The 72,089-nt window shown below is 34.6% G+C and overlaps 1 long non-coding RNA gene across 1 annotated transcript; it reads left to right on the forward strand.

Annotated features, from left to right (window-relative positions):
- Positions 1 to 5,719: 5,719 nt before the first annotated feature.
- Positions 5,720 to 59,238, forward strand: LOC309627984. Its single transcript, XR_014244087.1, has 3 exons — positions 5,720 to 5,744; positions 47,552 to 47,615; positions 57,706 to 59,238. It is a non-coding gene; the product is annotated as an uncharacterized lncRNA (long non-coding RNA).
- The last annotated feature ends 12,851 nt before the right edge of the window (positions 59,239 to 72,089 follow it).

Here is a 72,089-nt window from a genome sequence, read left to right on the forward strand (position 1 = left end):
GGTTTTAAAAACGTTATTCATTTTTAATGTCAAAATATTTAAAGAGTACTTTTAAAATCCTAAAGGAGAGGACCTTCAAGATGGCAGAGGAGTAAGACGTGGGGATCACCTTCCTCTCCACAAACACATCAGAAATACATCTACCTGTGGAACAACTCCTACAGGACACCTACTGAATGCTGGCAGAAGACCTCAGACTTCCCCAAAAGCAAGAAACTCCCCACATATCTGGGTAGAGCAAAAGCAAAAAGAAAAAACAGAGACAAAAGAATAGGGATGGGACCTGCAACTTGGGAGGGAGCTGTGAAGGAGGAAAAGGTTCCACACACTAGGAAGCCCCTTCACTGGTGGAAATGGGAGGTGGGTGGGTGGGGAAGCTTCGGAGCCACGGAGGAGAGTGCAGCAACAGGGGTAGAAGAGGGCAAAGCAGAGAGATTCCCACACAGAGGATCAGTGCCGACCAGCATTTATGGTTGCCAGGGGAGGGGGAAGTATTGGACTAGGAGTGTGGGACTAGCGGATGCAAACTATTATATATAGAATGGATAAAGAACAAGGTCCTATTGTGTAGCACAGGGAACTATATTCAATATCCGGTAATAGACCATAATGGAAAAGAATATGAAAAAAAATATGTATAACTGAATCACTTTGCTGCATACCAGAAACTAACACAGCATTATAAATCAACTATAACTCAATTTAAAAAAAGAAAAACAAACCAGTGGCAATTTCCAAGTCATCTTTATTTTTACTGATTTATTTTAAATATTTTTATTCTTAGCTCTTACATTTACATCTTTGATCCATTTTGATTTTATTATTGTAAATGGTGTGAAATAGGGATTCTACTTCATTTTTTTGCATGTGGCTATCTAGTGTCAACACCATTTATTGAAAAGACTATTATTTACCCCATTTAATTGTCTTGCCATTCTTGTCAAAAAATCAGTTGACCCTAGATACATGTGTTTATTTCTGGACTCTAATTTTTTTCCATTAATTTTTATGTCTATATGTCTATCCTTAAGCCAGTATCAGAAAGTCTGGATAACTGTAGCTTCATAGTAAGTTTTGAATTCAGTAAGTATAAGCCCTCCAACTTTGTCTTTTTTCAAAATGGCTTTGGCTATTCTAGGTTACTTTCATTTCCATACAGATTTTAGGATCAAGTTGTAAATATCTGGGGGGAAAAAAAGCCAGGCTGGATTTTGATAGGGATTGAATCTGTAGACTAGTTTGGGAATATTGCAATCTTAAAAATATTATTTGCTGAGTCATGCACATGGTATGTTTCCAATTTTTTAAACATTTTAGATGAATTTTTTACTAGAGTTAACTTGCTTGAACTAATTCTACAAAGGCTATTTTCTCTGCAGTATATAGCCTTTTATATCTCTTCTCAGATTTTTCCCCCTGTTTTTATCTTTTAGCCTATCTAGGGTTTGTCCCTGGGTTGGCATAAGCCACTAATTGGTTTAATTTTGTGCTTAAGTCCCTTTAGCTAATTTGATTTTACTCTGTATCACTGGATGTACATGTGGGTGGAGGCTGCTGTCACAGATCAGGGTATCTGTGAATTTTCTTCCCCCCTCAAGTTCAACCATGGACTTGTAGCTTGCAGTTTCCTGTCTAGCAACTCCTTAGAGTGTACATCCTTGAGTATGCACATACTCTTTTAGACAGCCAGGGATGACCATAATTTTATTTTTAAGTCTGGCATCCTTAGAGTCACCCCTGAATCAAAATAGCTTATTGTTCAATGTTTGATCAGAACTTGTTTCAGCCCTTTGGGACAGTGAAGTGTCAGTCCCTTGTTGATGAATTTGTGTATATCTTGAAAATGGTTTCAAGTTTGCCTCACATTCTGCTTTGGTTGTCCCTGAGTGGGTACAGCCTAACATATGTGCACAGCTTTTCTGAGCCCCAATGTTTACTGTGATCACAGAAAGGCTCTTCTTTGTTGTCTCTTCCGTGGTTCTCTTTATTAAATTTCTGATTGCTCTGCTATTTTGCTTCTGTCATGGAGCCAATAGAGCCTCTGAATTGCTTTTCACCAAGACTTTCATAGTTTTTGACATCATCCTTAACCATGGCTTTCTCCACTCTTTGGTCCCAATAAAATCAATCTTCTCAGGTAAAGCTGTGAAATGTCTCATCCTTACAGCCTGCTTTTCTGCTGTGCAGAATCACTACACCACTGGACCAGAGGTGAGATCAGGAACCTGCTTTTTCTGGAGTGACACCTTTGCTCTATGAGTGGGCACTGGTATTTGGGGAGTAGCAAAACTTGGCCTTTGAACTTCTGCCTAATGGGGGAGCAAGCTGAGGAAGGAAAATATGGAGTCCTAGTATTTTCTGTCTGTTGTGCCTGGAGTAGGATTTCTGCCCTGTAAATATGGACTTGGCTGGGAGAAAGGAGACCTGCTCCCTCAGCCATGCCTCTGGGAATAGAGCCTCTGCAACACAAAGGGCAAGAAACAATAGCCTGAACCTGTAGACCCAGAATGGGAGCTTGGAGGACAGGGGAGTCCGGTATTTGTGGTTGTATATGCCTGGGATAGAGTTTCCATAACATGCAAATGATGGGGGAGGGATGTGTGGTAAGATAGCAGATCATACCTCAAAAGCCACAGACTTTCACCATCCATGTCAAGATTTAGTAGATTTTCAAGTTTCGTGTTCACATTTCTTTCTTTATTGTATGTCCTTAGGTCAATTTCAGAGACTTTCAATGATAACACTTTTATAATATTCAGCACTTAAATTGTTGTTCTGCTGAGATCCTTATTCTACCATTTCAGAAGTCACATCTTAAAGGCACTGTGACTTTTTTCTCCTCTACCCCCAGTGCTTTTGCTGTAACACTAATCTATATATTTATAGAATGCATTGCATACATCATTGCTTCTAAAATGAAGCATGTTGCTAAATGTAACTAATTATAATTCAAGGCAGTAGTATCTAGGTCAAAGAATTCATTGGTCTTACTATGTGCTAAAGAGAGCAGATGGCCTGAAAGGACAATGGGATAACTTTTTGAATGCTTAGTTTTAGTCCCAAGCAGTAGTGTATCTAAACCAGCAACAAATAGATGGCATTATTTCTCCACAGTTAATATATACAGGTCAGAAAACCAAACTGTGGATATAGGTATGTCTCATTTTACCCCAAATTATCCACTAGAAATTGCCACACAAATTTATTCTTTGCTTTATGTATGTATGCATGTATATATGTGTGCATATATATACACACACACATATATATGTCAGCATGTGCATGTGTGTGTTAATAGATATGAAGTATATGAAACTAATTATTTTTTCTTTACTTTTCTCTCCTTCTCCTACTCTTGCATGAGAGTTCCAGTAATGATTATCCATATTTTTCACTATTTAATTCCATATGTATTAAACAAGATAGCTCATTGAGATTGTCAATGAGCTAGAAGAGGAATAAATATCAAATAATAACGTGGCATATAGGATTGTATGTCTGCCTTTATGGGAGAGGTAAGCATGACTTTGGTGGTATGAGATAGTTACATCACGTTAGGTGGAAGTATGTTGCTACTGTCTACTTAAGATATCAAATATAATATGTATAATCCCTTTTATCATATATATCTTATATATGTATATATATTTTATATGTATATATACTTATTACATATAAAATATATAAGGAGATACACGTATCTCCCTAGTTTGTGAGGAGGTGGACTGAGCTGTGTTATCTGGCCAGCTCAGTATCTTCCCAGCCTAATTCTGTCCAGCATGGAGGAGAAACCTGGCATAGGTTTCCCAGAATCTCTTTACCTGTGTGTTTTAGGTTAGAATTGGCCAATAAGAGGAGATCACATGATATTTGGAAGGTGGACAGGATGGGAAACTTTTTTTTTTTTTGCGGTTGTTGTGATCAGACAAGATGGCCCTGCAGACTTCTCCATGACTTTCTGATCTCCATCATGACATCTAGAGGTGTCAGATTAGCACTTCTCTATTATGAATTTGTGCTTTCATGTTTTAAAGTGTGCTGGTGGCTTCACAGACCTCTCTATTTGCTCCTGTTTCACAGTGGAAGACATGCTGTGCTCCTCAGACTTTTCAGTAATGCCAGTTTCTCATATGCTTCAGCTGAGATCTTTCAGATCTTCCCTAAGTTCTTTTTTACATACTCCTAAGCTCTTATTCCTGCATATGTTCCCTTTATTCCCCTAACACATATAGTGGTCAGTTTTTCTGACAAAACTGAGACTGACATACCATGCATGCCCAGTGTAATAGTAATGTGATCAAGTATTAAAATTTTCAGGTGGAGACAAATTTATTTTTATTAAAAGTGTGTAACACTTTGAAAAATCAGTTAATGTAAGAGTTTAAAAATTTTTTTTTGTAATATACAAGTGTATATATTTATACATATTTAAATATTATATTATAGTTAATGTAATTTTTTACAGAAAATAATTTTACCATTTAATTTAAAGTATTTGCCCAGCTAATCACAGCAGGTTCCCTTTCACATCTGATGACTGGGTGCTCTTGAATACTCTCAGCTCCACCTGTGGCCTTCCTTTATTGCCCCCTCCACTGAAAAGGAGTGGAGAGCTGGGAACAATTTAGTACTTAGAAACTGATTAATGATACATGTGTTTTTAATTTGAGAGCAATATTTGATAATTAAAGTTTTCTGTGTGTTAAGACTCAAACTTTGTAATACGTGGATACCTGTGGATTCATGGGCAAGAGTAGGGAGATGTGTGGGGCTTTAGGTTTTGACAATTACTTATTGTCGTAGAATTTATGTCAGGTAACAGTCCATTTAAGGAGATTCCAGTCCTTCAAAGTGAAGGCGAAGCAGTGGAAAACAGTGGCAATTCACTCAGCTGAGGAACGGCTGCAAAATGTGAGCAAGATGAGTTGCATAACAGTGTGCCCAGGAAGCGTGGAAAATGGATCTAGACCAATAGCTCAGTTATACAACTACATAGCTAGTGTAGCTTCCTCATGTTAGGGTCATGATCCTTCCCACCTACATGCCTCTCAGTTCTTATTTATTTGCCACCATAACACGGATAAATAAATAAACTTTATTTATTTGAAGCATCTTATTTTGGTTCCTTTTAAAGAAATCCAGTGTTAAGTCCTTTGCTAAACTTGTAGCAAGCATCATGAGCAAAGAAGGGTGTTAATTCTTGCACACTCCAATAGAGAACATTTTAGTTGCCTGACACCTACGTTTGTTTACCAGGGCTGGGAGCACATCAGTATTTAAGCAGCCTGGGAGACCTATCTAGCCAGGATGATTTCTAAACACACTAAATAGAAAAACTGTTTTCAGGTCTGTATTCTTGGCTTTAACAGGATGTACTTTGAAATCAACTGTTTTTAAGTGAGCAATAGTAAATCTATACATAAGTCTTTTGAATTTCTCAGGGGAATGAGTGACGGTGGACAGAAGCCTTTGGCGGCGGCGTCCATGGGCTGTCTGTCCTGGTGGCGCTGGGCGCGCGGAGACCACGAAACAGGCCAAACGGCTCTCTTTCCGGTCGGGGAGTAAAAAGCCAAGGCGCCGCGTCTCCTTTAATGGCAGTGGGCGGGGCGTGGCGAAGCGACCGCGTTGGTATTGGCGGCGGTTGGAGGCGTGGAAACTGAACGCGCAGCGAGGGCAAAGGCTGCTTTGTCGGGCTCCCCCGCGCCTTGAGCACCTCTGGCCCAGCCATGGCTGCACCCTGCCCGGTAAGTTCTTGTGGTGGTCCTCCGGGTCTTAGTCTCTCTGTGGGGCCAGTGGGCCCCTGGTTGGACGCCGGGTTCCGAGCCGGTCGTCCCTGGCCCCAGTGTACCGTCTGTGCAATGGGACCCTGGGTTGGAGCGCCTAGTGAACTCCCCCCACCCCCACCCCGCGCGTGCAAGTACCCTTGCGGGTTACCGGGGCTAGCAAACCAGTCTCAGCCCTTAGCGGAGGAGACGCTAGTACGGCCCGACAGGAGGTGTGGCTCGAGGCCAGCGCTGGGCTTCTCTGGCCACAGTCTCGTTATCCTGAGCAGTGGGTGGCTGAACGGGGGCTTGTTGAGGGTGCACCCTTCTCCGACCGGTGGGAGTAGCAGGCCTCCGGGATGCCCGGGACAGCCCAGCCCTGCAGTGTGACCTGGGCCAGCCCGTCCTTCCTGAGTCCCAGGTTCTTCCAAAGGCTACGTGGGAGCGCTCGAAAGCCCTTCTTTTTGAGAGGTTGTTTTGAATCTGCGTGGTCCTCTGGCTGGGTTGAAAGTCAGGGAGGCTGGGTGGTGGCCTGTTGGCTTCCTTAGTTGTCTGGGCACTTGAGCAGAGGTCTGAGACTAGTGTCCAGGCCTTTTGACCCTTAATCTGGTGTTGTCTCCCCTCCCCCCAATCTATAAACCACCTTTGGGGGTGATGAGGAACCAGAAAGCCTGTGGGAGTGTTGGGAGGTTTGAGGGCTCCCTGGTTAGGGGTGGATCTGAACTTGCCTCTAAAGGCGGGCACTATTTTGCCCTTGTTTCTCCAAGAAGCTCAGGTGCAGCTCTTGCTGCTCTGTTGGGCGCCCTTCCATTCCTTCTCTTGTTGAAAGGCGGACTCAGGCAGGTGTGTTGTGAGTGGAGCTGGGCTCGGGACCATGGGGCCCTTTGTTCTGGTTACAGCTCTCTGGAGTGGTAGAGGCCTTGCTCTGCCCCCAAGGACATTTTTTTCCCCTCCAAGAGGAGGCTTTGCTGGGCTCCCTTGTGTGCCCAAAGTGCTTCTTTGAGGTTTCTGATGTTTGGGGTAGGGGGAGATGTTTGCATGGCTGAGGTATAACTCTTTAAGTGCTAAGACATGAGCTGCTGTTGGATGGAGAGAGTCTCTGAAATATTATCTCCATGTCTTCCTAAGCTACTGCTTCTTTGATGTTGGGTGGAGTGGAGATGGTGGTAAAGCCACAAGGGGCTTGTTCAGGGCTGACCTTTGGGTTTACTGGCCAGTGCTAAGTGGGATTGAGGGTATGGGACCTGATTCCTGAGATGGGGGATACTGAAAGTCCCCATTTTCTGTCCTTGGGTCTTTTGAAAAATAACTTCATTGAGATATTATTCGCATACCATAAAATTCACTTTTTAAAAAAAAAATCTTTTGACTCAATTTATTACTAGACCAGCACAAGTCACGCACCCAACAGTGTAAACATATAGTAAAGTAAAAACTTGCGGAGATTTAAGATGACTTAAGAAATTCCCATATTTGGTGTATTGTTTGGTGTTATTGATGGATGAATAATCTTTGGAAAATGTTATTTTATCCGGGATAATCAAGTCATAAATCAATAGCTTCCAAGATCAGATTTGAAGCATTTCCACTAGACAATTTGATACTTATTTTTATTCTATCCCCTTAAAAATTCACTAGAGAATTCAAATGGATGAAACACTCAACTTCCTTAGGCAAACCTAACTTCTAAACTGAGATAACTTTAATCTTTTGTACCTTATACTACAATTCTGAATAAACTTTGAAATTATCATTTGTGTGCTGGTGAACATACTGTTATAAATGCTAGCCAGGATTATGAACAATACAAGTAAAAGTTGGGCTTGGTCATTTTGAATGCTATCCATTTCCGGCAGAGGTGATTTAGAAAAAGTCTTCAACTTGAAAAGTCTTTAGTTCAAGACATTTATTTTTTCGATATTTTTGCAGATTCCAAGAGTAACCAGTATGTTTCTGACCTTTGTACTTTAGTTGCAACATGGATGTTGTGTTCATTATGTATGATATTTATGTTGATAACAGCCAATTTCTTATTTCCAACTTCATTATCTTGGACTGCTCCCTTCCACTCTCTCTATTCTTAACAAACTAGAATGATTAATTCTGTTAAATAAAATGTAAGTCTGATTATCTCAGACTTAAAATGTTCCCCATCTAACTCAGATCATTATATAGATGTCAAACAAGCATCTTAATATGTTCAAAACTAAACTCTTTTCATCCCACCTCCTTCCTGCTTGTGAAATATGTTACTTTCACAGTTTTAGTTAGCTATTGTTATTATTAGCAATTAATGTGTACCAGTGGTTTAGTCCAAAATCTTGGAGTATTTTTGACATCTTTCTTTGTAAACATTTCCCATTCAATTTGGCAGCAAATTTGGTTGGCTCTACCTTTAAAATATATTTGTAATTGACTATTATTATCGTCACCGCATAGATCTAGTCCGCATCACCATGATCTCTTACCTGCATTGTGCTAATGGCCTCCTAACTGGTCTTCCTACTTCAGAATTGCTCACCTTCATCCTAGCCTCAACACAACTTTAGTGATCCTGTCAAAGTATATGTCACTCTTTTGCACTAAACCCAGCAAGCCTTCTTCACATTTCACTTAGAGAAAAGTCAAACTCTATAGTTCAAATTTTAACCACCTTCTTATTTCCTCTTTGACCTCATTTCTTGTTACTTGACTACCACCACTATTCTTCTTCAGCCATCTTGGTCTCTTTGCTGTTCCTTAGACATACCAGATACTCTACTTCCCTAGGCTTTTTGCCTTTCTTAGAATACTTTATCTAAAAATTTGCTCCCTCATCTCCATCCAGTCTTTACTCAAAATTGACATTTTTTTCACCAAAAACTTCCTATCCTCCATATTTAGCAATAAATACTTCCCACCCCTGTTATGCCTAAAACTTTCCACATCAGTTTTCTCCAGAGCACTTATCACTACCTAACATTACACATATTTTACTTTTTTTGTGTTATCTCTTTCACTACAATATAAGCTCCATGAGATGGTGTGTTTCTTTTGTTCAATGCTATATCCCTAGGGACTAGAAGAGGGTCTGGCACAAATGTGTTAAATGAATATTCATTAGTGAATAAATTAATGAAATACATTAAATAATTGTGACTCAATGCAATTAAAATGTATTTCCTATTTGACAATGATATGTAAAATTAAGAGCTATTAAAATGGATCCCATATCACCACACTAGAAATTTATCAGTTCCTGTAGAATTTGTATTTTTTGTTTGTTTTTAAATTATATTAATAAAAGCATATCATTAGGTAGTACATTGATGCCTTCAAAGCATTCCACCAGCTTAGACCATATGAAAAAGCCTAGAGAGCCTCCAGTGTAATTCACAGATTCATTCACTCAAAATTATCTCACAATGTTAGTGTTTGCAGGTTTAAAATCGTTAAAAATATTCCTCTTGGCAAAACTGTGGCCATTACATTACTTTTTAGCTATAAAATTAACAGTAAGTTCACATTCAAATTAGTTTATACATAATTTGCATGAAAGAGGCTTTCAAATAAACACCATGACCAGCCATTGAAATGTTGATATTTAATTTAGGCCTTCATCATTAAGTAGAATAAAAGGCTACTCATTAAAAGGGCACAAAATTTAAGAAAGAAAATTATGCTACATCTAACCACAAGTTTGGATAGTTTCCTAAGGTTTATGGGAGGATAGAATACTTGCACATGTATGCAACAGACAGGCTTTCGATAGAGCAAAGATACAAGTAGTAGACTTTGGGGATTATCATAATAGTTTAATTATTTAAAAGCAAGAAGAGAAGTTCATTGTATCCTAATACAAGCTTGGACCTGAATTGTTTAAAGCTCTTATTACTTTATAGAGCTGCTTGAGGAGAATCACACTGCCAATAGAAAAACAACTTAAAACAGAGAAGGAAAATAACCTGTTTAGTTGAATTCATTGATTCATTTTATGTTGCAAACAATGTCTTGAAGCAGGCATTGGGACTGTGCTTGACTGTTGCCTCTGACAGACACCTACTGCCTACCGCTGTTGAAAAATGTCCTTATCCGCTTTGTAGAGTTTACGTTCTTTTTTTTTGCATTGGAATAAATCATGCATTCTTTCCCTGTCTCTGTGTTTTTTTATCTTATAATGAGACCGAAATCAGCATATTTGAATTTGAACTTTATATAATCAATCAAATCTTGATTGTACTATATAATATTACTTTGCATTAATATAAGTAAAACTAGTATGACTACTGTAAACCCTAACGTGGTGTATAATTTTTGAGAGACTAAAATAGAGTTTCAAAGAAATTTAAGAATTTCACGTTTTAATGCAAATTCTAAATAACAATCATGACATTATTTTAGACCCACAACAAATACTAATAGAAAGTAATTTCCCCCCGGAAAAACTAGCAGTGTCAGATTTCTCTCAAGATATATCCCTATTTTTGAACTGTTTAGAACGTTTAGTCTTGATGGGCTCTAAAGCCCTTTTTAAAATAAAAATATTTAGTAATTTCCTTTTTTCAAAGGGAGAGTCAGTTTTTATTACCAACTATTATGATGAATTTCTGTAAAAATTCAATAAAAATAACTAGGAATATTTGTGAGTTTTTTTTTTTAATTTAATGTATCAAAGAAGAGCTACTAAAGTCACATAATTTATCTTCAAACAAAATAATCTTTTATGGCACTGAAACAACATTTACCAAGTGAAGTATTATAAAATTATATTTTATTATTTAAAAATTACCTTTATCAAAGTAATAACGTGTACATTTGAAAGAAAATATTTAAATTATTTTTCTGTATTCTTTTATATATAAAATTTTTGTACTTTGTAAAATGTAAAACATTTTTGGTACATAAATATGTTTTCCTAATTATGTATGGTGGTTTTTATAAATTAAGAGCAAAAGATTAGCTAAATATAGGAATGGACCAGGAAGTAGTAAATCATCAATATGTGAGAAAATACAATTGCATTGTCTCATATCCCTCATTGCTGTGAAAATATACCTCCTCCTTCTTGAATATTGCAGACTGATTTTTCTGCTTTTTAAAATTTATATGATAGGGTATGATTGCCCCACTTTTCCTAAATTTATATAACATAATGCTAGTCATATCAAAGAGTGGTGAAAACCATGGATTGAAATTCTGAATTTCAGGGAAAGAGAGATTATGTCTATTTCACTTGAATAATGTATCCAGCTATTGCCCATTTTGCTCAAGGCAGGGAAGAAAAGTTTATAAAATTTACACACGTCTGTCAAGGGCTTATCTCCATAGATCTGAGGGCATATCTCAGAGAATGGAAATTTGATAAATGAGGTTGGAGTGTCATATAACTATTATTAGCATTTGATATTAAAATGCTGTAATTCAAAAAGTGACCTTAGAAACAAAGATGGAAGTGACATGTTGAATTTCATATGTTCTTGTGTTCTGTATATAGCAGAAAACATAAAGTAGCAACTTCTTGATATTTCCAGGCCTATGAATTGTGTAATTTTAAAAGATCAACATCAATGTTTACAACTCAATAGAAAGGCAACTATTCGAAAATGCAAACACATCTTCATAGTTAAGAGTGACGATTATGTGCTCCAGTGGTGTAGATTGGAACCTTGGCTCCAATTTCACTAGTTGTGTTCCATGGACCTGTTATAAAACTTTTTCTCCCCAGGTATTTTTCTCTGTAAAATGATAATAAAAACTAGTTATTAAGTTCATAGACTTTTAAAAAAAAATTAACTCATGAAATATAGCACCTTAATGGGTTTCTGTAATGTAAAATAGCTTATATGCAATTGGCAAAAAAGATGATGTTAAGATAACATATTTCAGATATAACATAAAACAGATATAAGAATTTGTGTTGGTCCATATTAAATTTTTACCAACATTTTAAAATTTATTTTTGTTTCTCCAGCTATACTCAAAGTGAAATAGACAGCATGAAACAGCAAGTCATAACACAATACAGTATTGTATATGATGCCCAGTCATCCTATGCTTTTCTCTGTTGCTCAGTTTGATAGCACACTCTTTTCTGGATATGCTTATCTCATAGTTCCAAGAGATTTGTATTACTTTCCTCATACCTTCATAACTAAACAACAACAACACTTCTTTTTTCTCTTTATATCAAGTCTCTCCTCCATTTTATTCATTTTAATATGAACTACTATATTTACCCTAGTATTTTGTTACTAAGAATGTAACCTTTCTTAAGCCCTAGTATAACTATTAGGGTCATTACTGTTATTGTTGGTTCTCTGATTACAAAATTGCATATAATTTGAGTTCTCTGATCTTCACCTTATAGTCAGTGCATGATTTTGCAGAATCTGAGGTTTTGCTACAACTCATATATCCCAATACAGCAGAAACAGTACGTGGAATAATGCTTGGAACATAGAAAACACTCAGGAAATATTAGTTACTATTTTTGTGCTCATTCTTTCGAAGGCTAATCCTAAGTCAAAAAGAGACACAAACAAAATATTAATCTAGTGAACAAAGATTAACTGATTGCTCTTTAAGGTAAAGGTGTTTTGTATGTGCTTTGGGTACAAAGATGAATAGGACATTATCTCTGCTTGTAAGCAGCTCACAAATATAATCAGATATCATGATATTAAACACAACTATAGAAGCATGAACAAACTTCAGTGGGACAAAATGATGTGAATGCATTCATTCTAGTCAGGTGGGAGAAGCAGATGATGCTTTTTGGAGGAGCAAGTAATGTGTCACACCAGCATAGGGTCTACATTTGAAGACTGAGATGACAAGGTAGGGTTGTCAAATAAAATGTAGGACACCCAGTTAAATTTGAATTTCTGATAACAAATAGATTTTTATAGTACAAATGTCATATGCACTATTTGGGATATACTTACACTAAAAAATTATCTGCTGTTTATCACAAATTCAAATTAGCCTGGAGTCCTGGATTTTTATTTCCTATATTTGACAACTTTAGAAAATATTCAGAAAGAGGAAATATGTTTGCAAAGGAAGTGAATATTAAAGTAGGCCTGTGGCACCTAGCTCGGGGTGCACAGCATCCCCTCCCACACCACTCGGAGAGCAGACTCAGGGCTCTCCAGCCCTCGCCTCCCGCCTCACCAGGGTTCCCTTTGGCTCGATCAAATAGGGGGCCTGAGCCATGACCAGGGTTAAAAATCCACTCCAGGGGTAGCTTTTACAAGACTTTTCATTTCAGATTTCAGGTACTCAGACTCCACCTTTACTTTCACCTACATTGGTGGCCCCAAAAGATGGGCATGTCTAAAATATCTTGAGGAGGACCTTCAAGAATGTGGAGGAGTAAGACGTGGACATCACTTTCCTCCCCACAAATACATCAAAAATACATCTACATGTGGAACAACTCCTACAGAACCCCTACTGAATGCTGGCAGAAGATCTCAGACTTCCCAAAAGCCATATGGCTGACAGGGTCTTGGTGCTCCGGCCGGGTGTCAGGCCTGTGCCTCTGAGGTGGGAGAGCTGAGTTCAGGACATTGGACCACCAGAGACCTCCTGACCCCACATAATATCAATCGGCAAGAGCACTCCCAGAGATCTCCATCTAAACGCTAAGACCCAGCTCCACTCAACGACCAGCAAGCTCCAGTGCTGGACACCCCATGCCAAATAACTTGCAAGACTGGAACACAGCCCCACCCATTAGCAGAGGGGCTGCCTAAAATCATAATAAGTTCACAGACACCCCAAAACACACCACCAACACGGTCCTGCCCACCAGAAAGGCAAGATCCAGCCTTATCCACGAGAACACAGGCACCAGACCCCTCTACCAGGAAGCCTGCACAACCCACTGAACCAACCTTACCCACTGGGGGCAGACACCAAAAACAACGGGAACTATGAACCTGCAGCCTGTGAAAAGGAGACCCCCAAACACAGTAAGTTAAGCAAAATGAGAAGAAAGAGAAATCTGCAGCAGATGAAAGAGCAAAGTAAAAATCCACCAGATCAAACAAATGAAGAGGAAATAGGTAGTCTACCTGAAAAAGAATTCAGAGTAATGATAGTAAAGATCCAAAATCTTGGAAATAGAATGGAGAAAATACAGGAACGTTTAACAAGGACCTAGAAGAACTAAAGAGCAAACAAACAATAATGAACAACACAATAAATGAAATTAAAAATTTTCTAGAAGAAATCAATAGCAGAATGACTGAGGCAGAAGAATGGATAAGTGACCTGGAAGATAAAATAGTGGAAATAACTACCACAGAGCAGAATACAGAAAAAAGAATGAAAAGACTTGAGGACAGTCTCAGAGACCTCTGGGACAATATTAAATGAACCAACATTCGAATTATAGGGGTCCCAGAAGAAGAAGAGAAAAAGAAAGGGACTGAGAAAATATTTGAAGAGATTATAGTTGAAAACTTCCCTAATATGGGAAAGGAAATAGTCAAGTTCAGGAAGTGCAGAGAGTCCCATACAGGATAAATCCAAGGAGAAACATGCCAAGACACATATTATTCAAACTATCAAAAATTAAATGCAAAGAAAAAATATTAAAAGCAGCAAGGGAAAAGCAAAAATAACATACAAGGGAATCCCTGTAAGGTTAACAGCTGATCTCTCAGAAGGAACTCTGCAAGCCAGAAGAGAGTGGCAGAACATATATAAAGTGATGAAGGGAAAAACCTACAACCAAGATTACTCTACCCAGCAAGGATCTCATTCAGGTTCGATGGAGAAATTAAAACCTTTACAGACAAGCAAAAGCTAAGAGAATTCAGCACCGCCAAACCAGCTTTACAACAAATCCTTAAGCAACTTCTCTAGGCAGGAACACAAAAGACAGAAAAGACGTACAAAATCAAACCCAAAACAATTAAGAAAATGGTAATAGGAACGTACATATCAATAATTACCTTAAATATAGATGGATTAAATTCTCCAACCAAAAGATATAGACTGGCTCAGTGGATATAAAAACAAGACACGTATATATGTTGTCTACAAGAGACCCACTTCAGACCTAGGGACACATACAGACTGAAGGTGAAGGGATGGAAAAAAGTATTTCATGCAATTGGAAATCAAAAGAAAGCTGGAGTAGCCATTCTCGTATCAGACAAAATAGACTTTACAATAAAGACTATTACAAGAGACACAGAAGGACACTACATAATGATCAACGGATCAATACAAGAAGACATAACAATTGTAAATATTTATGCACCCACCATAGGAGCACCTCAGTACATAAAGCAAATGCTAACAGCTATAAAAGGGGAAATTGACAGTAACACAATAACAGTAGGGGACTTTAACAACCCACTTTCACCAATGGACAGATCATCCAAAAGGAAAATAAAGAAGGGAACACAAGCTTTAAATGACACATTAAACAAGATGGACTAGATATCTATAGGACATTCCATCCAAAAAAAACTGAATACACTTTTTTCTCAAGTGCTCATGGAACATTCTCCAGGATAGATCATATCTTGTGTCAAAAATCAAGCCTTGGTAAATTTAAGAAAATTGAAATCATATCAATATCTTTTCCAGCAAAAATGCTATGAGACTAGATATCAATTACAGGAAAAAAAAAACCTAAAAAATACAAACACTTGGAGGCTAAACAATAAACTAGTGAATAATCAATAGATCACTGAAGAAATCAAAGAGGAAATCAAAAAATACTTAGAAACAAATGGCAATGAAAACACGACGACCCAAAACCTATGGGATGCAGCAAAAGCAGTTCTAAGAGAGAAGTTTATAGCAATACAATCCTACCTCAAGAAACAAGAAATATCTCAAATAACCTAACCTTACACCTAAAGCAATTCGAGTGAGAACAAAAAACCCCCAAAATTAGCAGGCGGAAAGAAATCATGAAGATCAGATCAGAAATAAATGAAAAAGAAATGAAGAAAATGATAGCAAAGATCAGTAAAACTAAAAGCTAGTTCTTTGAGAAGATAAACAAAATTGATAAACGATTAGCCAGACTCATCAACAAAAAAGGGAAAACACTCAAATCAACAGAATTAAAGATGAAAAAGGAGAAGTAACAACTGACACTGCAGAAATACAAAGGATCATGGGAGATTACTACAAGCAACTATATGCCAATAAAATGGACAACCTGGAAGAAGTGGACAAATTCTTAGAAAAGCACAACCTTCCGAGACTGAACCAGGAAGAAATAGAAAATAACAACAGGCCAATCACAAGCACTGAATTTGAAACTGTGATTAAAATTTTTCCAACAAACAAAAGCCCAGGAACAGATGGCTTCACAGGCAAATTCTTTCAAACATTTAGAGAAGAGCTAACACCTATCTATCCTTCTCAAACTCTTCCAAAATATAGCGGAGGGAGGAAGACTCCCAAGTTCATTCTACAAGGCTGCCATCACCCTGATACCAAAACCCACAAATTTGTCACCAAAAAAGAAAACTACAGGCCAATAACACTGATGAACATAGATGCAAAAACCCTCAACAAAATACTAGCAAACAGAATCCAACAGCACATTAAAAGGATCATACACCATGATCAAGTGGGATTTATCCCAGGAATGCAAGGATTCTTCAATGTACACAAATCAATCAATGTAATATACCATATTAACAAATTGAAGGATAAAATCCATATGATCATCTCAGTAGATGCAGAAAAAGCTTTTGACAGAATTCAACACCCATTTATGATAAAAAACCCTCCAGAAAGTAGGCATAGAGGGAACTAACCTCAACATAATAAAGGCCATATATGACAAACCCACAGCCAGCATCATTCTCGATGGTGAAAAACTGAAACCATTTCCTCTAAGATCAGGAACAAGACATGGTTGCCCTCTCAGCACAATTACTCAACATAATTTTGGAAGTTTTAGCCATAGGAATCAGAAGAAGAAATAAAATGAATCCAAATCAGAAAAGAAGAAGTAAAACTCACTGTTTGCAGATGACATGAAACTATACATAGAGAATCCTAAAGATGCTACTAGAAAACTACTAGAGCTAATCAATGAATTTGGTAGAGTAGCAGGATACAAAATTAATGCACAGAAATCTCTTGCATTCCTATACACCAATGATGAAAAATCTGAAAGAGAAATTAAGGAAACATTCCCTTTTACCACTGAAACAAAAAGAATAAAATACCTAGGAATAAACCTACCCAGGGAGACAAAAGACCTGTATGCAGAAAACTATAAGACACTGATGAAAGAAATTAAAGATGATACCAACAGATGGAGGGATATACCATGTTCTTGGATTGGAAGAATCAACATTGTGAAAATGTCTCTACTACCCAAAGCAATCTACAGATTCAATGCAATCCCTATCAAACTACCAATGGCATTTTTCACAGAACTAGAACAAAAAATATATATAAAAAAAAATAGGCCTGATGATCTAAAGAAGATTAGTGTGATTTAAAGAAATATTTTAATATTTTCAGCACATTTCCAATCCATTTGGAAAACAGAATGATAGAAAATTCCAGAAGAAAACCCAAAAGTTGTGAAGCTTTCAGTTCTATTTTCTGTTCACAGTGATTTATATAATCTCTGGATAAGCCTCTAGGCCTGAAGGCTAAAGAAAATACAACAGTGAATGTCATAAAGTTCATCCACAGGTGGTTCCTACTTACAAAATCTTTGTCTTGGGTCACTTGATTTTATGTGTCAACTGGGCTGGGCTTTCATGCCCAGTTGTTTGCTGAAACACTAGTTTAAGTGTTGCCATGAAGGTATTTTGTAGATGTTACTAACCTTTTTAATCAGTGACTTTAAGTAAAGGAGATTATCCTCCCTAATGTGGGTGGGCCTTATCCAGTTAAAGGAGTGAAGAGGAAAATCACATTTTTCAGAGTAGAAGGAATTCTATCTCAAAAGTGTAACATAGAAGCCCTGCCTTAATTTACAGCCTGCTAGCCTGCCCTACATCTTTCACATTGAAGACTATAAGTCTTCAGGTATAAACTGATGTTCTGTTCTAAATTGAGGCACAAAAATTCAATTATTACAAAGCCAAGAATTAAATGGGGTAATTGGAAGGTTAGAATCTTACGCATCTCATATATTAATGAGGAAAGTAGTACTCTGGGTCTGTTAAGCATAGAGGTATTCTGTTCTTGATGATTTATTTAGTGAATATATTTGTGTTTAGTTAGATTTAATTATTGAAATCTTTTTTTAAAATTTCAGTTCAAAATACTCACTTCCAAAAATAACACCTGCTAATATTTAGTATGTTGATTGATCTGTGTGTTTGTGTGTGTCTAACTTATGTTTGAAATCCTGTGCCAAACACTTTCAACACATAAATTAATGCCAGTTAAGTACAACTTACAGTGTTTTCACTTTTTTTTTCTTATTTCTAAATTTTAGAAAGTTTTAATTATACTGAAAAATTACTAAAAATTTTTTTAAAAGAAAAAAATATAGACACGTATCTTTCCTTTCACTCATTCTTCTTGAATCGTCTTCTTAGCTAGTCGGGAAAGAAATATGCTGGAATTTCTACTGGTAATGGAGCATGCCGATTGCATAGTCAGTATGAGATTCCATAGTTTCTAGCTCTGAATTGATCAGTATGGGTAGTGTTATTATCACTATTTTATCACTATTGTTATTGTTTTTACTACCTTTGGTCTTTCAGTAGCTACATCCTCACTTAACCAGGGAGTTATTCTTTATTTAAGTTATAAATAAATTAATCTGTATATAGGTATTGGAATATATTTGATAAATGGATGCTTAGGAACTTAATCATTTATATATGAAAAATTACTTTACAAATCATAGATTTGGTAAATAATTTATTAAAATTACCTATCAGTAGCAAAGTTTTGCTGTTCTTCAAATCTTGATAGGAAAAAATAAACATCTAGGGTGTAATCTTTGGATAAATTATAATCTTAGACAAAATTATACATATTTAGAAAAACTGTGTGTTGGGTATAAAATAGATAGGTCTGAGTATTTAACCCACAAAGAGAGCAGCATTTAAAAAAAAAAAAATTATCCATGGAAGGATAACTCTTTTCTCATTACTAGACAGTATGAAACATTTAAATAAATTATAAAGTATAAAGTAGGTACTCATGTTGTTTACATTTCTAAATTTAATCTATATCTGAGATAATTATATAAGCCGATGGCTTCCTTAACACATTTCAAACTATTTGAAATTAAACATATAGCATACACAAATATACACATACATATATATGCATATCTGCATATTTATGCACACTGTACAGCATACTTATAAAATTGTCTGATAATAGAGAGGTAAAACTTAAGAAAAGTGGCTTTTTCAAATGCATGATATTTGTTATTTTATGTTTCATATGACAGTTTATACTTACTGAGAACTTCAGATGAATTGAACTCTGTGCTTGAATGAGGACATCAGAGATAATATAGATAAGCTCTCTGATTTGAAATTGCTAATAATTAGTAAAAGAGATGTACCATCATAATGTTGTTCAAGAAATACTTTACAGAGGTATTTTTCCTTAAGACTTAGCCCTTAGAATAAATACGTTTCCAACAGAATGGAAAGGGGAAGTGAGTCAATTCTTGCATTTCATTTTGATGTAATAAAAATTTAGCACCTGTATTTTAGAATATCTGAAAAATATGTATGTGTTTCTGTAAGTATGTGTGTTTATATATCAATATATAGATATTTATATGTAATAATACAGGAAGCATTATTTGTGCTTCCAAATGAGCTCAACATCTAGTGGAAGGGAAGTACCATATTATAATTTATAACAATATTGTATTTATTTGTAATTTTAATAATAGTATAAGGATATATCGTTTCTGTTACTTAATCTTCACTGGGAATTTATTATGTACCAAAGAGTGTAAAAAGGACCCTTTAAGTTTCATTTAAGTTAATTAATCATAGAGTGATATAAATATAGTAGCATGAAAGGTGATGGTAATTATTCTGGCTGATGGAAAATAGGAATATTTCACACATTATTTAAAAACTAAATCTAGGTTCGAGAACGGGGAGGATTCTACCCAGTCGAGGAAAATTATTCCTGAAAGAGGGAATATTTTCAGAAAAAAATGAGGAAATTTGAAAATTAATGGAGTATTACGAAAACTTGGTCAACGACAGTATGAGTGGAGGCTGGAGTATAATGTTCTAAAGGTGGTGGTGAGAGGAGAGGATATGGTAATAATGATGATAATAAGTTTGAAGACTGATTAAGCTCAAATTGTAAAGAACATCATTTGTCTATTAATTTTCTATCAACAGTGGAAAAAAAACAAAAAGAAATAGATCAGAGGAGTATGAAATATTGTGTTATAGAATGGTATCTAAGAAACAGTACTGGAATGAAATAAAAAAGCCAAAATACATCAATATATCTATAGATGTGTGTATGTTTTGACAGATTACTCTTAAGCTATTACTGCTAACATTTTATTCTCATGAAATAAATAGTTATAGAAATGTGTATTTAGAACGAAAGTTAGATATTTAATACCTATAAAAGAAAAAAAGAAAGGAACAATGGAAAAAGTAAAGAAAGGGTTAAAAGGAAGGACAGAAGAAGTGAGAGGAGGAAAGAAGAAAGGAACAGAGGAAGGAAGGAAGAAGCAACTAAGTAAACAGGCATAAATGACCAATACAGGGAAATGTTTGAGTATGTTCCAGCAGATCTGCTAGTTCAGATAATATGAAGTTATTAAGATGAATTTTTGAACTTCATGAACAAACTTAAAGTAGAAGATATCTAATGGGCATGTAGATTATAATTGCAACTTTAGAGTGTTAAGAGTACAAACAAAAGTCAATATACCATGTTGAAAATTATATTATACTAGGTGGTGGTACTCTGAGTGTTTTAGATTTACATTATATTTTGCCATATTTTTAATGTGAAAGGGAAAAATAGTAATGGCAGTAATTTGGAGAGAATTTATGAGAGAAGCAGCATAGGGAGAAACTATTAAGAAATTCAGTTTGCAGGTGTAGCAGGTAAGATGATGAGCCTTGAATGAAATATTATCTTTTTTTATATCTTCCTATCAACATATTCAGTTAAAATGCAATATATTAAATTTTTAAAGTTCTTTTTACATTACAATCAAATTCACATATTATCCAAGTAAAAGAAAAAAAATTGAAGGTGTCCTATAATACATCTCAGGGGCAACCACAGTATTTGGATATATCCTTATAGATATTTATATATATATATATATATATATATCTGGCAGTGTATCAGTGTTATAAATATATATATATATAAATTATATGTATTATATATAAAGGGGGTCATATTATTAATATTAGTATTTAATTCTCAAAAAAGAGTTTTAAAAATTTTATAGAAAACTGAACCTAAGTGTCTTACTCAGTGACTTTTCACAGACTGAACAACAGTGTGAAACCAGGAATCAGATTAAGAAAGAGATATTGCCAGTACACAAGTAGCCTTCTCATATCCTTCAAGTTACGACTGCCACCTCCTCCAAGAGAACCAGTATTTCAACTTCTTATGGAATATATTAACTTTGACTGTTTTGTACTTTACATAAATAGACTCATATAAAGTACACTCTTTTTTATCTTGCTGCTTTAACTCACCTTTATGTTTGTGAGATACATATTGTTGCACGTTGTTCTAGATCATTCATTTTCATTACAATATTCCAGCAAGTGATTATATTGCAGTTTAGGTACCCATATTTTTCATTCTATTGTGCTGATACAAGCATTCATATTGCTGTCATTTGAGGGTATATGTACCTGTTCTGTAGGCTCTATACTAGGAATGGAAATTCTGATTTATAGAGTTTGTATATGTTCAGCTTTAACAGACGGTGCTAAACAGTCTCCCAAGATGGTTTTACCAATTTACTCTCTTTATCAGTATATGAGAGTTCTGGTATAGTCACATATCCTTGCTTTGTATGTGTTTTGTCTTTTTAAAAATGTATTTTCTAGTGGGTGTATGGTAGTGTGTTGTGTATGTATAAATATATAATATATACACAACACACATTATATATAGACACATACATTTTATATATATATATTATATATATATATATAACATGTAAAGTCTACTATATATTAGATAGTTTTTAGAGCAGCTTTATGTTCACAGCAGATTTGAGAGAAAGATATGGAGATTTCCCAATACCTTCTGCCCCCACAAGTGCATAGGTATCCCCTAATTCAAATTCTCCCACCAGAATGGTACATTTGTTACAATCCATGAAACTACATTGACACATTGTTATCACCCAGAGTCCAGTTTACATTAGGGTTTTTCTTGATGTTATACATATATTAAGTTTGCACAAATGTATGACATGTATCCAGCATTTTAATGACATATAGAAAAGCTTCCTACAATAACAATCCTCTGTGCTCAGCCTATTCACTCCTTCTTCCCCTCTAAACTCTGGACACCACTGATCTTTTTACTGACTTCATAGTTAGGTCTTTTCTGGAATGTCATATAGTTGAAATCATACAGTATATAGCCTTTACAGATTATCCTCTTTTACTTAGTAATATGCATTTAAGTTTCCTGTTTGTCTTTTCCTGGTTTGATAGTTCATTTCATTTTAGCACTGTATAACATTCCATTGTTTGGATGTACTAAAGTTTGTTTATCTGCTAACTTACTGAAAGACATTTTGGTTGCATCAAAGTTTTGACGGTTATGAATAAAGCTGCCAGAAATATCTGTGTGCAGGTTTTTGTGTGGACATGTTTTCAACTTGTTTGGTTAAATACCAAGGAATGTGATTGCTGGGTTGTATGGTAAGAGTGTGTTTAATTTTGTAAGAAACTACCAAACTGTGTTCCAAAGTGGCTGTATCATTTTGCATTCCCACCAGCAATGTGTGAGTGTTCTTTGCTCTATATCCGCGTTAGCATTTGGTGTTGTCAGTATTCTGGATTTTGGCCTTTGTAATAGGTTTGTAGTGATTTCTCATTGTTGTTTTGATTTGCATTTCCCTGATGACATACAATGTGAAGCATCTTTTCATATGATTATTTGCCATCTGTATATCTTCTTTGGTAAGATATCTGTTAATATCATTAGCCCATATTTTAAATGGGTTTATGTTTATTGTTGAGTTTTAATAGGTTAGAAGCTAAGACCAAAGGAAAGCTCTTTTGACAAAATGAAAAAAATAAATTAACACTAGTTGTAACAAAACTTGAAAAGAGAACTAGGTACTATGTCATAAATGACATAGTAATTTTTAGGAGTTTTTTTTTTTATTCTAAAAGAAATGAAAAGGCATTGAATGGTTTTAAGTTGGGAGTGTCATAATCACACTTGGATTTTTGGAAGAATTGCTTTGAAACAAGACTGAATTAAAGTGGTTTTACAAATAGAGCAATTAGAGTCAAGGAAAACTACGATACGGTTTTATTATAATTCAGTTGAGAGAGTACTTTTACCTTCAAATCATTTTCACTCACGATATTGAAACTACTGTTTATTGTTTTCTGCATACACTTGGAGAGAGAAATGTCCAGTGACTGATTCTTGTTCCATTTGTTTGTTGCTGATTTTCATCCCCTCCATTAATATAGTTCTCCCCTCCTCCTCTCCCCCACCCCTCTCTAATATATTCAATAATTTTCTAGTTTTAGTTATTTCAGATTTAAACTCAAGTTTGATAATAATTGCAGAAACAAAAAATTAAGACATTTCAAGACTCTACTTACTAATAATTTCTTCATGGAAAATCTGTGACAAGAAAATATCTACGAATTTTAAAAAAACATGCAAATTGCTTTTTAAAAGGTGGTTGTTTGACAGCGTTTTATACGTTTTGATTTAATTGTAGGAATGATATAGAGGTAGAAGGAAAATAAGAAATCAACTAATACAATGACTTACATTACAGGTGAGAAAATAGAGGCTCATAAAGTTATAATGGTCATTTGTTTAGTACCTGATTTTTAGTTCTGCAGATCTGCTTATATCATTACCTTATAGATATTTGTCAAAATGAATACACCTATCCTTTAACAGAAATGTTGACCTTATGTAGTGCAGTTTTTCTCCAGTAAAAAAGAACTTTTTTTCTCTACTAAGTTATCTCTGACATAGTAGAGAGAACAGAGATTATGAAATGTGTCTTTAAATTTTGAACATGTTTCAATAACCTGTCAGCTCTAAGGCTATTCATTTAACTTAACTTGCAAAAAATTCTGAAGGCCTATTTCATCAATGACTCCCAAAGGTTAGACCAAGCTTGAACTTTGAGCAATGAACCTTTAGAGTGAGGGCATATTGAACTATAATTTGTCATTTTTCAGGGAAAAAAATGTACCTATTGCAAGAAATAGATGGGAACTTAATTGTCTCACCTCACTTGTGCTTGAGAGGGCAGATTGTCCTTCTCTGCAAGAATTCAGAAAGTGTAATTTGGCAAATGCCAGGAATTTATTATCACTGAATTTGATAAAGTAAGAAACCGTTGCATTTTTTGTCAGAAAAATTTCAGCATATGTATTATATTCCAAGGTGGTTATTTATTTTAATTATTTTATTTATTTTAAATAGAATATTTCAAGTATTAAGACAGTCAATCTGGTAAGAGTTATGTAGAGTAAATTCTGTTTAAGGAGTTTGGCTAAATATTGACTTACACTTTTTAATCTGATGTACATTGGTAACTGTACTGCTTTATTTTATATGTATTTCAAAAATAATATTTTGTAGAAGCAGTAGTGCTTTTTTTTGTGTGTGATGGTTTGAGTTGACAGAGTATTCTGACATTCATTTTATTTTTCTCAGAAACCCTGGCATATATCTTCTCAAACACATTAATGTCCCTGTCTCAACTGGCAGGAACAGAAAGTTCACTTGTATAAGGGAAACCTTGTTTCTAATGAAGTGGTCTGTTAGTTTTGGAAACAAAATGCAATTCTTTCTGAGGGTTCATACCTTTTTCTCAAAATCAACAAAAATATAATCATATAAATGAGCACCTTCTAACATAAGTAATATAACATAAATAAAATAATAACCTAAGATTCACACAAACACAATACACAAATTGGCATAAAATAAAAATGATGTCTGCAAGTGTGAATGAAAGAAACTTTTTGTAAGCTCTGACCATTCAAAAGAGGATGATAAGAAATGGTGAAGTAATGTTGGTCGAGTGCTGGATTATTACATGATAGGGTTGAAACTAAATTGAGTTTTGTATGTTCAGTGAAAATGTCTTGTAAATCCTCAAAATCCTCTTAATCTGGCTGTTATGTAATTCTCCAATTTTATTTAAGCCGACATTTGTCACACTGTCTTCACTAATGTCAAATTAAACTTCTGTTACTTATTAGAATATTGAACAGCTATGAAAATGACAGAAATATAGATTTATATTTAGTGATGCATAAAGATACCCAGCATATTTTAAAGTCAGTAATTCATGTATCAGGGTAATATATATTTATAAACATGATTTTCTAAAAATGAAAGAATGAATGCACATATGCTTCTATAAAATGTAAAAGAAACTTTTCATAGTTTATGCTCTGAGAAACTGGACTTTTTTCTTGCAGTTTTCAGACCTTTAACTTTCTTTTTCACTATGCACATAGAATAATTTTAAAATATGATTAATTCACTATTACAAAAAATAAATGGATAGAAAGAAAGGATTTCTCATCAGGCAGTTTAATGTGAGGGGAGACATTTTGGTACTGCAGGTTTTTGGAGCTCCAAGTCTACAAGGTGGCTTCTCCAGTTACCAAAATTTCTCCACCAAGAAAGAAAACGTATTAAATTGTCATCATTTAGTATAAGATAGTATCCCATTTCTTAATGCAGTATGCTTTCCTTCATTTTAAACTGAATCCTATTCTACAAAATTTTATAAAAATAGAATCATTAATATAAAGTATCTAACCTAGCAAAATATGTGGAATTACAAATGCTAAATCTTCAGTATGTTATCCAGAAATTGAAATTATAAACACAGCACCATTCATGGAACTCTCCCATAGGACAAGATTAATCTCAGTAATGCTTCTGCTTTAAACATCATCAGTATATTTAAGATTAATCATGTTTCAGCGAGGTATATTGTTGGAATATTTGATGCATATTAATGTCCTCACAGTTGTGGTTATTTATCTTCATATTCAAAAGTTGTCACAATCTGAGCATTAGTAATGTGCAAAGTCACTGCTCTACAAAGTCTCCAATTATGCACAATGGAACCATTTTTTAAAGACGAGACATATATCTTAAACTTTTTTGCTAGTATGTAACATCTTTAAATGCTTTCTGAAAAATGAGTATTGTTAAAAATCTGGTTTCTATCTTTCACAATATAAAAATCTCAAGAAAACCAGAGGCACCAGCCAGACAGAAAATATCACTCTTTGTTTTGTTCATGAAGATATTAATATATTGTATTCATCAGTATCTGAAGTTACCTTTAAAAATTAAAATATAAAATCATTGGGTTGTCTACCCACAAATACATAAAATTTTACTCCATTTCCTTCACCTTTTTGATGAAGGTGAAGGAAATGGAGTAAAAAAATGAAATTTTTAATTGAAATTAATTTTAATTAATTTCTACTGAAATTTCCACACATATTTATTTCCAAGCCAGGCCACACTTTTGAATTTCAAACCTACATGACTACTACGTAACTGAATTCTTCAACGGGAATGTCTTATTAGCACCTCAAACAAACGTGCCTAAAAGAGTGACAGATTGTAGGGACTTCCCTGGCGGTGCAGTGGGTAAGAATCCGCCTGCCAATGCAGCGGACACGGGTTCGAACCCTGGTCCAGGAAGATCCCACATGCCGCGGAGCAACTAAGCCCGTGTGCCACAACTACTGAGCCTGCAGTCTAGAGCCTGCGAGTCACAACTACTGCAGCCCGCGTGCCTAGAGCCTGTGCTCCGCAACAAAGAGAAGCCACCGCAATGACAAGCCCGCCCACCCGAACAAAGGGTAGCCCCCGCTGGCTGCAACTAGAGAAAGCCCGCGCACAGCAGCAAAGACCCAACGCAGCCAAAAAATAAATTAATTATTTTTTTTTAAAAAAAGTGAGAAATTGTAATCACTCTCTTGGCTATGATTGTTCTTCTAGTATTCCCAGTGTATATCAAAAAAATATATTCACTTACCAGTCTACCCATATCAGTTCTTGTCTTTATCATTGCACTGAGAGTAATCTCTCAAAAACTACAAAAGTTTTATTTTCATTTCTTTGCTTAAAATCCTGCGGACTCCATGTTGCTCTTAGAAGATATTCCGAAATTCTTAAACTACCCTGCAGGATTTTAAATGGTAAGGTCTTTCCTTACCTTTATAGCCATACCTACCACTCTTCCATTTTATTATTTTTTGGCACCCATATTTTCCTTCTTTCAGTTCTTAATTTTGACCTGATCTCAATTCTTTGATAATTTCTTACATAACTTTCCCTTTAACTATGTCCTAAATCAATGTAAAATAAATCTTTATCTCATACCAATTTGCTTACCTTTAATCTTTCCTTTTTCTGTCAGTGTTTCAACTATTTTTCACATCACTGAAGCCATTTATTTTTGTCTCATTCTTCTACTTGACTACCAAGTAGGTCAAAACAATGACCAAGTTTTTTAATTTAATCATCTTACTTCAAAACATTAATAATGTCTTTCAACTTATTTTCAGCCTCAGCGCTACAGCTGTCATCCAGATTCTCATCATCTTGCTGTTTTAATCTAACAACCATGTTCCTATCCTTCTTTCATTTGTCCATACTCCATCAATGCAACACATTGTCCCAGACTCTGGAAATAAAATAGTGAACAAGATTGGTCCATGTCTCATGGGGTTTATATTCAACTCAAAGAGATGAACAAGTGGATAAATAACTAAACAAAAAATAATGGACTGTTATTACACACCATTATCAAACTAAACGTCATATAATTCAATGAATAGGAACCTTACAAAATTCTCCTCATTATTTTAGGTATTGTTATATGTATTTATGTGTGTGTATATACATACACACACACACATATATATATATTTCACTGTAGAAATGGTTATCTACATTATCTTATTGAATGCTTCCCTGGAATATTCTTTAGTTTTTATTATTTAATTTTGTACAGGACACAAACAAGAATCAAAGACATTACATGATTTTTAAAGGACCTATAGCTGTTGACATGTTGATGAAATTTATGGATATGAATCTAGATAAATTCTCTGGCCCAGAGAAGCATGCTCCCCAACCTCCAGTGCCCTCCCCTTTCTATATTTTTTTGAGATGAGGTAACTCAAAGTATGGAATATTTAAGTTGTATTTGATTTATATCTTCAAGTGTTGTTTACTGTTGTTTATCATCATCATCATCATCATCATCATTATTTTGGGGAGAAGAGAGTGTACAGAAGGGTAATTTACTGGACTATCTTTGCAGTAGTTATTACCAAGATGGAAGTGAGGAGAATAAGACCTAAAATTATAATTTAATGATTTGAAAATATGTTTAAAAAACCTAAAAATTATTCTTGCTGCAATATTCTAGTAAGGGTATTTATACTGAGGTAGTATAAACAACATTGCGACTCAAACTCTCTCACTCTTTCTTCCTACATCCTTTTTGTTTCCAAGTCCTGTAGAATTGAACATTTGAAGTTATTTTTGTTTTTTTGTTTTTCTTCAACTGCTCCTTCCTTCTATTCTAACACTATACATTTGATTTTGAGCCTCTTGTCATCCCAAGACACTTGCATTTCTGTATTATCTGGCTTCCTTATTTCTCAATTTTTTTGTTTAATTCACAACTCTGAGTATAGCATGATGACTAAAAAAGACTACTTTTTCTTCCTAGGTATGCACTGCTTAGTTGCTGTATGTGTGATACCACAAAACACCCAGTGTCCCACCTTTTGTTGTCATTAGCTTTTTCTGTCTGACTTTGAGGAATTCAATCTGTCTCCAATCTTTATTTCAAATACCTCATAAAATCCATTTCTAATATCTTTGTATAAATCTGTAAGTGAATATGTGCAAAGAAAGGAAAAGACAACAAAAAACCAGAATGGCAATACTTGGCATTTGGGGATTATATAACAGTTGTCTTCTTTTTTGCATATTTCTAAAAGAAGATTTTTAAAAATATGTTCAACACTGTCATTTCCATAATAAAATGTAATTTAATTTACAAAGAAGCAATAAGAATGAATTTTGTTATGTGGCTTTGCTTAAAATTATTAAAATTTAGTAGCTAACACAATGTTAGTTTACATTTGAAAAAGGAATGATAAAAGATTGCTCAGAGTTATATATAATATAAGACTTCTGGTATGCTTTCTGAAAATCCAGCCATATCATTAGACTAGGAAACAGTTTTGTTTAAAAAAGTATTCTCTCCAGAATAATCCTTCTAGCTTTTGAGTACACTGCTAATAATCATCCTTAATAAAGGTAATAAATCATTTTTTGAATGCTGTTTCTCTGCCAACCACCAAGCTGTTTCTCAACAGATTCATTTAGCAACCATGTTAATTGGATTTTATTATTATTCCCATTTTTAAGATGAAGAACATAAAGCTCAAAGACATGAAATTACCACCCTTAACTTGAATAGTACACGGTTTATAAGAAAGCATTTGAAACCAAGTCTTTCTGATTCTAAAATCTATGTCATAAGGATTGAGTGTTCAAACTATTATTAAATTCTATAAAATAATTCATTGTTGGTTTTGAAGGAACTATTTTAAGAAGTATTAAATAAAATTAAAGTTAAGGATGGTTATGGAGTAGATAGGTAAGAAAAGTTATTAAGGATGAAATAATTGTAATTATTTAAAATGTAAGAAGTTTTCTCAAAAGTCACTACACTTTTTAATGTATTGGATTGGTATGCCTTTAAAGACTTCGGCATCTATTCTAAAATACAGTATATTATTTTTCTAGAATATTGTTTATTAAAATGAGATATGACAAATTCAGTCCATGTATAATCATGGGTCAAGCCTATTAGGCCAAAATTAACTTCGGGAGAGACTCACTGCTAGCACCACCATTTTATGACATATTATTCAGATGTTATATTAAAATTATCAAGATGATGCCTTAACTGTGTAAACCCACTTCCAGCTAAAAGGGGAACACATTGCCTTGGGTAGTTGAAGTGGTGTTATAATTAGGAGACATACCATTATCTGGATTTCTTAGGTCTGCATTATTATAATTCAAAATAGTCTACATAAATCATTTTGCTTAGAAAAGTTGATTAATGAGAAGTGAGAGTGATTTAAATGCCTGTACAAAGTACATACTTAGTGCTTTTTCAGTAAGCATAGTTTCATCAATTAATTACTTAACCCTAAGGATCAAATGGCAACAAAAAAGAGTATATGACAATTATTTATGCCTGTTTCAGTTGTATTTTAACTACAGATTTTAAGGTATTTGGCTTTATATAAGGAAAGGAAAATCCTGAAAACATACATAGATAAAAATTATATTGATTCCCATGGCAGAAGATCCATGTTTAGTTTTTCAAGTAAAAAATATAGCATGTGAATTTTAGTACATGTATTTTGTGAAATATTATGATGATACTCTCAATAATGACTTTTTATGGGCTGTATATTGATTTATTGATCATTCTGTTTTTCTTGGTTATACTCTTTTGAGCAGAATCTCAAAAGATAGGTCAAACCAGTCAAAATTTAGAGTACTGAAGAAGTTTATACACACAGTATTTTAATGTGTGGTACAAATTTGAAAATATATTCATATTTGTGCATTTACATATATACATATTAGTTTAATATATTTTTATATATGCCTATATATACATGTATATGTAAATAAGTATATATTTGTAACTTGCTCTTACAGTAGTTATGCATTACTTGCATTCTTTTGCCAATAATGGTATCAGTAAATGATTTAAAATTTATGTGGAATTAAAATTATTAGTGTGTGGATTTAACATAATTTTAGTTTCATGAGCTCTTGCCCTCCTTCATGAAGATGCAGTCAGTGAAGATTAACATATAAAAGTTGTGTGTCTATGTGTATGTGTGTGTGTGTCTGGTTGGCCAAGCTAAGGCAATTGATTAAAAATGTTACGCTAAAACAAAGGATAAATATGGACATAGCTGTTTGAATTTTTACCATGAAGGTACCCCCAAAATTATGTGGATGAAGGAGTTAAAAATTAATACTTTTCAGAAGTTATTTATACATTAGTCAATTTAGAGTAAATATAATACTTTATTCAACTTTCTGTACTTCTAAATTTACAAAGGACATCATTGTGCCAGAGACCCAACACACCTGAACAAGTAAATTTCTTCCTTTTATAGCATACTTGGTTCATTTGTCAGTAAATTATTATAACTCATGTCTCCATAATATTTTACCTGAATTCTACCTGTTTTTTTACTTCAGAGAAATGTTTTTTCATTCTTTCACATAGGATTACTTACCATGTATGTTATATATTGACATATTTGACACATTTCCCTTTAAAATAGTCTTTGTCTAACATATGTTGGTTTGATGGAAGTGTTATAAAATGTCAAATGATGCCTTGTGTGTGTGTCACTGTGTGCACATACAAGCACACACATATTGAAGACATTATATAACTATGTAGACGTAACTATTAATTATCACTGGGCCAAGATTCAAAAGAAGACAAAATCCAGAAATGAAAGCCAGTGTTTGAGGCTGTTTTTCTCAAGGGAATATTTGCTATTCCTGGATGAGCCAGGTGAAGGGCTGAAAATGCATGTAACATTGGAATATAGGAACCACCATAGATGGAGGACATGAGCTGGCAAGTGACCTAATGCAACAGTTTCATAGTCCTTGCTGTCCAGCTGTTAAATTCTACCTTCAAACACTTGTAAAGTAAGATACATTTATTTCATACTAGATCCATTTCTATCACTTTTCTCAATTTAAAGGTGTACATTAATTTATTAACTTTTTATTTCCCAATCTGTATTTCATATTTTATAAGCTGGCTTAGAGGTACTTCATAAAGAAGTGCACAAATCACAAGAGGACAGATTAATTAATTGCACAGCACTCAAATTAAGAACTACAATTTACAGCATCCCAAAAGTACTCCAAGTACCCCTTCCAGTCACCACTTGTTCCAAAAGAGTATCCACTATGCTGACTTTTAACACAAAGATTTTGCTTGAGTTTTGAATTTTATATCAAAGAAAGTATGTACAGCTTTTACTCTATCTAGTTTCCATTTTTTCATATTATATTTTGAGTTTCATCTACCTTGTTACATGTATATATAATTGTTCATTCTCATTGTCATGTAAAGGTTCATTATATAAAATATACCACATGTATTTATCCATTGATAAACATTTGAGTTGTTTCCCTTTTCTGCTTCCTACAATAAGAGTAGCTATTGATATTTTTTGTTCCTATATCATGGCAAACATCCATAAAAAGGTCTCTTAGATTATAACAAGGAATTCAGTTGCTGGTTACATAATTTTCATATATTAAGCTCAATAGATCTTGCCAAGAAGTGTTCCAAACTAGTTATAAAAATTACACTTTCACCAAATGTGCATAAGAATTCCTTTGCTCCACGTTATAACCAACACTTGAATTTTTTGTCTTTAAAAAGTTTTTTAGCCATTCTCATGGTGTGTAAAAGTATTGCATTTTGATTTTAACTTCTGTTTTCCTGATGACTAAGTTGAGTACTGTTTCATGTTTATTGGGTAATTGGATAAACTTTTCTGAGGTGCCTATTTTTGTTTCCTGTTGAGTTGTGTCTCATTTGCTTTTGTATTCTAGATATGAATTTTTGTTGGATGTACATATTGAAAATATACCCATGCATTCTTTGTTTGGTCTTTTTACTCTCTTAATTGTGTCTTTTGGTGAACACAGTTTCTTAATCTTAATATAACCAAATTTATTATTCCCCACCTCCATGTCCTTTTTAAGAAATATTTGCCTAACCAAGGACATAAAAATAGTCTCCTATATTTTATTCAGTGATTTTAACTGATTTGCCTTCCATGTTTAGATATACAGTATATCTGAAAGTGATTTTGTTACTGCCACTCATTTTTTTTTTTCCTTATGGACATTCAGTTATCCAAAACCATTACTTCAGGAAGATCATTCTTTTTCAATTTCAGAGTTAGTGTCATCTTTATCACAAGTCAGATGACCATATACATGGGGTTATCTGTCTGGACAGTAAATGCTATTCCTTTGATTGATCTGTCTACCTTTTGACAAAGTAATACTACTTTAATTGTTATAACTTTATAACATGTATTGATATTTGGTAGTGCAAACTTGCTTTCTTTTCTGTCAGTCTTGCCTTGGCTATTCTTGGCCCTTTGTCTTGCCATACAGAGTTTATGATCAGATTATGAATTTACAAACACACATGAATACATACATGATCTTGATTGGGATTGCATTGAATCTGTAAATCAATCTAAGGAAATGAAAACCTTTACAATAGTAGTTCCAATATGGAAGAGATTTTGACCTCAAAGTTATATTTGTCAATGTCTAGAGACATCTTTTGTTGTCACAACTGGGGGATGCTACTGTATCTAATGAGATTGAGGCCAAGAATGCTGCTTAATATCCTACAGTGTACAAGGCAGCCCGTGTCCAACAACATCAAAATATTCAAACCAAAATATCATTGGTGGCAACATTCATAAACCCTTCCTTACAATGTTTAGTTTTCCAGTCCATTAAAATTACATGTTTATACTTTTATTTAGGACATTTTTCCATTTTCCTAAGCAATGTTTTATGTTTTACATTATGGAGGTTTTGTACATCTTTTGTTATATGTATTCCTAAGAATTTGATGTGTTTTTTTAATGTTCCTGTAAAGCATGTTTTTTATTTTTCAGTTGTTCATTGATGGTATATAGAAATTACATAGAGTTATTTATATTGATTTGGTATCTATGATCTTGATAGATTCACTTACTGTTAACTGTTTTCTCTAGATAATTTTAGATTTTCTTCATACACAGTCATGTTATCTGTGACTAGTAATGGACTTATTTCCTCTTTCTGAATACTGATGCCTATTCTTATTTTTTTTTATTGAGGTAAAATTGGTATATAACATTATAATGTTTTAGGGGCACAACATTATGATTCAACATCTGTGTTCATTACAAAGTGATTATCACCAAAAGTCTACTTACCATCCATCACCGTACACTTGACCCCCTTCATCTATTTCGCCCAACCCCCAACTCCCTTCTTGTAATTTACTTACTGTCTTTTTTGTGGTCTCCTGTACAATGCCAAATAGAAGTGGTTATAGTGGTCTTTATCCTGTTCCTAATTTTAGGCAAAGAAACTTTTCAATAATTAATTCATTAAGGGTAGGATGTCTTCTCTAGGCTTGTTGTTAATATTCTAAACATATATGTAAAAGTTTTTTTATCCTACTTTTTAATATTATTACGACTTGGTATTTTATTTTATAAAATGCTCTCCAGCATGTGTAAAAATGAGCATATGATTTTTCTTTCATTTCTTATTATGTGGTGAAACAGATTAGGGGAAAAAACCCAAAAAACTTCAACTTCTGTAATAATCTTCATATGATTGGTGTTTTATGTTTTGCTCTATTGATGTATGATATTTTAAGACTTTTCATCTAGGCCCATGAGAAAGATTGATTTCTAATTTACCTTTCTTTTGATGTCCCTTTTATGTTTTGCTGTCTAGTTCATTTTGCTAAAATGTCTTCAGAAGTGGAATTCCACCTTTTTCTTTTCTCTGAATGAGTTTGTGTAAGATGGCTATTACTTTATTTCAAATTTATTAAGAATATTTATTTGCTGAAGAGATTAGAAGTGGTTGACTCAAGTAAGACTTGATAGTAGATAAACATTTAAAAATTCATTTAGATTAAAACCATCATTTGTGTACACCTATTTTCATGTTTACAATAGATCAGAAAATGAATGTCTTATTTTACATATTATATATTTTTCTTTTTAAAATTCAGAATCAAATTCTTATGGAAGTAAAGCATTAAGCTTAGTATGTTTCAATCATCTTATAAGTTACAACTTCCATAGACATGATATCATTTAGTTTTCCTAGTGGATTGAACTGAGGGAGATAATAAAATCGATTCTATTTAGTCAATATCCTGACTGTCATAATTTAGAAAACATATTTAGTTCATAATTATTCCCAGATTATCAAAATAGTTTTATTAAGAAAATTGTTTCTGTTCTGTAGAGTAAGAATGGAATTAGGTTACTTTTCTTCATAACTCCTTTTGGATTTTATATTTATATTTTTTTCTAAATTTTTATGTATTTGTTCTTGTACTCAGAGGGCAAAAAAATATAACAATCAGTTTGCCTTGCAAGGCTTTCTTCATTTATATATTTATTTAAACATGGAGTTGAAATTTCATATAACTTCAAGTTTTCAAACTTAGAAAATATCTATCCAAAAGAAGAAGGAAACTGTTGAAGTGTCAGGAGGGAATGTTAGCTAGAGACAGATTAATGTGCAATTTTATGAGTACATTTTTGTCCCAAATTATATCAAAACATGTAGTATCCTACTCTTCACACAAATGGACCATTTTCTCACACAGAATGCGACCATGGTATTGATTTATTGTTGGTGTATGTAACAATTTGCCTTGATTACTACTTCTCTCAGATAAGCACAACCCATTTTCCCGGGTTTGAAGTGTAAGTTGTAACATTTTTATTGGAGTGGATATGTCTCAGATAAAAATAGAGTATAGTTTTGCCTTTTGGCATGACCTTGTTATTTGAGAAAGCATTGCATTTTAACGACATATAATTTAAAATGCCTCTGGGAGTGAGTTGAATTTACTGAGATATTTTTAAGGATAATTACTTAGCAGAGGTTGTCAGAGCACTTGTAGAGTATCAGCCTTCTTCAGGGCAGATATGTGAGACTAGTTGAAATGAATTAAGGCTTCTACCATTAATGTTTGATGGGAGACGATAGTGAAAAAGATGGATGCTTATATAATTGACATCCTTAACATTTAGAGCTGAATACTTAAATGCCAGAAACATAATTCTGAATGAAATGTCAGGATCTAACTCAATAATATTTAATGATATAGTAGGAAAGGAATGAACAGAAGTCATTTTATATTATTAATGAAATTATTTAAAATAGGCTTAATTGTCCTCATATATCAGTAAGAAGTTTTTATTCATATTATTGTTTCTAAGAATAATTTGTCTCAAATATTCAACTTCTGCCAGTCCAGAGATGTCAAACATCCTTCTGATTCACGTGATTGCAAAATACTTTTATCGAAATGTAAACAGCAGTTGTACTTGGTCAGCTAAATATTTAAATTACAATTGGTACAGTACCAAATCCTGCTTTATCCTTGATTTATTTAGTCTTCATCAACAGATTGATCTTTTCTTACTTAAACAGTATATTTAACAAAGTGAACTTACATTAGTAGGCATATACAAATATAAAAATATATAATACTGAAACAATATCCACTCTATTAAGAAAATCATTAATTAGCATGGTTGAAAGATAACTGAATGGTAGATAACTATATTATATACTGTGTTTGCATAATTTTTACTAATAATTCAATGAAAATGAGAGGCAAGAATTTCAAGAATAATTAACTTCATTTTTAATAAGATAATGTTTTGGGGGAGGATACTTTAGAGGATACTTTTTACAAAATCTTTACTCACTATATATCCAGAGCTGTAAGAAACTTGGGGTGGATTATAGTTCAGCTAGTCATTTTGCCAAGCCTAAAATCCTGCCATTATAATCTTAATTACCTCTATAAGAAAAAAATAGGGTACGGTGTGGTAATCAAACTGATATTTAACCATGTCCATCAATGTAGGGAAGGTTCTTGAAGAGAATTCCTGGATGAGATAGTGAATCATGCCCTCATTTCAGACAGTAGAGGAAAGATGTCAATATTAAGCATAGAATTCTGAGACTATAGTGACAAGTAGCATGAGGTAGTCCAAGATATCAAACGGGATTGACTAGTTCTAAATATAGTCATCTTTTCTGTCTCTATTTAGGCTACAAAACAGTTAACCAATCTACTGAGCTTCATGTTCCCTTTCATGGTATTATTATAGAAGGCTGTTAACTTGAACTCCCAAGAACCTTCCAGGGACACCAGATGTTAAAACTACTGTCACGATAATTCCTTTTTCACTCGCATTCCCTCATGAGTGTACAGTGGGTTTTTCAGAAGGCTTCAGGACTAGTGATACTGCTTACAGACTGAATGCAAGAATACATGAATCTCTATGCCATTTATTCATTACGCCAGTTATTAAGGAAACTTGCTGAAATGTAAAATGATGTCACTCTTTCACTATTGTTTTTTGGAAAGTGTAATTATTTTTAATAGAGTATGCTATTTATGCAGTGGATTTATTATTGTTATTTTAATTGAATTAATATTTTTTTGATTTAATTTCTAGTATTGTAAATTTTAATAGATCTAACATATGAATAAAATTCTTTAGACTCTCAATACTTTCTAAGATTGTAAATAGTTCCCAAGAGCAAATAGTTTGATGACCACCATTTTATAGCATCCTTAATGATTGAGTATTAATATTGGTTATTGCTGTTATCATTATTATTTGAGGGATGTTTTCCCTCCTCCTGCACCATTGGAGAGCTAGCATTTTTTTTCTTAGGATGTACAAATACTTCCCTATTACAGGATATATGGTAATTAGAGTTTCCAAGTCCTTTGCATTTCTAGAAAAAGCCTACATCGCAAATAGCCTCTATGATTCGTGGGAAATTCTATATCTTTGGCCAAATTAGTTATCATAATTAATCACACAAGAAAGCTACTCAAGTATAGTACTTATACGTAGCTACTTTACTGAAACATTTCCCGATGTCAGTACAGTGGCATTCAAGATATTATTTTTCCCCTTTTCTGTAAGCATATTTGGAGCAGGGGAATGCTGTCTCCTCACTGTCTCTCCAACACATAGTACATTTTCTGGAACAAAGTAGCTACTCAAGTATTTGATGAATTAATAAATGAAACGTGTGGCAGAAATGCATACACTATTTACTATTAGTATTCAGTTATCCTGAATTTGTTAACTTCACCTAAGTCAGATTGACATTACTATACTATTCTTTTAAAGGACATAACTTCCCATTTTCCTTATGGCTTCAGTGTATTAATCACCCATATGCAGAAATTATTTTTCATTTTTTTAAGTGAGTATTTCAGGTTTTCGTTGAAATGATTCTGTTTCCTTATTGCCTTCAAAAGGAAGTAAAAACTTCTTCACATTAACTTTCAAAGCCTTTTGTTATCTGACTGAAATTTAACTTCCCAAAATATAATTTTCCAGTGCACTTTGGGTTGTTTTATGTTCCTAGCCCTAGAAAGATTTGTATTTTCTAAAACATATCAATAACTCTGACAATTCATGTTTTTCATACAAAATAGTAGTAAGAGTTACTATTTCCAACAATATAGTTTTATCTAGTTTGCCAAGTTAAATTTCATAATATACAGTTTGTTTTATGATCCTTTTTATCACAGTAATACTATTTCCCAGTATCACTTAATAGCTATTAAGTGATAGCACTTAACCTGACATTAACCATTTCTGTTAAGTCTAAATGTATACACACTGATGAATTTTACAATAATATGGCGTAATGATTAATGTTACTATATACTTCTTTGCATAATAGTTTTTTATTTCCTCTCTTCTGTGTTATGTATTTTTGCTGGCTTTTGAATCTACAATGAAACAAATAAAAAATGAGGAAGTAAAATCATACTTTAGTTTCTTTTTTTAATGGAAGTATATTTAACTTACAATATTAGTTTCAAGTGTACAACATAGTGATTCAGGATTTTTATACATTAGGAAATGATCACCATGATAAGTCTAGTTACCATCTGTCACCATACAAGGTTCTTACAATATTATTAACTCATTTTCTATGCTATTCATAATAGCCCCATGACTTATTTATTATAACTGGGGTTTGACCTCTTAATCCCCTTCACCTAGTTTGCTGATATCCCCACCCCTTTCCCCTCTGCTAACCACCATTTTGTTCTCTGTATCTATGAGTCTGTTACTGTTTTGTTCATTTGTTTTGTTGTTTTAGATTCCACATATAAGTGAGATCAAATGCTATTTCTTTTTCTCTGTCTTACTTACTGCATGTAGCATAATACCTTGTAGGTCCATCCGTGTTGTTGCAAATGTCAAGATTTCATTCTTTTTTATGGCTGAGTAATATTTCATTGTGTGTATATACCACATCTTCTTTATCCATTAATCTATCGATAGACACAAGTTGTTTTCATTCCCTGGCTGTTGTAAATAGTGCTGCAGTTAACACTGGAGTGCATGTATCTTTTTGAATTAGTGTTTTCATTTTCTTTGCATAAATACCCAGAATTTGAATTGCTGGATTGTATGGTAGTTCTATTTTTCATTTGTTGAGGAATCACCATACTGTTTTCCATAGCGGCTGTATCAATTGACCAACAGTACAAGACCTTTTCTCTATATCTTTTCCATCATCTGTTATTTCTTGTCTTTTTGATGATAGTCATTCTAACAGGTGTGAGGTGAAATCTCATTACTGGTTTTTTTGTTTGTTTTTGTTTTTTGTTTTTTTTTTTCACACACACACACACACACTGTATTTTATTTTTACAAGAGATAAATAGACTGACACCAAGCATTGTACATGGATGACCACAACAAAAGCAACAATGATTGCAATTACCAAACATGAAACACACTCATACTATGTCATAATATTGACATTCAGTCCAGTAATCCTCCACTGTAACAGCTCCTTTACTTTGCAGTGAAAATTGATTTGTATATTCTTTGCCTCTGAATCCTTGTGGGATTTTTTTTTTTTTAATTCAGACAGAAAGTCACAAAAATTATACTCATCCTCATCAGTTCACTCAGTCCCATGTAATTAATTTTTTTTTTCATCTTGATCCTTTGTTAGCACTTTTATGAGTTCATCAGTTTTTCATTAGAGTTCTGAAAATGCTTATTCATTCAGTTCAGCAGTACAGTCAGTTACCAGAAACCTGTACTTGTCAGAGTCTTTTCCATGACTTTCTTGAAGATGAAAGCCTTTTATAGGAACATATTTGCAAAAGCATCAGAGTACACCCAGAACTGTCTGTAAATGATAAAAGACTTAAAAATGACCACTGTTTCATAATAATGCAGTTGACAAGAAAATTAGTTATTTCTGAGATATACATTTTAAAGTAATAACTAGGATTATGACTTATAACATTATACCAGAACATATAAGATTTTTAGAAATTTCATGTAATGTCTGAAACATTTATATTAACATATTGCCATACATATTTCCATACAGATACAAATATAAGATTTTTAGAAATTTCATGTAATGTCTGAAACATTTATATTAACATATTTCCATACAAATAACCCAATGAAAGTTTAGTATTAGTTGTTTTGTTTGTTTTTTTATACTGTAGATTCTTATTAGGCATCAATTTTATACACATCAGTGTATACATGTCAATCCCAATCGCCCAATTCAGCACACCACCATCCCCACCCCACCGCAGTTTTCCCCCCTTGGTGTCCATATGTCCATTCTCTACATCTGTGTCTCAACTTCTGCCCTGCAAACCGGCTCATCTGTACCATTTTTCTAGGTTCCACATACATGCATTAATATACGATATTTGTTTTTCTCTTTCTGACTTACTTCACTCTGTATGACAGTCTCTAGATCCATCCACTTCTCAACAAATGACTCAATTTCGTTCCTTTTTATGGCTGAGTAATATTCCATTGTATATATGTACCACATCTTCTTTATCCATTCGTCTGTTGATGGGCATTTAGGTTGCTTCCATGACCTGGCTATTGTAAATAGTGCTGCAATGAACATTTGGGTGCATGTGTCTTTTTGAATTACGGTTTTCTCTGGGTATATGCCCAGTAGTGGTATTGCTGGGTCATATGGTAATTCTATTTTTAGTTTTTTAAGGAACCTCCATATTGTTCTCCATAGTGGCTATATCAATTTACATTCCCACCAACAGTGCAAGAGGGTTCCCTTTTCTCCACACCCTCTCCAGCATTTGTTGTTTGTAGATTTTCTGATGATGCCCATTCTAACAGGAGTGAGGTGATACCTCATTGTAGTTTTGATTTGCATTTCTCTAATAATTAGTGATGTTGAGCATCTTTTCATGTGCTTCGTGGCCGTCTGTATGTCTTCTTTGGAGAAATGTCTATTTAGGTCTTCTGCCCATTTTTGGATTGGGTTGTTTGTTTCTTTAATATTGAGCTGAATGAGCTGTTTATATATTTTGGAGATTAATCCTTTGTCCGTTGATTCGTTTGCAAATATTTTCTACCATTCTGAGTGTTGTCTTTTCGTCTTGTTTATGGTTTCCTTTGCTGTGCAAAAGCTTTGAAGTTTCATTAGGTCCCATTTGTTTATTTTTGTTTTTATTTCCATTACTCTAGGAGGTGGATCAAAAAAGATCTTGCTGTGATTTATGTCTAAGAGTGTGCTTCCTATGTTTTCCTCTAAGAGTTTTATAGTGTCCAGTCTTATATTTAGGTCTCTAATCCATTTTGAGTTTATTTTTGTGTATGGTGTTAGGGAGTGTTCTAATTTCATTCTTTTACATGTAGCTGTCCAGTTTTCCCAGCACCACTTATTGAAGAGACTGTCTTTTCTCCATTGTATATCTTTGCCTCCTTTGTCATAGATTAGTTGACCATAGGTGCGTGGGTTAATCTCTGGGCTTTCTATCTTGTTCCATTGATCTATGTTTCTGTTTTTGTGCCAGTACCATATTGTCTTGATTACTGTAGCTTTGTAGTATAGACTGAAGTCAGGGAGTCTGATTCCTCCAGCTCCATTTTTTTGCCTCAAGACTGCTTTGGCTATTCGGGGTCTTTTGTGTCTCCATACAAATTTTAAGATGATTTGTTCTAGCTCCGTAAAAAATGCCATTGGTAATTTGATAGGGATTGCATTGAATCTGTAGATTGCTTTGGGTAGTATACTCATTTTCACAATGTTGATTCTTCCAATCCAAGAACATGGTATATCTCTCCATCTGTTGGTATCATCTTTAATTTCTTTCATCAGTGTCTTATAGTTTTCTGCATACAGGTCTTTTGTCTCCCTAGGTAGGTTTATTCCTAGGTATTTTATTCTTTTTGTTGCAATGGTAAATGGGAGTGTTTCCATAATTTCTCTTTCAGATTTTTCATCATTAGTGTATAGGAATGCAAGAGATTTCTGTGCATTAATTTTGTATCCTGCAACTTTACCATATTCATTAATTAGCTCTAGCAGTTTTCTGGTGGCAGTTTTAGGATTCTCTATGTATAGTATCATGTCATCCGCAAACAGTGACAGTTTTACATCTTCTTTTCCAATTTGTATTCCTTTTATTTCTTTTCCTTCTCTGATTGCCGTGGCTAGAACTTCCAGAACTATGTTGAATAATAGTAGTGAGAGTGGACATCCTTGTCTCATTCCTGATTTTAGAGGAAATGCTTCCAGTTTTTCAACATTGAGAATGATGTTTGCTGTGGGTTTGTCCTATATGGCCTTTATTAGGTTGAAGTAGGTTCCCTCTATGCCCACTTTCTGGAGAGTTTTTATCATAAATGGGTGTTGAATTTTGTCAAAAGCTTTTTCTGCATCTATTGAGATGATCATATGGTTTTTATTCTTCAATTTGTTAATATGGTGTATCACATTGATTGATTTGCGTATATTGAAGAATCCTTGCATCCCTGGGATAAATCCCACTTGATCGTGGTGTATGATCCTTTTAATGTGTTGTTGGATTCTGTTTGCTAGTATTTGTTGAGGATTTTTTCATCTAGACTCATCAGTGATATTGGTCTGTAATTTTCTTTTTTTGTAGTGTCTTTGTCTGGTTTTGGTATCAGGGTGATGGTGGCCTCATAGAATGAGTTTGGGAGTGTTCCTTCCTGTGCAATTTTTTGGAAGAGTTTGAGAAGGATGAGTGTTAGCTCTTCTCTAAATGTTTGATAGAATTCACCTGTGAAGCCATCTGGTCCTGGACTTTTGTTTGTTGGAAGATTTTTAATCACAGTTTCAATTTCATTACTTGTGATTGGTCTGTTCATATTTTCTGTTTCTTCCTGGTTCAGTCTTGGAAGGTTATACCTTTCTAAAAATGTGTCCATTTCTTCCAGGTTGTCCATTTTATTGGCATAAAGTTGCTTGTAGTAGTCTCTTAGGATGCTTTGTATTTCTGCAGTTTCTGTTGTAACTTCTCCTTTTTCATTTCTATTTTATTGATTTGAGTCTTCTCCCTCTTTTTTCTTGATGAGTCTGGCTAATGGCTTATCAATTTTGTTTATCTTCTCAAAGAACCAACTTTTAGTTTTATTGATCTTTGCTATTGTTTTCTTTGTTTCTATTTCATTTATTTCTGCTCTGATCTTTATGATTTCTTTCCTTCTGCTACCTTTGGGTTTTGTTTGTTCTTCTTTCTCTAGTTTCTTTAGGTGTAAGGTTAGATTGTTTACTTGAGATTTTTCTTGTTTCTTGAGGTAGGCTTGTATAGCTATAAACTTCCCTCTTAGAACTGCTTTTGCTGCATCCAATAGGTTTTGGGTCGTCGTGTTTTCATTGTCATTTGTCTCTAGGTATTTTTTTATTTCCTCTTTGATTTCTTCAGTGATCTCTTGGTTATTTAGTAACGTATTGTTAGGCCTCCATGTGTTTGTCTTTTTTACATTTTTTTCCCTGTAATTCATTTCTAATCTCATAGCGTTGTGGTCAGAAAAGATGCTTGATATGATTTCAATTTTCTTAAATTTACTGAGGCTTGATTTGTGACCCAAGATATGATCTATCCTGGAGAATGTTCCGTGCGCACTTGAGAAGAACGTGTAACCTGCTGTTTTTGGATGGAATGTCCTATATATATCAATTAAATCTATCTGGTCTATTGTGTCATTTAAAGCTTCTGTTTCCTTATTTATTTTCATTTTGGATGATCTGTCCATTGGTGTAAGTGAGGTGTTAAAGTCCCCCACTATGATTGTGTTACCGTCAATTTCCTCTTTTATAGCTGTTAGCAGTTGCCTTATGTATTGAGGTGCTCCTATGTTGGGTGCATATATATTTATAATTGTTATATCTTCTTCTTGGATTGATCCCTTGATCATTATGTAGTGTCCTTCCTTGTCTCTTGTAACATTCTTTATTTTAAAGTCTATTTTATCTGATATGAGTATAGCTACTCCAGCTTTCTTTTGATTTCCATTTGCATGGAATATCTTTTTCCATCCCCTCACTTTCAGTCTGTATGTGTCCCTAGGTCTAAAGTGGGTCTCTTGTAGGCAGCATATATATGGGTCTTGTTTTTGTATCCATTCAGCCAGTCTTTGTTTTTTGGTTGGAGCATTTAATCCATTCACGTTTAAGGTAATTATCGATATGTATGTTCCTATGACCATTTTCTTAATTGTTTTGGGTTTGTTTTTGTAGGTCCTTTTCTTCTCTTGTGTTTCCCACTTAGAGAAGTTCCTTTAGCATTTGTTGTCGAGCTGGTTTGGTGGTGCTGAATTCTCTTAGCTTTTGCTTGTCTGTAAAGCTTTTGATTTCTCCATCAAATCTAAATGAGATCCTTGCTGGGTAGAGTAATCTTGGTTGTAGGTTCTTCCCTTTCATCACTTTAAGTGTATCATACCACTCCCTTCTGGCTTGCAGAGTTTCTGCTGAGAAATCAGCTGTTAACCTTATGGGAGTTCACTTGTATGTTATTTGTCGTTTTTCCCTTGCTGCTTTCAATAATTTTTCTTTGTCTTTAATTTTTGCCACTTTGATTACTATGTGTCTCGGCGTGTTTCTCCTTGGGTTTATCCTGTATGGGACTCTCTGTGCTTCCTGGACTTGGGTGGCTCTTTCCTTTCCCATGTTAGGGAAGTTTTCGACTATAATCTCTTCAAATATTTTCTCTGGTCCTTTCTCTCTCTCTTCACCTTCTGGGACCCCTGTAATGCAAATGTTTTTGCGTTTAATGTTGTCCCAGAGGTCTCTTAGGCTGTCTTCATTTCTTTTCATTATTTTTTCTTTAGTCTGTTGCGCAGCAGTGAATTCCACCATTCTGTCTTCCAGGTCACTTATCCGTTCTCCTGCCTCAGTTATTCCGCTATTGATTCCTTCTAGTGTATTTTTCATTTCAGTTATTGTATTGGTCATCTCTGTTTGTTTGTTCTTTAATTCTTCTAGGTCTTTGTTAATCATTTCTTGCATCTTCTCAATCTTTGCCTCCATTCTTATGCCGAGGTCCTGGATCATCTTCACTATCATTATTCTGAATTCTTTTTCTGGAAGGTTGCCTATCTCCACTTCATTTAGTTGTTTTTCTGGGGTTTTTTCTTGTTCCTTCATCTGGTAAATAGCCCTCTGCCTTTTCATCTTGTCTACCTTTCTGTAACTGTGGTTTTTGGTCCACAGGCTGCAGGATTGTAGTTTTTCTTGCTTCTGCTGTCTGCCCTCTGGTGGTTGAGGCTATCTAAGAGGCTTGATGGAAGGCTCTGGTGGTGGGTAGAGCTGACTGTTGCTGTGGCGGTCAGAGCTCAGTAAAACTTTAATCCACTTGACTGTTGATGGGTGGGGCTGGGTTCCCTCCCTGTTGGTTGTTTTGCCTGAGGCAACCCAACACTGGAGCTTACCTGGGCTCTTTGGTGGGGTTAATGGCAGACTCTGGGAGGGCTCACGCCAAGGAGCACTTCCCAGAACCTCTGCTGCCAGAGTCCTTGTCCCCACAGTGAAACAGAGCCACCCCCTGCCTCTGCAGGAGACCCCCCAACACCAGCAGGTAGGTCTGGTTCAGTCTCCCCCAGGATCACTGCTCCTTCCCCTGGGTCCTGATGCGCACACTACTTTGTGTGTGCCCTCCAAGAGTGGGGTCTCTGTTTCCCCCAGTCCTGTCGAAGTCCTGCAATCAATTCCCACTAGGCTTCAAAGTCTGATTCTCTAGGCATTCCTCCTCCCGTTGCCAGACCCCCAGGTTGGGAAGCCTGACGTGGGGCTCAGAAGCTTCACTCCAGTGGGTGGACTTCTGTGGTATAAGTGTTCGCCAGTCTGTGAGTCACCCACCCAGCAGTTATGGGATTAGATTTTACTCTGATTGCGCCCCTCCTACCATCTCACTGTGGCTTCTCCTCTGTCCTTGGACGTGGGGTATCCTCCTTGGTGAAGTCCAGGGTCTTCCTGTCAATGATTGTCCAGCAGCCAGTTGTGATTCTGGTGCTCTCGCAAGAGGGAGTGAGAGCACGTCCTTCTACCTCTAATTTATTTTTATAATCTCATTACTGGTTTTGATTTGCATTTCCCTGATGATTAGTGTTTTGAGCATCCTTTCATGTGTCTGTTGGCTATCTGTATGTCTTCTTTAGAAAAATGTCTATTTTGATCCTCTGCCCGTTTGTAAATCAGATTTTTTTTGATAATGATTTGTATGAGTTCTTCTTATATTTTGGATATTGAGCCTTTATCAGATATATTATTTGTAAATATCTTCTCCCATTCAGTAGGTTGTCTTGCATTTTGCTGATGGTTTCCTTCACTGTGCAAAAGCATTTTAGTTTCATTAGGGCCCATCTGTTTTTGTTTTTGTTTTTGTTTTTGTTGCCCTTGCCTGAGGAGACAGATCCAAAAAAATGTTATAAAGACTGATGTTCAAGAGCATACAGCCTGTTTTATTCTAGGAGTTTTATAGTTTCAAGTCTTACATTAAGTATTTAATCCACTTGAGTTTATTTTGTATATGGTGTAAGAATATTGTCTAGTTTCATTCTTCTACATGTAGCTGTCCAGTTTTCCCAACATGAATTATTGTGGAGACTGCCTTTTCCCCATTGTATATTCTTGGTTTCTTTCTCATACATTAATTAAGCATGGGTTTATTTCTGGGCTCTCTGTTCTATTCCATTGATCTATGTGTCTGTTTCTGTGCCAGTACCATACAGTTTTGATTCTATAGCTTTGAAGACTAGTTTGAAATCAAGGAGTGTGATTCCTCTAGCTCTGTTCTTCTTGCTTAAGATTGCTTTGACTATCTGGGGTATTTTGTGATTTGATACAAATTTTAGGATTGTTTGTTCTAGTTTTGTGAAAATGTCATAGGTATTTTAATAGGAATTGTATGGAATCTGTAGACTGCTTTGTGTAGTATGGACATTTTAACTATATTAACTCTTCCAATTCATGACCATGATGTATCGTTCCATTTATTCGTGTCATCTTCAATTTCTTCCATCAGTATTTCATAGTTTTTAGTGTATAGGTTTCACCTGTTTGGTTAGATTTATTCCTAGGCATTTCAGGGTTTTTTGATGCAATTGTAAATGGGATTGTTTTCTTAATTTCTTTTTCTCATAGTTTATTAATAGTGTATAGAAAAGGAACAGAATTCTGTATATTCATCTTGTATCATGCAACTTTACTGAATTCATATATTAGTTCTAATAGTTTTTTGGTGAAGTCTTTAGGGCTTTCTATATATAGTATCATGTCATCTGCAAATAGTGATAGTTTTTCTTCTTCCCTTGAAATTCGGATGCCTTCTATTTCTTTTCTTGTCTGATTGCTGTGGCTGGTACCGCCAATACTATGTTGAATAACAGTGGGAAGAGTGGGCATCCTTGTCTTGTTCCTGATCTTGGAGGAAAAGCTTTCAGCTATTCACCAGTGAGTATGATGTTATCTGTGGGTTTGTCATATATGGCCTTTATTATGTTGAGGTATGTTCCCTCTGTACTCACTTTGTTGAGAGTTTTTATCATAAACATATATTGAATTTTGTCAGCTGTTTTTTTTCTGCATTTATTGTTATGATTGTGTGGTTTTTAGCCTTGACTTTGTTAATATAGTGTATCCCATTGATTGACTTGTGGATATTGAGCCATCCCTGCATCCCTGGAATAAGTCCCAATTAATCAGGCTGTAAGATCCTTTCAGTGTATTGTTGAATTTCATTTGCTAAAATTTTGTTGAGGATTTCTGCATCTTATGTGCATCAGCAATATTGGACTGTAATTTTTGTAGTATCTTTTTCTATTTTTGGTGTCAGGGTAATGCTAGCCTCATGGTAGTGTTTCTTCCTCTTCTATTTTTGGAATAATTTGAGAAGGGTAGATATTAATTCTCCTTTAAATATTTTGTAGACGTCCCATATGAAACCATCTGGTCCTGGACTTCTGCTTGTTGGAAGTTTTCTGATTAATGTTTTAATTTCATTACTAATAATCAGTCTGTTCAGATTTTCTATGTCTTTCTGATTCAGTCTTGGAAGATTATGTGCTTCTAGGAATTCATTTCTTCTGGGTGGTCCAACTTGTGGATAATTGTCTGTAGTAATTGCTTATGATTGTGTTTCTGTGGTATTGGTGGTACATCTCTTTCACTTCTGATTTCATTTATTTGGGCCTTCTCTCTTTTTTTCTTGGTAAGTCTGGCTAAAGGTTTGTAAGTTTTGTTTATCTTTTCAAGGAACCAGCTCCCAGTTTCTTTAATCATACACAGACACACACACACACACACACACACACACACATATGTATTTATTTAGTCTCTGTTTCATTGTTTCCATTCTGATATTCATTATATCCTTCCTTCTACTAAATTTGTACTTTGCTTTTCTTTGTTTTCTAGTTGTTTTAGGTATAAAGTTAGATTGCTTATTTGAGATTTTTCTTGTTTCTTGAGATAGATCTATATTGCTATGAACTTCTGTCTTATTGCTTTTGCTGTGTCCAAGAGATTTTGGGAAATTGTGTTTCCATTTTCATTTGTCTCAGGTTTTTTTATTTCTTTGATTTCTTAATTGACCCATTGGTTGTTTAGCATGTTGTTTAATCTCAACATAGTAGTGTATTTTCCAGTTTTGTGTAATTAATTCTATTTCATACTGTTGCAGTTGGAAAATATGCTTGATGTGATTTCAGTTTTCTTAAATTTTTTGAGACTTGTATTGTAGCCTAACGTGTGGTCTATCCTGGAAAATGTTTTATGTCCACTTGAAAAATATGTGTATTTTCCAGTTTGGCAATGAAATGTTCTATATATATCTATTAATTCTATCTTGTCTAAGGTATTGTTTAAAGCCAATGTTTCCTTATTGATTTTTTTTTTTCTTTTGCTTGGTTGATCTATCCATTGATGTAAGTGAGGTATTAAAGTACACTACTATTATTGTATTACTGTCAAGTTTTCCCTTTATGTCTGTCAGTATTTGTTTTATATACTTAGGGGCTTTTATGTTGGGTGCGTAAATATTTACAAATATTATAGCCTCTTCTTGGATTGACTGCTTTATCATTATGTAGTGTCCTTTTTTGTATTTTTGTTACAGTGTTTCTTGTAAAATCTATTTTGTTTGTTATGAGTATTGCTACCCTAGCATTCTTGCTGCTTCCGTTTTCATGGACTTTTTTCATCCTTTCACTTTCAGCGTTTGTGTATCTTTAGATCTGAAGTGGGTCTCTTGTAGGCAGCATATAGATAGTTCTTCTTTTTTTTTCTTTCTTTTTTAAATCCATTCAGCCACCCTACGTCTTTTGATTGGCACATTTAAAGTGATTACCGATAGGTATGTACCTATTGCCATTTTTTTCATTGTTTTCTGGTTTTGTGTTTCTTCTCTATTCCTTTCTCCTTTTATTATCTTCCTTTGTGGTTTGATGATTTTCTTTAGTGTTATATTTGGTTTCCCTTCTCTTTATTTTTTGTGTATCTATTATAGGTTTTTGCTTCGGTTACCATGAAGTTCATATATATCAACTGTATATATAGCAGTTTATTTTAAGCTGATAATCACTTAAGTTCAAATGCATTGTAAAAGCACTACATTTTTACTCCTTCCATCCGTGTTTTGTTTTATGTTTCTGAAGTCATGTTTTACAGCTTTTAACTTTGCGTATCCCTTAACTACTTATTGTAGTTACAGTTAATTTTACAAATTTATTCTTTTAACATTCATACTAGCTTTTTAAGTGGCTGATTCACTTCCTTTACTGTATATTTGCCTTTACCAGTGAGATTTTTTCCTTTTATATATTTTCTTGTTTCTAGTTATGACCTTTTCTATTCTGCTTAAATAAGTTTCTTTAACATTTCTTGTAAGCGTGGTTTAGTGATGATGAATTCTTTAGCTTTTGCTTTCCTGGGAAACTCTACATCTCCTTCAGTGATGAGTGATAACTTTGCTGGGTAGAGTATTCTGGGTTGTAAGGTTTTGTTTTGTTTTGTCCTTTCAGCACTTTAAATATATTATGCCACTCCCTTCTGGCATGAAAAGTTTCTGCTGAAAAATCAGCTGATAGTCTTATGGGAGTTCCCTTGTATGTGATTAGCTTTTTTGTTTGTTTGTTTGTTTCCTTGCTGCCTTTAAAATTCTCTCCTAATTTTAACTTTTGTCATTTTAATTATATATCTTGGTGTGAATCTCTTTGGATTCATCTTGTTTGGGCCTCTCTGTGCTTCCTGGATATCTGTTTTCTTCCCCAGGTTAGGGAAGTTTTCAGCCATTATTTCTTCAAATAAATTTCTGCCCATTTTTCTCTCTCTCTTCACCTTCTAGGACCCCTAAAATTAAAATGTCAGTATGCTTGATGTGGTTGCAGAGGTCCCTTAAGGTATATTTTTTTTAAGTTCTTTTTTCATTTTGCTATTACGATTGGTTGATTTCCACAATTCTGTCTTCCAGATCACTTATGCATTCTTCTGTATCATCTAATCTCCTTTTTATTCCCTTCCATGTACTTTTATTTTAGTTATTATATTCTTCAGACCTGATTGGTTCTTTTTTATATTTTCTAACTCCTTTTTGAAATTCTCACTGTGTTCCTTCATTCTTCTCCAGAGTTCAGTGAGCATTTTTATGACCATCACATTGAACCCTTTATCAGATAAATTACTTGTTTCATTATTGTTCTTTTCTGGTGTTTTATCTTATTTCATTTGGAATATATTTGGCTCCTCATTTTGTTTGACTTTGTGTTCTTTTTCTATAAATTAGGCAAAACGGTTACCTCTCTTGGTCTTGAAAGCATGACCTTATGTAGGAGCCTTCCCTATGTAGATTGCATGTGCTGGGTAGCTTGGCAGGTGGACTGGGGCTGGAGCAGACACAGGCTGGAGGGTCCTGGAGTACACTGAACTGGGGCTGCCTTGGCTAGATGGCTGGATCTGGAGTTGGTGCAGGCCAGGTTTTTCCTGGGGTGCACTGGGCCAGTTGCCTTGGTGTGGCTGGAACTGGAGTGGGCATGGCCAGGGGCTTGTTGGAGTGACCTTGGCAGACTGGCTGGAGTGCCAGATGCCTCTGTGCCAGGACTCAGAGTGAGTAAGATTTTATGTGGACCCTTTAAGAGTAGAGCCTTGGTTTCCTATAGCCCTCTGGCTCTCCTGGGCATAAGCCCCACTGGTTTTTGAAGCCAGATGTTATGAGGGCTCAACTTCCTGGTGTGGGTCCCCAGGGCTAAGTTGCCCAGTGTGAAGCTCAAACCCCTTGTTCCTTAGGGAGGACTGCCATGTTTGTTATATCCCCTGCTGCATGTGGTCATCACACCTGCCATATGGATCCTGATTACATTGAGTCTCTGCCCCTCCTACCTTCAATGTGGTTTTTTCTTTATATCGTAATTATAGAAGAGCTGTTCTACTAGTCTTCAGGTTGTTCTCAGAGAAAGTTGATCTATATATAGTTGTAGTTTTGGTTCGTCTGTGGGAGGAGGTGAGCTCAGGATCTTTCTACTTTGCTATCTTGATCCCGCCCCTTGTCATGTTTTAGTTTCTTACTACTGCTGTTTTTTTTAATTCAATGCAAGTGAAGTCTTTAACTTCATTTTATATAACTTCTATATTTAAATAACTTCTATATTTGTCTTAATTTTAGTTTTTTATATGATGTATTAATTTTGTTAACCTGGATAATAACTAAATAATGTAATAATCCATATTTTGTCATCACATTTCTAGTGGTCATGTATGCCTACACAGTTTGCAAACGTTCTAAGAACATTGGAAGCTGGTACAGTGCAGCCTTTTTTTTGATTAGGATACTTAGCTAGAGAGAAAGTAAATTATAGTTGCACTAATTTTATTTAGTGACAATTTAAATGTCTAAAATTTTATTTTATGATGCCACAGGAATATTATTCACTTTGAAATTTAAACTTAAATTCCCTCAAGTCAAATTTGTTGTGTTTTGATTGATTTATTTAATTGGCCTTTGTTTCATTAGTAATCATCTGTAATTAAGAATACTGGATTCAGTAGAGGTCAACATTCCATAGGACATTTTGGGAATTTGGGTGGATCCCATAGATTCACCTTACCAGTGTACAAAAGATTCTGCTGACGTTAGATCCAACCAAGGAATCTTCTCCTGTGGACTTCAGTGTGTCACCATCTTAATTGGTGTCTTAACTGGATATACAAATAGGGGTGTCACTGATGTTTGTCATCAACCAGCCTTTGTATCACAAGACCTAAACACTCTCAGTTGGAAAGGACAGTACTACTGGGGCTCTTCTTACATGGGGACCAATATCCATGCATTTCAGCCCCCATTTCTAAAAGAAACGGTAATGAAATGCAGAGCCAACTGACCAAAAACACAGCTCTCAGGTGGAATTCTCCCACTGGTTTTCAGCTATCAGTACAAGTGAGAAGGAGACTATCAAAATTTCACTGCCACCTCTGTTACTGGGTTGGTGTGCATTGTGTCAAATAGCTTCAACTGAGGAGGTCAACAGAGGACCTGGGCCAGCGATCTCGGTCCTTGTGATAGCAAGTAAAGAATTGCAGACTACCACTTTGGGCTTAAGCACAAAGCAAAGTTTATTAAAGCATAGTTGTAATCTCAGAGGGAGAGCGGGCTGTTTCTGCAAAGTGAAACCAGCCCTCCTGTACAGATTTAAGGGTGTTTATAAGGAGAGTTCTGCGAGGAGGTGGGGTGTGATCATGGGTGAGTGACAGGGGATCATTATTTGATTGGCAGTCCCGAGTTATGTAACAAGTTCATTATTGCACATGCCCTTACCCTAGCTTCACTAAGAAAAGCCCATGGGGCACGGGGGAGCAAAACCACATGCAGATTTTATTATAATGATGGTATAATGAGTTTGGGTTTACTGTAGGTGATATGCCTGTCTAGTCTGGGCATGCGCAGCCCGGGGAAGTTCCTTCGTGTTACTGTGCTCCCTCTTTATTAGGAAAAGTTGCCCACCACCTGACCATAGTTTTGCCTGTTCTGGGTGGAGTCAGGGGAGGGTTCCCAGATGGTTGGGATGTAACTTGATTATTCCCCTCTTGTCTTTTCGCCACTGTAACCTCCTTGCTGCTAATGTCAGGGGAGGGTCCCCAGATGGTTGGGGTGTGACTTGATTATTCCCCTCTTTTCACCACCGTCACCTCCTTGCTGCTAATGTCTGACTAACTACCTAACACTTGTATGTGGAGATAGCCTATTCCAGGCAGCTAAGGCTGCTTACAAGAGCCCTGAGTTGTCCAAGGTCTTGCTGACATTTATATATTTTCAGAAAAGATATATCTTTTCACATTCAAGTGAGTGTCTTGTACTGTTAATGTCAAACTCAGGGCCATGGGTGAGGGAATGGTAAACTTAAAAGAATTCTTGGAATGGAATCCAGAAACTGGAGTTAGTACCACATGGAAAATGAAGGTGCCACTGGAGTAAATCAGTGGGCCAATAAGGGAGGACTAATTGCATACAGATCAAGAAAGCAGCAAGAGACATTTCTGAGCTTCCTCATCTAAAATCTTGAATCTGCAGGTACACACTACATAGATAAACTTTGTCCTCATATGCTTATAAACTGAACTGTGAAACTATTTTTCATATCTCTATCTTTTGAAGGTAGTTTTGTGCTTGTTTTGAAGGTGAATAGTCTACATTCACCTTCCTCTTTTGAGGAGCATATATATATCACTAAGTTCTAATAACATTTTTTTTCTGTATTGCAAAATGTGATCTTGGAATAGTTTTTATTTTCTCCAAAATTCATTTTTCCTGTTGATTAAATCAAGATGTGTCCTGCTTGTTTATAAACTTCTGATAAATTCAAGCAAGGGTAAATGCCCCACATAAATTTATTACTATTATTATTATTATTAATGTTTTATTTTTTAAGTATTACCAATCAATTATATACTATTACCACTTATAGTAATATAAAATTGCTGTCTACATGTGTTCTAGTTAGGAACCTGTACTAGGGTATTTAACGAGAGCCACTCTACCCGATAAGACAAGAAATTTCAAGGTTCTTTGCATGATAAACATTTGTTACTCGCCTCACTGCCCATTGTGGTTGGTGGGGAGGAGGAAAAGGAGACTCTACCCCACATAGTTATTCAGGGAACAAGGTGTCTTTTATACTTCAGTCTGCCATTATTAGTACATGGCTTCAAGGTTAGCCTGGTATCATCTATCTGAAAGAAGAGGGTAAGCATGGAGTCTTCCATAGAGATTTTAGGGCACAGAATTGGTATATGTAATTTGAATCCACTTTCAAATGTCCAGAACTCAGTCACATGGTCCTGCCTGAGAGTTCTGAAGTGTAGACAATGGTACATTGTAGAAAAACTACAGTTTTTCTGTATAGTCAGGGGAAAGAAAATAGTTTGGAGAAAGAACAACAAAGCATCCGTCAGACTAAGTATCCAAGTAAGATTGGCATTTGAGAAAAGTTTTGAACACCAATATAGAATATTATTTCTTGGGATAAAACACTGAATTTAAATACAGTAAACTAATTTATTATTAGGTACATCACATTAGCAAAGGACACTGACATAATTTTTCTTCCATAGATAAGATTTTATTCCATACAGTAACACTTTGTTAACATCCCTCCTTCTTGCTCTGGTTTTGAAGTACAGAAATAATATTGATTTTTAAAAGCCTGGACAAAGAAGTCTTAGTTATAATTATTATCTGCAAAAGACAAAGACAGTTTAATGTCAATTTGAGACTAATTAATATACCATAAATTATTTTATTCAGTAAGGCTTTGAAATTTTAATTTATTTCTGAAAAGATTCCAGATTGACATAGTGGCAGGAGTGAAATATCACATCTCAATTGAGAATTCAAACGTTGATGAAAATGAGTAGCAGAATTTCAAGCTAATGAATCTTGAGCAGTTAAAAAGCAAGTCTTTAAGAATGTGAGACTCTGAAGAGGATTATGAAATTGAATACTTTAACGACTTCATTGAGTTCTCAGGAATCATCTTTGCTATAAAATTAACATTTTATACACACAATGTAAATGCTAATTTTATTAGGATGCTTACACATATTAGAATACTTGCATATTGGAATATGTTTTTAGTTTCCTCCTGGGAATGCCACATGTTCAATAAATAGACCTGCTTTTCCTTCTCTCTCTCTCTCCCTCCCCCTCTTCCCCTCTCCTCTTGCTCTTTCTCTCTGTTCATCTGTCTTTCTGAGAAAGCAGCTGGTCTTTCTCCTTATAATACTTCTCCCCTTTCACTCTAAGGGTTGCCAATCAACACATTTAATTATGCATTTGACTTTATTTTCACAGCACAATGATTATGTGATGACTGGATAGTGTTGACATCAGTGTAAGTAGTTAAAAATCTGAAAATAAATTAATCTGTTCTGCTAATTATTTAGAATGCTTGACAGCTCTGATCAAACATTCTATGTCAGCCTTTTCTAAGATGAAGAGTTTAGCAGGATTTATTTATCAAAAACTGTTAGGGACATCCACTCAAAGTTATCATGGGATATTTGATGAAAGATTCTCAGAACCTTTAATACTCCATTATATATTTTGAATCTATAGACGGTGCATAGTTTGTCCTCACAGAAAAATATTTTGTGTGTATGTCTTTCATATTCAGGAAATTAAATGTAAATATTTCAAGACTAATGAGAAATAAATATGCCTTAATTATATAAAACTAGATTAAAATTTACTTAACTAAGAATTCACACCTATATTCATTTAGACAAAGAGAGGCATTTGGGGAAAAGTAAGAGGAATATAAGTAAGGGAAGTTGTATTGTTAGATAGATAAAACATAGACAAAAATGTTGAGAAATTTAGATGAATTTATTTTTTATATTTTTTTGGTATTGTTGTTTTATTATGAGTTAAATGGGTACTCCTTAATAAGCCTTTCAGGTAGGTCTGAGAAGTCTTAATGGAAAATATCACTGAGAGCCTCATAAGTGGTAAATGCTACCATTTTCTTAAGTATGTTGTTTCCATCTTTGACCAAAGTTCTATCAGAAAAACTACAAATTTGTAATATTCCCAGCAATAAGGAGTTTAATACAGGGCATCAGAGGCTTTTGCAATAATTGGTAGGCTGAAGAGTGAGGGTCCTGAATTAGCTTGGGAAATTCAGAAGCGCTGGCTCTTCCCGCATTGTAACACACAAGTGATTTGGGGATGTTTTCCAGAAGCCACTGCAAACTTGTATTCTACATAGTTCCCATGCAACTGTCTTCAGCTCTCATCTAAGAATACTTTCAATTTCTATTCTGTCTTCCAAATCTTCTGCAAATATCCCTCATTGGCAGAACCACAATTTTAACTCTGCTTGCAAAACATCTTAGAGACTGTAATTTTCTATCTTGCTCTATAGGAGAGAGTATAAAAAAGAGAATTAAATAGTTGAAAAAAGATAATATTAAATGGTATACCTCTTTTTTGGTATCTATAAACTCCATTCTACCTTATCAAACTTCTAAACCACAGTGATAAAACAGTGTATGTGCCTAACAGGTTTTAAGTAACTTTTGTGTACAAATGAACCCATGGTCACTCTTTCTTCCAACAACATATTCAGAGCCCCAGTGCTTACTCTCTATATATCTGTAGATTATGTTGATCACTTTTCTAGTCCATCTGCAACTGTGCTATCCTTAGGGGCTACTGATAGTAGTGTATAGTGGAAGTGATACAATTGCATTCCAGATCTAGATCCTAAGTGGCTATGTACTTATGCCTGTCTCTGTGGATTACTTGTACCGGAGCCCTGAGTTTTCGTATGAACAGTCTGACTTCTCTGTAAGCACCACATATGAAACAACCACATGGAAAATCATTGGAACTACACGAAGAGAGAGAGACAGTCAGCCAGAGCCAGCCACAGTGTACAGTAGGTACCCGCTATTCCAGATCCAGCCACGTGAGACAACCTGAGCTGGAATGGCTTAGCTAAGCCCAGTCCAAATTCCTGAGCCAAACAAATCATGAGAGAGAATTTTAAAAATACTTTATATTTAGAGGAATAGAAAATTTAGGAAGGGAACTCCTTCCTCTTATATTAATCATGGTTCTCTAGAGAAACAAAACCAATTCAGCAAGGTGAATACAGGAAGTTTTTAAATACCAAATGCTTTTCTCTATTTGTATTAAAACAAAACACTTAGGAAAGCAAAATATCCCATATATGGTATCAGTAAAGTTGTAAAATATTCATAATAAGCTTTATTAGAATGTTATATGGCATATATTCAAAAATGTAAAATCTTCAAAAGACATAAAATTAGATGTTCTTGGATTGGAAAATTTAATATAAAATTCCAATATTCTCAAATTAATGCAATTAGTGCTATTCGTTAAGAAGTTCAACAGGTTTTTGTTGTTGCTATTGCTATTGAGGCAAATGATCTGAAAGTGTGTAAGAAATGAGAAATATCTAAGAGTAGCTGCAGTGTTTGAAAAGAAATAGTTCATGTCACCATTATGTGTCTCTCATATCTTTCATCCTAGCTGGTCACCAGTGCATGTTCTTCTCTTGGAAATGGCAGAAGGAAAAGAAGCAATGCTCAACATGCAAACATATTGAAATTCTCTACTTCTTCAATGTCTGCTAATATCCCATTGCTGCAAATATAGCATGATCAAGACAAAAGTGAAGGGACAGATGTGAGGATGATAACCAACAATAAAACAGAAGCTTTGAGAGTGGTAAGGTAAGTCTTTTAATGGTATCTACCCTTTCATCCATGTAGGTAGTGGAAGAGAAGAAGAAGTGAAATATGCTGAATGATAAATATTTTAATCCACCAGAGTGGACCAATAGGGGATCCTTGACATGGACTTCAATTTGGAAAGACTGTATTTCATGTACACTTAAATTTAGACCTCCCTTTGGAACAGGAATGCTCCTGTTTTCCTTTGGATATCATCATCAAGCTTCTGTGCTTTTGAAATAACTCCTCTTCCATTTTCTCAACTCCAATCTTCTCTTCCCTCTAGCCCATCCTCTATAGCAGTGACTCTCAAACTTTAGAACTGTATAAAGGTCACCTGGCATCTTCTTAAAATGTGGATTCCAATTCAGTAATTCTCGGTAGGCCTGAGATTCTTCTGTCTATCCAACTTCCAGAAGATGCTTATGTTGCTGTATGTGGACCAAGCTTTCATTAGTAAGACTTTATCCTGTTTTCAGAAGTGTCTTTCTGATACACAGAAACACAAACACAAATGAGCTCGTTAAGTCTCTTCTTTAATTTTTTTAAATTGTGTTCCTGTTAATTACAGGGAAACATAATTCAACTGCACACATGTCTTCTTCACTCTTTTTCCATGGAGCTTCTCACAATGCCAGTTATAAGCTCTTTGCTGCTTCCTTCATTTTTAATTAACAAACACTGATCCATTCTTCCAGAGGGAGCTCATGTGCCTATAAATACCATAATGCCACCAGACAGCATAGCCACCCAATTTTTCATTCTCTACATAATGAATTTGTACATTTGTTTGATTATATGTTTGTTCTAATAGTCAGCCTATACTTTCTAGCAGAAGAGCAATTCTGCTTTATTTACCTGTACCATCAGAATCTAGCATGTGGGCCTGGCACACAGTAATTACTCAGAGATATTTATATCTTCCAAGTGATGTTGTATTTGTATGTTTCTTTACTATTATTATTTCACATACAATCAAGTGCCTATGAAGTGCCAGACACTGACCAGATCACTGGTAATACAATGATAAGCAAAGATCACTTCCCCCTGAATACTTATAGTTCAGTGGGAGAAATAACCATAAATAAGTGATCACACTAATAATTATTTCATTACAGACTCTGAGAAGTGCTATAAAGGAAAAGAAAAAAACGTATAATATAGACATAATGGCAATGCAGACTGATTTAGTGGGGAAGCACCAGTTAAACCTTCTCTGAAGAAGTATTATTACAGAATCATAAAGTATAAATAGGAGTTAGTGACTAAAAAATAGCAGGACGATTGGAGGAATGTTCTAGACTGGGATAACAGTAAGAATTAAGAAAAAAAAAAAATTAAGATTTTCAGTCAGGAAAGTGCTTGGGATATTTCATGGACTAAGTAGTTATAGCTGTGCACCTTGAGCATATAAAGGAGGGGTAGTTGTATAACAAATGAGGTTGAAATAGTTGGTGATAGCAGATAGCCAATTGTTCAGCCTTCTTCCCACCATCTTAAGGAGTTTGGATTTCACTTATCTTTTTGAAGGGAAGCAAAGGAAAGATTTTATGCAGGGCATTGACATAAGATTTATATTAGAAAAATACTCTTCTGCCAGTAATATGGGTTATGAAATAGCAGGAAGCTTATAGTGTACTTATTAAGGCTTGCTCATTGTTTCACATATGGTTCACACAATATTTGTCAGTTTGAGGCACTATTTCTGACTTCAGTTGCAGTAAGTGTGAGAATAAATATTTAACATCAGCATGGGGAGTACTTAAATCATTCAGTACCCTAGAGGTTAAGAGTTATTCATTTTACGTGCCCCAGGGAAGTGCTTGTGTGACTCTGTGTGTGTGTGTGTATGTGTGTGTGTGAAATAAGGGTTTTGCTTATGACACATTATACTAATTCCAGGAAAATAGAGCCCAAGACAAACTATCTACCAATTTCATTGCATGACTCACCCTTCAAATAAACCTCTTCAATAAAAAAAAATAGTCATTTGGCAGAATATAATTTTTTAAACATTTATGATATGTACTCTTAATATACTGACTTTGTTTAAAACTTTGTGTATATTATTTAATGATTTAAACATGTATTCAATCCAAAAAGACATGTTCTAAATAATTTCAAACACACAAATTCTACATACTTGTGAGCTCTTCTTATTCTAAGCTGAGATATCTTAAAAACTTTTAAAAATCACTGTAACTTACTTACTGTGTTGTACAATTTACAAATAATTTTATCTGCATTTTTACTTTATCTTTCCAGTATCCCCCACTATAAGTCACGCTCTCAATAAGAATCAAACCTTTTGAATTTAAATTCAGTATTTTATATTCACTATTATTTCCTCTTAATATTGTCTCACTGCCTTTATCTAATTATTCACCTCTAGTGTATGCTCTGTTTAGAGGAAGAAGAGTGTTTAGAAGTATAGAGAATATATTACTTTAGTGCATTTTTCAAGTTATTATGGTTTTCACAGAAATCGTGTGACAAATCAATGATCAAATGACAGACAAGCAATCTTACTTATTTTGTGATATTTAGTACCAAAGTAGGGCAATTGTAGTAAATGCATATAAGTGAAAACCAGAATATCACAGTAATTAATGAGTAAAGGGTTTTTGACAAACTTCACCTGGAAAGTAATTTTATATATCAGATTATCCTTAGAAAGATGCAAAATAAAATATTTCTTCCCCATGTGATTAGTTTCTGGAGTTTACTTTAGTAGATATTGTGATTTTAAATGAATCAGTTTGAATTCATAATTTAAATGTGTATAGTCAGTAATGGGATATTCAAGGGTAATGAATATAAATAACCATAAGTGTATTGAATATAAATAAACATAAGTGTAATTCTTTTAAGACATTGAAATAACTAACTTTCTGCTTGAGTATAGGGTGGCCAGGAAGGTTTTGTATACTTAGAGAATAAACTATGTGAATATTATTGGTTGTAAGTGCAGTTTGAATATGTCAATGGGATTCAACTTAAGTCCAAAGTATAGTGTTTTTTCCTAAGCAATGACATATCAGTGGATGCCTTAGAGCCTTTTAAAATAAATACGGAAAAAAGTAAAGATGCTTTTTTCCATTGCAAATAGGATGTCTATTTTAGAGGCTTTAGTTCCAGGAATGTGAGTGTATCAGAATTTCAGCCAGTGAGGACTACACATTGCTATTCAGTAGATCTTCATTCTTCATTCTCTTATAACTCTGGTACCAACATAGGTTAAAATTTGTTATGTTTTATTATTCTATGTAGTAATAGAAATTTTAACAACCCTTTTGAGGGTTTTTAATTTAGGGCTAGTGGGTGCTAGTAACATGGAGTAACATGCACGGACTTCTAATTAAACATGAAAAATTAATACATGCTTTCTTCTGAATTTCACTTTAAAGGACAAAGAGAATGAAAGAGACAGTAGGTGATGAGAGAGTGAGTGAAATTAGAAAGAAGAATCAGTAACTCACCTAGAAGAGTAGAAATAGATGAAACCTAAATGCTGGCCACAATAAATGTCTTGTGACTCAAGACAATTTATCCTAAAGAAGTCCAGTCAGGATCAGGAACTAGAGGGTTTAGGTATCTTAGGAAGCAGGGTGAGGTGTCAAACTGACATAGGTAAATCTACACAAGAATAAATTACAAGTGAAAGGTTACTTAATAAGGCTGTACCTGGCACAATATGTCAACTCAGGAAACTGGAATGCCTCTGGATCTGGAGACACTGAGTGTAAAGACTGCCAGAATTTGACAAACTAAAGACCAGAATAAAGGGTAGAATATTCACTTTATGGATTCCTTAAACTCTATTATTAAACATACAAGTAATGTATTAATTTATAGAATTATTTTGCATTCCAAAGTTTTCTTCTAGATAATTTACTGTTTCTTGTGCTTTAACACTTAAGAAGAAAGCAAGCTTAACAAAAGGACAGTAGGTAGTAGTGATGGAAATTAACTTAATTTTTACTGTATATTCATGTTGTAGTGAGTGAGAGTGAGAGAGATCTTTTATTTCATCTTTAAAATATTTTAGGTGGTAGAAATTTGGCTTGTTCACAATTATTCAAAAACTAAGTTACATTAAGAACCACTTCTTTTAGCTAGTGGGAAGCAGCCGCATAGCACAGGGAGATCAGCTCGGTGCTTTGTGACCACCTAGAGGGGTGGGATAGGGAGGGTGGGAGGGAGAGAGGTGCAAGAGGGAAGAGATATGAGGACATATGTATATGTATAACTGATTCACTTTGTTATAAAGCAGAAACTAACACACCATTGTAAAGCAATTATACTCCAATAAAGATGTTAAAATAAAATAAAATTTAAAAAAAGAACCACTTCTTATACTCAACATGGTATCTATTAAATTTTTTCTCTTCAAAGGGATCTTCTTTTTTTTCTTCCTTGATTTTTTTTTTTAACATCTTTATTGGAGTATAACTGCTTTACAATGGTGTGTTACTTTCTGCTGTATAACAAAGTGAATCATTTATACATATACATATATCCCCATATCTCCTCCCTCTTGTGTCTCCCTCCCATCCTCCCTATCCCACCCCTCTAGGTGGTCACAAAGCACCGAGCTGATCTCCCTGTGCTATGCGGCTGCTTCCCATTAGCTATCTATTTTACATTTGGTAGTGTATATATGTCCATGCCACTCTCTCACTTCCTCTCAGCTTACCCTTACCCCTCCCCGTGTTCTCAAGTCCATTCTCTACATCTGCATCTTTATTCCTGTCCTGCCCCTAGGTTCTTCAGAACATTTTTTTTTTTTTTAGATTCCATATACATGTGTTAGCATACGGTATTTGTTTTTCTCTTTCTGACTTACTTCACTCTGTATGACAGACTCTAGGTCTATCCACCTCACTACAAATAACTCAATTTCGTTTCTTTTTATGGCTGAGTAGTATTCCATTGTATATATGTGCCACATCTTCTTTATCCATTCAACTGTCAATGGACACTTAGGTTGCTTCTATGTCCTGGCTATTGTAAATAGAGCTGCAATGAACATTGTGGTACATGACTCTTTTTGAATTATGGTTTTCTCAGGGTATGTGCCCAGTAGTGGGATTGCTGTGTCATATGGTAGTTCTATTTTTAGTTTTTTAAGGTAAAGGGATCTTTTCTTGAAATGACTTTAAAAATAATATGTTAAGACAGCAAAACTCCCAAAGCAGTAGGGTCTGTTCTGTTTAAAAGAAACTTTTTCTGTGGAATGACAGATCATAAGCACACACATTCAGAGCAACAAAAGTCAAAACCTTGACTCACCAGGTCCCTATTCTCATTGGTCCCACAACAGATGCCACCAATAGCCATTCAAGCAAGCACAAAACACAACTGACAAAAAATAATATTGATGCTAATTTGAATCACAAACGCATATACATATGCCCCAGGTATATTTCACTTTCATTTAAGCTTGAGATGACAGGAAATTCTTGGGGAGAAATCTGTGGTTTCATTTTCACATGCAAATATTCAGGAAGCAACACTGGTATTTCTTTTTTCACTTGTGTTTTCACAGGGTATTTTTTCCTCTTAAAATCCTTAATTTTAACCTTATATTTCCACAGTCTGACTGCAAGTTTATAGTTTTGTGATAACTTTGTATTATAAAATATGTGCTTAAATGGTATTTGTGACTTCCCATGCTACAGGCTGAGCCACTGATAAATCTTTGTTGTGGAACAAATTTATTTAGTTTGGGCATTTGACATTAAAAAAATAAAGATATTTTTAAAACCAAATATTAACTATTTGAAATACATCAGGAAGGCACACTATAAATTGATATAATAATAATATGAAAGAATTTATCATTTCATTTATTAGGAAAACCAACATATATACATATACATATATATTGATAGAAAAATATATATAAATATTATATCTAAAGAAATAGAGATGCTCATGTACATGGTTAGTGTCAAATAAGGATTTGCATAAGGATAGTTTAAGGATATTATATTGGAATATTTAATAATAGAGCATATTTAACCACTACAAATATATAAATTGGTCACAAAAACCAATCAATTTAATTACAGTTGTTTCTAACTTTTTATTAGCAACATATAGTTAAAGTCCTGGTGAGACTTGTGTCCTATGATTTTTCTTTCCATAAACTGAAATTTGGAGTCATTTAAGCCATCGTCCCCCAGTTTACTTGCTGTGTGTACTTGCATAGGTTACTTAACTGTTCTGTGCCTCAGTTTTCTTCTCTGTGTAGTGGAAATAAACTCTGTCTCAGAGTTCTTGAGGATCAAATGAGTGAACGTACTTCAGACATATGGCAAATGTTAAATAGGGCTGCTTGTTGTTGTTATTGTTGCATACATATAAGAAAAAGAAAAAAAATATTTTCTATTAGCCTTATTTATCTCCATTTTACCATAGTACTAGAATATATATTTAAAACCGATTTCCATTCTTTCAGGAATATATAAAGGAGCATAGTGTCTTTTGATGAAAAAATAGAAAGAAGCTAAAAGAGACTAATGTTGAGGCCAGAATGCTTTTAATAGTCAGAATGAGAAAACTTTTGTCCTTGGCCAATGATATTCTTTGTAGTAGACACATCCCCTTTTAGATCTCTTATTTCTTATACGTTTCAATTTACTTTAAAATCATATATATATGTTTAAAATCATACCTTCATAAAATTAATAACTGAATTCAAAAGGTGATAAATGTAAATCACATGTTAAATTTAAGGTTAAAATTAACACCAATGTCCCAGTTACACAGATAAACACATCAAAATTTAAGATTGGAATACATGCCTTTGAAACCATCTATGTGCTCTTGCCAGAAAGCAACCAATGTATTAACTATGCTATCTGCCACTCCTTTGCTTTTTCCAGATCTCTCTCTTTCTCTCTCTCACACACACACACGCACGCACGCACACACACAAATACTGATTGGTTTTATTATTTTTTTAATCATAAATGGAATTATATTTTTACATACTTTGGCAACTTTATTTTTTGCTCTACAGTATATATGTGAAATTCATATCTATTGTTATATGTAGTTTAGATCCAGGTCTTTTATTTTCATTACTGCATAGTATCCTACAGTATGCATAATAATTCATCTCTTTTGAAAGATTCTTTTCCATTTTTACTATAACATTGCTTATTAAAAATTATTATATATGTCATCTAGTACACATGTGCAAGGGTATTATACCCTATACACATGTACAGAGTAGTGTTTTTCAGTCTGAGTCACAGCACTTCAGAGGGTCATAAAGGTGATATAGAGGATTATGTCCTACATTCGTGAATGTAATGGGGTGGATTAGAAAGGAACAGAAAGAAGTAAACAGAATACATTAGTTTCATTGTTCATCTCATATTGTTGTGGCAAATATTGCTCATTGAGCTTTTTTTATACACATACAAATAGTGTGGGATATATTTTCCTTTTGTTTTCATATACATGGACACAAATTCTTGTAAGCATGCATGTGTTTACAATGTTACAATATTAAATACATTTCTTACTATAAGTCTCTATTAAATTTTGAAAAAATACTGCTCTAGTGCATATGCCCAGAAGTGGAATTGCTGAGTAATAGAATATAAGCATTTCTAAATTTACTGTAAAAGGCCACATTGTCATCTAAAATATTGGCATAAATTATTTACACCATTCAGTATAAGTTTACATTTATACCAGGGATATAAAGTTCTGATTGCTTCAAATTCTTGGCAATGATTGATACTCTCAGACTTAAAAATTTTATCAAATGGAGACAGGGAAAATGTTTTTGGTTATTTTGATTTTCATTTTGTTTACTTCAAATGATGATAAGCATCTTTTTATATGCCTATTAGCTATTCAGGCTTCCTCTTGAATGAATACTCTATTTAAGGTTTTTTTTATTTTATATAAATTGATTTACCTTATTCTTATTTGTAGGCATCTAAATTATATATTGGAAACTATTTTTCAGTTTTATGTCCAATATTATTTCTATTTTAAGGTGAATATTCACTTCCTTTATGCTCTATTTGGATAAACAGAATATCTTTGGTTTTAATATAGACAAGTTTTAGTCTTCCTATTTAAGAGAGAGTGAATTCACAGGGGGACTGGGAAAACTATCTTTCTCTCTGGAGAAGCCAGAATGTCTAGCTTTTAACTCTTGGCCATGATAAGGGCAGGGTCATTTATGACGTGGCATTTGAACTTCAGACCTCCCTGATGACTTCACAACTTCCCAAGGCTAGGTTTTGTTTGCTTGTTTGTTTAAAAAATATAGAGTAAAAATGTACTTATCTTTGATTTGTAATGCACAGTGAAAACCTTGATCTACTCAGCCACTTCTGGGCTACCAGAGGTTTTTTTTTCATTTCAGTCCTTGTTTAATATTTTGTCAATTGGTCTTGGGAATTTTTTACCTATTTAAGAAGCTCAGTTTACTGAATATAATCTTATCTTTCTTTGAGGACTAAGAATCTTACAATATTAAATTGACGTTTGTGAACATTAGTTCTTTTGTAAGCATCCTGAGAGTGTGCTGCACGTGCTGTGTGGTGAACTGGGGATTAAATGGGCTAGTTTTGATATCAAAATTGGCTCCACCACTTAACCAGCTGGGTGGACTCAGACATGTAGTTACCAGTCGAGTTTATGAGGCTTAGTATCCTCATCTGTAAAATGGAACTAATAATAATTACTTTGCTAGGATTAGGGATGATGAGTGTAAAGCCCTTAGTATAGTATCATCTGCTACATAGGAAGCACTAAACAAATATCTTCTTTTTCTCACTTTATAATGAGGTGAAATACATATTGATCCCCGGACATACCCTAGAAATATTGATTACTTGTAGTGAATAGTGTAGTGTCTCCCCAGGGCCCCTCTTCAAGGCTGGGCTGTACTCCAGATGCTGAGGGATCACAGTTGCGCACCTCCCTAGGCATTGCCCTGGGACACGAGGAACTGTAGGACTAGTTTTTTCACTGATGGTTTTCAGCTGGTGTAACTGGTTAGGCAGCTTGTCTTGAATATGCGATCAGAGGGACATAAAAACCCCACAGGGAAATTCATTCCGCGTTGAATTTTTCTGAAGTCAGGATTCATTGTACAATTATTGGTGGTTCAATTTAGGGACGAAGAACATCTGTGTGAATAAGGATCCTCAGAGCTTGCACCTGGATGTCTCTTGAATCCCATTGCTTTCCTGTACTTTTTTGGTTGCTTTAAAATAAGCTTTACATGAGGATGCTCTGTACAACTTTTGAGACCTTTTAAAGATCAATAGGTATGCAATCTTTGCAGTTGGCAATGAGAATGGTATATTTGAAACCATCCCTGACAATGCAATTTAAATAACAATGACTAAGACAATGTTTGGGAGATATAAAGCCAAGGCGGGGGAATAATTGTTGTTTAAAGGTTGACTTCCTGGGCATTGCTGGGTTTAGGCTGCACAAGCACTACATCCACTGACAGGAGGAAAATTGTAAATGAGACTTGAAGTTCATGGATCCAGGGCTAGGTGGACAGCTAGATGTATTACAAGATAAATTTTTTAGAAAAGATAAATCAGCCAAGAATGTGCTGTAGTTTTTTTATTATATTCTAGTAAAATTGAAGTTAACAAAGCAGCAGCTGGAGGCTGCTAGAGCTACAAAACTATGACCTTTACTTCCAGTATGATATTAAGGTTTCCACTCTCTCCATACCCCTCACCAAGTGATGATTGATGCTCTGATAAAAGGGTCTCTAATTTTTTGTGACCCCTATTTACTTTATTGTTGAGGAGAAAAGATGATGGCAGAAAGCTGTTAGGGATTTTAAGCCCCGAAATGGAGCTAAATGGCAGGAAATTATTCAGGATTACGCAAAAGAACTGGAACAATAAGAAAGAAAAAGTATGAGAAAACCTTACAATGTGGAATTAAACTATGTGGAATTCTTCAGAGGCTCAATTAAAAATGACCTGAAAAAAAGGAAGAAACAGATGGAGTAGCGACTAAAATTTTAATGGATGACTATAGGAGACAAGGTCATCCAGCCCTACCAACTACTCAGGTTGTAAAAGGACTTTGACAAATTCACTTACTTTATCTTGGCCTTGATACACTTTTTAAAATCTGATGATTATAGAAAACTGAAGTCTACAGTCCTTTTAGAGTCAGTGCCAATTAAAACAGCAGAGAATCAGGATTCTGACTGACAAGAGGGCTAGGGTCTCGGCACAGTCCCTAGTAGGGGACCGAGGTCATTTGCACTGAGATGGGTGCAATGGCCTGGGGCTGGTGAGGAAATTTCTTAGAATTGATGGACACTGGTGTTAGTGTACTATCCTTTATAAACTTGCTAATGAAAATTAAGAAGATAATAAATGGTATGGGATATGGTGATACAAATATAGAAAGTTTTCAGGGGAAAATATGGCCCAAAGCAGGAATTTATGAACAAAAGTTATTTATGGGTGTTGGCTCACCATTGCCAGAATGTATTATTGGAATATATGTGATGTCTAAATGGAGGAGTTCTCCCTTATCCAAAATACAGGAAAAAGGGATGATACGCAAATCTGCTTTTCAAGCTGTTTGATTGGAAAGTCTGAATGGGAACATTTAGAATAATCTAAATATACGCAAGTGCTTCATTTAAAACAGTGTAGGATACCTGGGAGGTATAAATATTCTGGTTTAATAAAGGAGCTATTAGATGCAAATATATTAGCATCACAAAACTCTTTGTTTAATAGTCCAGCCTGGCCCATAAAAAGCTAATGAGCTTTGAAAGATAACTATAGATCATAGAGGATAGCATAAAGTGGTGCCTTCAAAAACATCAGCTGTACTAATATGGTAGCAGCAGTTCAGAAATTCAAAATATGCCACAAACTGAAGGACATAGCTTGTTTGGCTCTTACCTTCTTTTCCAACTCTGTTTAGAAGAAAGTTAAAGCTTGTTTGCATTCACCTGGGTTGGCTGAAATGTGCATTTACTGTGTAATCACAAGAATATCTAATTTCTCTTGCTGATTGCCACAACTTGGTGATAAGAGATATAGATAGGATTTAGTCGGAAAGTACTGTTATTCATTATATTAATCATAAAATATTGATATCTCAATCTGAAGACTAATCCAAGAAATAATTAAAAATACTTATTAATCATATGACCACTGGAGGATGGCTAATTAACATCCAAGTACAGAGCTCAAAGCAAATGATAAAATTCCTTGGTATTACTTAAATAGGGGGGCAATAGAGACATTGCTCAGACAATCAAAACTAAGTTATTAACTCTACTGTCTCCAAAGTCAGTCAAGAGGTATAGAGATTTATTGGGTTGTTCAGTTTCTAAAGATATTTCATGACAAATTTGGGAATATTATTAGCACCTGTTCACAAAGTTACCAGAAAAACAATTAAATTTGATGTTTTTCTCCCAAGAGCAAGCTTTCTTTCAACTTAAAAAAAACACATGGTACAATCCAGCATGTATAGACCCCATGCTCAAATGATTTTGGAAGTGTCTGAAACTTATGTCCATAATGATCAGACATGAAAACCTGTTACTGCCACCCAGCAGAGATCATCCTGATTTTGGACAAACTTACTGTGCAGTTTCAAGTTATACAGTATTTAAAAGGCAATTGCTAGTTTGTTATTGGGATTTAGTTGCAACTGCTTCTGCTATAGAGGGACAAAAAATTATCTTGACACTCAAGATACCCATTGTGTCAAATCACCTGCTCCATTCCTGACTTATCAACAGTGTCTTACTGTATACAGAGCATTTTTTGTGTGTGGATGGAGGGAAATAGCTAAGGTTAAGAACACTTAGAAAATAGAGGTCAATATTAGTTTAGGGGTGATTTGGTGGCACATATTCTTGCTTCTTATAACTCCAGTGGCTGCCAAAGATACCTATGAGAAACTCTTTGACATGCTCAAACTAAATTATACTTTGATGACTACAATCCATACGATACTACCCTGGGGAATTCAACATTTCTGAGTCCAAAGTACGTACTCAATTTGTAATTATCAAAGGAACATTCTAAGGCAACAAAATGTTTGGTAGATAAATTAACATTTACCAAGACATCCTACCTAAAAGAGCCCTAGAGAAATTGGCACAAGTCTAGGAGTCCTTGGGCAAGCCAAATTTGCCTTCACTAAGGAGAGACATACTGAGGAAAAAGTCATACTGGCCTTTATTGGCCACTTAAGGGGGAATTTATTTCAGGAGAAAGGAAAAGGATGCAAGCAGTCTAGACAGATTATGCTTATTTGAAAAATGAATAAAATAACCTCAAAGGATAAACAGCATGATAGGAATAACAGTGGAAAAGAGCATGGACACTGAACCAAGAGGCGCTGTTAAGAATGCTCCTTGAGATGAAAACAGAGGTAGCTCAAGGACAACGGGCTAGATCTTGGCAAAAGAAGTAAAAGCAGTGAACTTTATGAGAAATTTATTGTCCACCTAGTCTATGGGAATTCCTAAATGGAGAATGTAATTTGCATAGGTGCTCCCCAGATGCCAAGGCCCCATGTATAAACAAACAACAGATATACCTACTAGAGTAGCTGGAAATGGAATCCTATTCAGCTTAACCAAGAATTTACTTGTGTGTGTATATGTGTGTGTTTTGGGGAATGGGACTGTGGGGTGGTTGAAGGATTACTTAAATATAAGGCTCATCATGAAACCTGGTCAATACAATCTTGTAGTATGAAATAGGTCATATGGCTATGCCCCAAAAGAGACCTGGAATCCAGAATTAACAAAACTTTGACTCCTGACTTACATCACAATCCCTGACGACATTTGATAATACAGGCAAGGACTGCTTTTGTTAGGAAACCCTAAAAAAATACTATTGTAATTCTAAATGACTTATTTTGTAATAATTTTAGATTAATGATGCAATTGCTATTTAGTGTAATACTGATATAATTAGTAAGAATAATTTGACTGATTTACCTATACCTCATTTGATGATGCAAAAATAGTATTTGAAAGTTGTCCTTTTGCTTTTTTGTTCTATAAATATTGCAAAAGATGCATGGGAAGAGATGATCAAAGCAGCTCATAATTAGAAGACTTGTTCCAGCGTCAGGAGGTTAACTTTGTAAGAAAGAGTTAATTTATAGCTGAACTGGTAAGCTCTATCTTATCTCTGGGAATGCCAGAATGTATGGTTTTGACTCTTGGCCAAGATAAAGACAGTGGAATTTATTCATGACATGCTATTTAAAGTGCAGAATTCACTTGGCTATCCCCAGGGTCAGTTTGTTCACTGATGGTTTTCAAAAGGCATAACAGATTTTAATAATTACATTACTTTTGTGTTAAGGAAATTGTGGGCAGACAAGAGGGGGCTATTTCCTTGGAGAGGAGTCATTCTATTGGATAATTTTTCGTTCAGTGTTTACTTTCCTTACACTTTTTTTTTTAACATCCTTATTGGAGTATAATTGCTTTACAATGGTGTGTTAGTTTCTGCTTTATTTCCTTACAATTTTGATGGTGTGTTTTTTCTAGCCTAGACATAGAGGTGTCCTTATCCTGGGTTCAGCTAATTATTTGATCTTAAGCATTGTTAATTTGGTATGTAACTTTTCTTTTTTCTGAGTCAGAGTATCTTCCAAGAGCTCAGCAAGCTCTTGTAATTTAGGGGAGAAAGGCAATCTGCCATTTTATTTTCTGTTTCTAACAGAAAGTTTAAGATGATCAACAAAGAGCATAGATACAGTTTTTGTGATATCTTCACCCTTATCTTGATCCGTGCGTTCCCAGAAGGTGGCATTTAAGGGGACTCTGAAGTAGATGCTTATTTCTTCCTGTTTACCAGACTGAATGTTTGATCAATCAGTTTTGAGAAAAAACATCAGATAAAGCTACTAAAATGAATTGTCCTATTTTTATGCTAATTTCATATCCATCTATGGTCAAATTTTGATCCATATATTTGATAACATTTTGGTAATCAATCCTTCCTGCTTTTTCTACCAATTTTTCACATATCCAGGATCTACAAAGGAATAAACTAATTGATAGAGATCAAGGAATCCTGGAATAAAAGTTCACAGAGCAATGCTAAATTCTTCAGTAAACTTTCATCTTTGCTGACCTCAGTGAGATTATGCAAATATGATCTCAAGCAA

This window comes from Balaenoptera borealis, assembly GCF_965194805.1.
Source record: "Balaenoptera borealis genome assembly, chromosome: 4".
NCBI classification, from domain to species: Eukaryota; Metazoa; Chordata; class Mammalia; order Artiodactyla; family Balaenopteridae; genus Balaenoptera; species Balaenoptera borealis.